We start from the raw sequence: 70,095 nt of genomic DNA, 5'->3' as shown, positions 1-70,095 counted from the left end.
ACAAGAAGCCAGTAGTTACCAGAGGTCAAGTCAGACTTGGCATGGAAGGCAAGTTAAAAATTACATTTGGCTCCCAAGCCAACTCACAGGTTAGGGCAGGTGATATTCCAGAAAACACAGTACAAGGCAAGTAGAGGTGAGACATCTGTCAGAACATTCTCGTCTAGTTCTAGATCAGAACTGGAGCAGATTCAACCCTTTGAATAACTATGGCAAGTAGCAATGCCAAAGTTTAAAGCCTTAAAAACATAGCCCTGAAACTATGCAGCTGGATCCACCCCTTTGTTGGGAGACCATGGGAGAAAAAGAGGCCTTAATCAAGTATACAAGACTCAGATGCCAGTAATCAATTTGCTACAGCCTGGATCTCTAGGAGTTGACTTGGAATACCCATGAAGTATGAGTTAACAGACTGGTTAAGGCATGCTGATTCTCATCAATGGGCAATATTTTTTCTTCTAGGCTAAGGACAGAGGTTAGGCATAAACAAGGAGTTTGGGCCATAATCATTTACCATTTTAGACAGCAAGAATTCTTAATAATTCATTTTTAAAAGCATATTCAACAGAAAACTTGGGTGTACTTACAGGAGGTATCATCCAACCATTCAATGTGTGCTGGAGGATATTCTTTAAAATAGGAAAAGATATCCTGGGTACTCATCTCATCTACTCCACAAATGTAGATTGTCTCTAGTCTCACTTTGGGAATTGCTATAAAAATAAGACACAGAAAAGATGACAGAATTTTCCCACCTGCAATCACACATTCCACTAGTACTATTTATAAAATTTTAGAAAAGAAATATGCTGAAAGAAAGATGTTCAAAAGAACACAAGATGGTAAACTAAAATGTTTTAATTTTTATCAATGAACACCAGCATTAAACAAATGATTTAATTCAGAAAAGGGATATTAGGCTCAGAATATGATGTTAGTAAAGCACATGATACCTATCCCCACATTAACCTGCAGGAAAGCAATACTAAATTCAAAAGGATTATTCTATACTTGACAATCTGATTCTAAAAGTTTTAAGTACATGTCAAAGAGAGATGTACAATAGTGGAGATAATCGTGAAGGATAAGAAATTGCTGCTGAATATATAAAAGCACAAAACTAAAATAATTATAGAGCGAAATCAGGTGCAGTTGCGCATGCCTGTAACAGGTGACTAGGGAGGCTGAGGCAGGAGGATTGCAAGTTCAAAGTCAGCCTCAGTAACTTAGCGAGGCCCTAAGCAACTCTGCAAGACCCTGTCTCAAAATAAAACATAAAAAGGCTGGAGACATGGCTCAGTGGCAAAGAGCTCCTGCGGTTAAATCCCCAATAACAAAAAAAAAAAGAAAGAAAGAAAAGAAAAAAAAAAATTTTATGGCATGAAACTAGAAAAAAGAAATCCTCAAGTCATTAAGAAAATGACACTCCAAAATAAAAATGGGCAAAGGACATAAACAGGCAATTTATACAAAAGAAACTACAAAAGGCCAATAAACATGTGAAGAAATGGGCTAACCTTTCTGTTAACCAGGAAAGTTCACATTAAAAAGAAGATACCAATTTTCACTGAACAGATTTTATGCATTTTGGTATGAAGTGTTGGCAGTGGGTGAGGAGTTACTCCCCTTGCCAGTGGGAGTGTGGAACTGGCACAGCCACTCTGAAGGACAAACAAGGATGTAATTTAGCACACACCCCTAGAAATTCTAGTCCTATCTACCTTAACACACAGACTCACAAAATAGCTCACACAAAGATGTTTAGGGCAGCACTATTTCTAACAATTAAGTAGCTGCAAGAGTAACAAATTGTGGTTTATCTATATTAAATAAAGCACAGTTTATCCATATTATAGAATATAATACAGTAAAAAAACAATGCGAGCTGGGTATGGTGGTAGACACCTGTAATCTCAGCTACTTGGGAGGTTGGGGCAGGATGATTATGAGTTTAAAGAGAGACTGGGCAACTCAAATTGTCTCAAATGAGGGGAAAAAAAAAAAGCTGGGAATATAGCTCAGTAGTAGAGCACTTGCCTACTTGTTTAGCTTGCATAAGGCCCTAGGTTCAATCTCCAGCAAAGAAAAAAGAAAAAAAAAAAAGTTGTAGAAAATTAAACAACCATCCACTCTCGAGATAAATATATTTGTATACACAAATACCTAGAATAAAGCCTGGTATGAGTCTCACTATACTGATAATAGTTGATACCTCTGAGGAGGGAGAAAGATTCATAGCTGTGGTCAAAAAGGAAAGTTAGCCTCATCAGAATTCTGTTATGTATACACAAAATACTTCTAAGAACATTATATCATTTAATCTATTTAATTTCAAAAAATATATAAACATATCATAAAAATTTAAATACCTATATGTCTACTTCATAATTTTAAGATTAATTTCTTAAAAGATCAGACAAGTAAAACATTTCGTGTAAAATGGGGGCCCCTGTAATCGTTCCACATCCCTCTCTCCCTTCCTCCACTGCACATATTAATGGTTGCTATGTGATGTTTAAAAAAAATTATATATTTACATTTAAATCAGGTTCAACATATCTCTCCTCAAATAAGTATGATTTCTTTACGGTGAAAACATTCAAAAATCTTTTCTTATAGATTTTTGAAAGATACAGTACATAACTGTTATATATATTCACTCTAGGGCTGAGGATGTAGCCCACTGAAGATAGAGCACATTCCTAGCATATAAGAGGCCCTGGGTTCAATCACCAGCACCACAAACAGATACATAAAGTCATAGCTTCTTACTCCTAACTGTAACTTAGTCTCCTCTGACCAGACTTTTCCCATCCCTCTCTATCCCTTACTCTCTTCCCAGTCTCTGATAACTGTGAGTTCAACTTTTTCAGACTCTCTGAGTTAAGATAATGCTGTCCTTGTCTTTCTGTGCCAGGCTTAACATAATGATCCATACATGTTGTCACAAATGATAGGATTTCATTCTTTTTTTTTTTTTTAATGTTTATTTTTCAGTTTTCAGCGGACACAACATCTTTGTTTGTATGTGGTGCTGAGGATCGAACCCGGGCCGCACACATGCCAGGCGAGCACGCTACTGCTTGAGCCACATCCCCAGCCCTCATTCTTTTTTTAATAGCTGAATAATATTTCAGTTTAGGGACTGGGGTGTCGTAGCCAGTGGCATAGCACTTGCCTAGCATGTGGGAGGTACTAGGTTGGATACTTAGAAACACATCAAAATAAACAAATAAAATAAAGGTATTCTGTTCATCTACAACTACAAAAAAAAAAAAAATTCCAGTGTATATATGTACCACACTTTCTTTATTGATTCATCAGATGAAGGACACTTAGTTTGATTCCATATCTTGGCAACTACACATAGTACTGCAAAAAACATGGGAGTGCAGATGTTTCTTTGACATACCAACTTCATTTCCTTTGACTGTATATATATATATATATATATATATACACACACACACACACACACACACACACAGTAGTGAGACTGCTGGATCATATGGTAATTCTATTTTTAATTTTTTGAGGAACCTTTGGTTGTTTTCCCTAATGGCTGTATTAGGGCTTGGTTTATAACTCACGGATAGAATACTTACCTATCGTGTGAGGCCTGAGTTCAATCCCCAGCACCAAAGGGGGAGTGGGGATGACTCTAACATAATGGCTGAACTAATTCACATTCCTACCAACACTATGCAGAGGTTCCTTCTTCTCCACATTCTCATCAGCACTTGTTATCAACTCAAAATAGATTGAAGATTTAAAATGAAAGACATGGGGCTGGGGATGTGGCTCAAGCGGTAGTGCACTCGCCTGGCATGCGTGCAGCCCGGGTTCGATCCCCAGCACCACATACCAACAAAGATGTTGTGTCCGTCGAGAACTAAAAAATAAATATTAAAAAAAATTCTCTCTCTCTCTCTCTCTCCCTCTCTATCTCTCTCTCTTAAAAAATTATTAAAAAAAATAAAAAATAAAATGAAAGACATGAAACTACTAAAAGAAAACACAGGGAAGCACTTCAGGATGCTAGAACAGGTAAAGATTTTCTGGACAAGACTCCCAAAACAGGGGATATAAAAGCTAAAATATATAAATGGGATTACATCAAACTAAAAAAACTTCTGCACAGCAAAGGAAACAATCTGCAGAGTAAAGAGACAATCTACAGAATGGGAAAAAATATTGGCAAACTATATAACTGACAAAAGGTTGTTATCCAGAATACACAAGGAGGGCCAGGCGAGGTACAATGGTGCACACCTGTAATCCCAGCAGCTTGGGGGGCTGAGGCGGGAGGATTGAGAGTTCAAAGCCAGCCTCAGCAAAAAGTGAGGTGCTAAGCAACTCGGTGAGACCCTGTCTCTAAATAAAATACAAAATAGGGCTGGGGATGTGGCTCAGTGATCAAGTGCCCCTGAGTTCAATCCCTGGTACCCGCCCCCCCACGCCCAACAAAAAAAAAAAGAGAGAAAAACAGAATATAAAAGGAACTACAAAAACTCAATGGCAAAAAAAAAATTACAAAGTGCACAACAGATCTAAATAGACATTTTTCAAAAGACATACAAATGGCCAACACGTATGAAAAAAATGTTCAAAATCACTAATTATCAGAAAAATGCAAATCAAAACCACAATGGGGTTGTGGCTCAGAAGTAGAGCGCTCGCCTACCATGCATGAGGCACTGGGTTCGATCCTCAGCACCACATAAAAAATAAAATAAAGATATTGTGTCCACCTCTAACTAAAAAATAAATATTAAAAAAAAAAAAAAAACACAATGAGATATCACCTCACTCTATAAGAATGGCTATTACAGGGCTAGGGATATGGCTCAAGCGGTAGTGCGCTCGCCTGGCATATTCGGGGTGCTGAGTTCGATCCTCAGCACCACATAAAAATAAAATAAAGATGTTGTGTTCACCGAAAACTAAAAAATAAATATTTAAAAAAGAATGGCTCTTACAGAAGGAAAAAAAAAAAAAAAGAAAAAAAATGGGATGGCTATTACCAAATACTTTTTATATGCAATATATTTCTTTTACTTAAAGTTAAAATACTTATGAATACTTATAAATACAAAAAAATTAATGTTTGTTTTGTCATTTTATTCTGAAGAATAAGAAATGTGTTTAGCCAGGCATGGTGGTGCACACCTGTAATCTCATCAGCTTGGGAGGCTGAAGTAGGAGGATCACAGGTTTAAAGCCAGGCTCAGCAAACTAGTGAGGCTCTAAGTAATCTAGTGAGACTCTGTCTCAAAATAAAAAATAAAAAGAGCTGGGGAATGTGGCTCAGTGGTTAAGCATCCTTGGGTTCAATCCCTGGTACTAAATGAAAGAGGGAGAAATACAGGTTTAATGAGTACCCATGTAGGTATGACTAAATCAGGTGAGGGGTTTTGGGATCTTTTTTTTTTTTTCTTTTTGGTACTGAGGATTGAGCCCAGGGCCCAGGCCTTTTTATTTTTTATTTTATTTTGAGATGGTCTTGCTGAGGTGCTGAGGTTGGCCTCAAACTCACAATTCTCTTGTTTTCAGCCTCCTAAATTGCTGGGATTACTGGTGTGCAACACCATGCCCAGCTCAAGAGAGTACTTTCTTGACAGTCCGGATACATGAAGACATAGACGCCCTAAAGATTTATGAACTCCAGCATGTCCTCATTGGATTCCAGCAGTGCAAGAATGAATAGAAGCCCAAATGCACATAGGAAACAAGGGTTGATTTTTCCCAGGTAGACTCCTCGGTTCCTTGAGCAGAAAACTATGATTCTGGAAGAAAAAGAGCCTTTGAGAAGTCAAGAGATGGTTCCACAGATGGTAAGGAAAAACAGGAGGGCACCCAGTAGATAGGAAAGGAAACAGACTGAAAATTAGGGGAAAAAAAATTTCAGGTAGGAGACTTGGTGAACTTATAAAAAGGACTTCACTTTAAATAATATATCCAGAGGAGGAAAAAAAAAAACAAAAAAATGACAAAATATTTAAGTACAAAAGAATGTAAAGAACAAAACCTCTGTCAGGTACAGAATAAATAAATGTTTTTAATATTTTAAAAAAAGAACAAAACCTCTGGACACATACGTTTACTTTTATTCAGACAGAATGGTATACATATCAAGAATTGACCCATGGACAATTATGTTCCAAAGAAGTGGGTAAGGAGTAAGGGGCGAGCAAAAGCATTATCAATGCAGAGACAGGTCTCAAAATTAGCTCGTGGGAAAAAAATATATTCTTAAAAGAGAACCAAATTGGCAGTGGCAAGATCCACTATAAATGGGAACTTTGTTAAAAATCAAGATTCTATGGAAGACTGCCAAAAAAGAAGGCCTTTACCCTGCTAACAGTGTCACCACGCAAAATAAATCAAAGCAACAAAACAGGCTGCTAGGCTTATTGCCCAACCAATCAGAAAGGGCTAAGTATTGAGGGGGCAATGAACAGATGCACCAAGGGATGAGATCTGAACATTTACTATGTGTCAAGTACAAACCAGGTGTTAAGGGTATTACCTTAAATGTTCTAACAGGGAAAGTTTCTTTATATACTAATATAAATATTTTTATATTCTATTACCCCAACAAATAATGGGGTAATAGTATATAAAACTCAAAGTCTTTGGAGAATAAGTTATCAATTCTAAGGCCTCAAATCAGAATTATCCAAGAAGTCAAAAGACATTAAATCCAACAATTCAACATGAAAGATGGCCCCAAGGAAAGAGAAAGCAGCAAAACTTAGGTGAAAAGAACACATATAGGAAATGGATAAAGGGTAAATTATGACGACAAAGAGAACAAGAACAAGAACAGTACAATCTGAGAGACTGATGTCACACTATACAGCAATACAGAAAACACTGATGATAAACCGTCAAGTGAAAATGAAAAAAGCAGTATGACAAAAAAGGAAAAAAAGTCCGTGCCCAAAATAAGATTTAAAAGTAAATACACAAAATGCTGGCAATGAATGAGAGTACAACTGTGACCACTTTCCTTCCTTTTCTTTCTAAATTTTCTTTGGTGAGTATGAATTGCTTATAAAATACCTAATGAAGAAAAGGTTGTAGTCCAAAGTGAACAGGTTCATCAAAAGTGCTGGTGACTGGGCTGGGGTTGTGGCTCAGTGGTAAAGCGCTTGCCTAGCATGTGTGAAACACTGGGTTTGATTCTCAGCACCACATATAAATAAATGAATAAAATAAAGGTCCATCAACATCTAAAAAATATTTTTAAAAAAGTGCTGATAACTTTCTTTTTTTTTTTAAGTGTTTAGAGAAATACTGCTATGGGAAGATGATGCAAGAAAAAAAGGCAGAACTGTTGACTTATTCTACTATTCTACTAATCAATAGTAGAACAGCTATCATTAAATAAACGTCAAAACCTAAGACAGAAAACAATAGCATAAGAATTAATTTTAATAGATTTAAACCACCCAATCCAGAATTTTATCCCAATGTACTGACTTAAACATGAAGTTGTGGGGCTAGGATTGTGGCTCAGCGGTAGAGCGCTCGTCTAGCACAGGTGGAACCTGGGTTCGATCCTCAGCACCACATAAAAATAAAGGCAATGTGTTGTGTCCATCTACACCTAGAAAAATATACATTAAAACAAACAAACAAAAAAAAAAAAACATGGAGTTGTGATTTAGGACAGAAGTACCTGAAAACCTTTAGAAGGACTAATCCTGTACCAATTCCCCTAAGAGGAAAGAAAAATTCCCAAAACTACAGATTGGAAAGCTTATCAGTCTCTGAAATTTAAAAGAAAGTCACTTTTTAGATAAATCTATGATTCTTTAAGAAACTAAGTCTTTCTCACAGGAAATGACATGAAAGAAGAAAGTCACACTAACCTCATTTCTTTTTTTTAAACAGGTTTACTAGGTCAAGAAATTCAAAGAATATAAAAGACTGTGTTCCATCTTGAGTTCATTAAGGCATATAATCCAGTTCTTCCTGACAATAAAATGAAATGTGGGCCTGACGATAACAAAGAAAGACTTATAATTAGCCCATTTATGATTCAAGGCATGATACAGGAATATACTATTCAACATTCTCTGATAACTAGATGAGAAGCAGAAGCCAAAGATATTACGGTGAAGAGGACACACAGGAGTAGCTAAAAAGGTGAAATTAGAGTTAAAATGAAAATTAATAGCCTAAAAATGGAAGCTTGAAATCAACAAGATGTAATTTAACAGGAATAAATTAAAAAATAATTTTTAAAGTGTCTCATGCACAATATGAGAAAGATTATTTGCTTGGAAAATTTCTAAGTGAAGACCTGAGTGCTTGGATCACAAGACAAGTACAATACTATGAATTAGCTGGACGGAGATGAAAGGTAGCAATAATTCTGCCACCTTCCATGTACCCAACCACACCTGCAATCTGTATCTCATCTATCCGACAAGATGTTAGGGAAGACATTTAGAAGCTGAAAAAAGTAGGAAAGGAAGACCAGAAAGCCATGCCACATAAAGGAAGTCCAGGGAAGAGGCAGTAAGCTTTCCATCACCTGAAGGGTTATTATGTGAAGGAAGAAAGGACTTAACAGTGTTGTTCTAAGAGTCACACAGCAACCCTCAAGACAAAATTTCCTAGAAAGTAATGCTCAACATGAGGAAGTGTTCAAAGAAAGAGCTGTCTGCCTCATTACTTGATATTCAGGCAGAGGCCAAAGGACCATTAGGAACTTTGCCAAAAAGCCTGCAGTGGCCAGCAAGAGGTTGGTCTAGATGACCTCTAAGGTCCTTCCAATCTTCCAACCATGAGAACTTTGATCTTGGAGATAGGGAGACCAAAGCTGTTCAACACCTAGCCATTCAAAAGTAGCAAGTCACTTTTTTTTTTGCAGGGGGTGGAAAGTGGGGGAGTACTGAGGATTGAACCCAGGGGCACTTAACCACTAAACCATATCCCCATATCCTCAGCCCCTTTTAGTTTCTATTTAGAGACAGGGTCTTGCTAAGTTGCTTAGGACCTCACTAAGTTACTAAGGCCAGCCTCAAACTTGCGATCCTCCTGCTTCAGCTTCCTAAGTCACTGGGATTATAGGCATGTGTCACCACATCCCGCTAACAAGTCATTTTTGAGGCAGAATAGTCCCAATTGCATCCCTGAAGCTGGCAGAGTGATTAGGACTACATGCTTCTATTAGATCAGCTTTCAGTCCCAGCCTTGCTACTTACCTAGCTGTGGGACTTTGGGCAAGCTTCTCAACCTCATAGCACCTTAGTTTTCTCATAAGTAAAATGGAAATGATAAATACCTTCCCCTCACAGGACTCCTAAAAGTAAGTTATCCACATATTAGAGTAAATGGAACACAGTAAGCATTTAACAAACAGTATCTTTTATTATTTTTGTTAACACTAATAAGAAATAATTTTGATGCCTAATATGGCTACAGAGGAGTCAGGATACTTAACCAACTTCCCCACTCTCCCAAGAGGCTGGGTTACTTAAATGACTGCTTAGAAGAGAGAGAATGCCAGATAATGATGATAACTAACATTTACTGAATACCTACTATTTGCCAGGTACTCTCTAAAAACTATAACATTTTATTAGAGCCTCCTAACAACTCTGTTTAAACTCCTAGTGTCTGCCTTTTCATTGAGGAAACTGAGGTTCCTAAAGGATAAATAACTTCTCCAAAGCCACAGAGCTAAAAAGTGACAGGTTAGGATCTGAATTCAGGCAGTTGGGCTGAAAGCCTCTACTCAAAACCACAAAACCAAAGATTATCAATCCTGGCTGCACATTGAAACTATTCAGGGAAATACCTATCTTCAAGACTTATCTAACTCCACTCACTCACAATTCTAACTTAAATCAATTTGGCACTGGCAGCAAGATTCCTCAGAATTCAGGAACACTGTCTTAGGTCATTCCGCCTAAGACACATTTTTAGCATTGTGTCCAAAATGAAGAACTTTCCCCAGATGATATCCCAGACAGGCCTGTTGCCTTTTTTATAAGTATCTTCAGAATCATGAGATCAGGACTGCTTTTCAAAAAAAAAAAAACTTTTAAGTTAAAATTATGCAAAAGAGATCCTATTAAGATAGGTATCCTACTCCCATTTTACAGACAAGGAAACTGAGACTAAAAAGGTTCAATAACTTGCCTATCACAAAGGAACCAAGACCAGATTCCAGGAGGGTTTGCCATCCTAAAGAGCTCCATCAGAAGCGGGGAAAAAAACTCCATGTGATCAGGGATGTTTTGTGGAAGAAGTAACATCTGAATCAGATGAGGCATGGGGAAAGGAAGGGCAAATGAACAGACTAAAAGGCATGGATAATATCAGAGACTGGAGCTAGACACCAACAGGTGTAGTGATGCTATCGGCTGCCTGATAAGAAAGGACTCAAAAGTCTTGCAGGGTTCCACAGTGCATGCCTGTAATAGTGCATGCCTGTAATCCCAGCGGTTGCGGAGGCTGAGGCAGGAGGATCGCAAGTTCAAAGCCAGCCTCAGCAAAAGCAAGATGCTAAGCAACTCAGTGAGACCCTGTCTCTAAATAAAATACAAAATAGGGCTGGGGATGTGGCTCAGTGGTTGAATACTCCTGAGTTCAATCCCCGGTTCAAAAAAAAAAAAAGTCTGCTCAACCAGGATTGTGCAGGTACAGGAATGCCAAACTGCATAGCTGTCCTGGAACTTCATAGGACTTTTCCTAAAACAGAAATCCACTCAAACAGATCCTGGAATAGCAGCCTGCAAGGAAAGCAAGGTCATATCCCTAATATGAACTCATGATGTGGGAAAAAGAGTAAAGCTGCTCCCAGAATTGAGCTTCTCTGACCACTAGGACTGACTAAGGAGGGACACAGTCTGGGACTATGGTATCATATCATATAATGTCAGCAACAGAGTAAAGGAATTAAGAGCAAGGCTTTAGAGTCAGATAAACCTGGTTTGGAATCCTGACTCTATTTTTTTTGTTTGTGTGATGCTGGGGATTGAACCCAGGGCTTTGTGCATGCGACGCAAGCACTCTACCAACTGAGCTATATTCCCAGTTCCTGACTCTACTTTTATTAACTGCATAATCCTGGGCAATTTATTAAACTTTATTAGAGCTTCTTTCCTCCATTATAAAACAGTGAAAAAGATATATATCTCCTTGCTAGTACGGTGGCACACGCCTGTAATCCTAGCAACTCAGGAGGCTGAGGCAGAAAGAATGCAAGTTCAAGGCCAATCTGCAACTTAGTGGCCCTAAGCAACTTAGCAAGACCCTATCTCAAAATAAAAAATCAAAAGGGTTGGGGATATATCTCAGTATGGTAAAGTGTTCCTGGGTTCAATCCCCAGCAACAAAATATAAAATAAGATATTCCTCATAGGGTTGCTATGAGAAACAAATAAAAAATAAATATGTAAATAATAAATATGGTAAGAAAGCTAAGCTCCCAAAAAAGAATAGTATTTATTCTTTCATTCATTCATTTACTGGGCTTTTGCTTTTATTAATAACATAAGGCTGAAGAAACTTACACAGCACAGCACAAACCTTCAATAGGCATCCAGAGGGCTGCCTTCTGAGCCTTTTGTAAACACAAATTTGCAACTCAACAGAGGGAGACCTTTTGCATTCACGATTTTATATTAGAGTAGAATAATAAATAAGGATGTAGACTCACTTAAAAGGAATAATTTTCCCTTTTATTTATAAATTACTTTGTAAGACTGGGCAGATTACCATACATGATAAGTCAAGGTGAGTTCTGGGGAGCAAAATACCCCAATAAAACACAAAAATAAAATGAAATAATGAGTTCAACTATAGGAACAGGTTTAAAATCCAGGGCAGGATTAGTTTTGCTCTGACAACAGGATATTAATGTGTGGTTTGTATTTTCTACATATTTATTATCAATGAAAGTATTAACAGCTTTCTCCCACCAGTCCCTACATTGCTCCAATTCCAGAAAAAGGTCCCACTGTGATACTTTTCCACTACATTTAAAAGGAACCTCTATGATAAAAGCAGAAAATGAGCAATGGTCCATAGAAACACAGGTTCTCATCTCATCTCTGCATTTAACTATTTTCTCTGGGCCGCTTTAAGGAAGATAATCTTTTTCCACCTCTAACATCTGAGACATGGTTGACAGCATCTCAATTTTTAACAGGTAACCTTAGAATGGGAGACTTCACAAGTTCCTTCTGTTGGGAGTACTGGGGTGAGAAAAGGACATACAAGACAAAGCCAAAAGCATGAGGCAATGTCAGGGAAAAGCCACTCTCTAGAAGAATGTGAAAAAATAGCCCCCAAAACACCCTGTACCTTTTTTCATCATGTCTCGGTCCAAGGCTACATTTCTTTGGGCAAGATTTACTTCTGATCGGAAATGAAAGCGCTTAGCTCGCTGTTCTTTCTTTTCAATGGCTTCCTAGAAAGTCCAGAAAAAAAAAATCAAAGAGGTAAAGCATAGAAACAGAAAGTTAAATCACAAATACATGATGCATCAATGACAACTCTAAAATAAATCAGAAGAAATAAGCAACACTGCACATTGAATGAGTTTTGCAAAAATCAGACATTCGCATTTAGAGGGTATAAAGTAATACTGTTATAATTTATAATCACCTCCATCCTAACACAGTTGATTACTATGCCTGGGACATAGCAGGAATTCAATGACTATATGTTTATGAAGTTTCATCTATTATTGGCAATCACTCCAACAAATTACAATTAAACAATCTGAACATTTCAATTTTCCAGCTGCAGAAACTGAGGCATAAATGAGTAAAAAAAAAAAAAAAAAATTGCTGGATGTACTTTTCCTAGCTAAGGGGGCAGATCTTCTAAATCCAATGCTATTTTTAAGAGCACTCCCTGCCACCACTTCACATTTTATGTGGGCACAGTAATCACACCTATCACCCTCTTTCACATTATGTTTGCCTGAAAAGTCCACTCCCTAAAGCTAGTTTCCTGTTTAAAAATAACACTGAAGCAAAGAAACTCCTCTATTCCATCCTTAAGTCCACAGAATTGCTTGTTTTCATTTTTAAGTGACAATAAGCACTGATGCTTTACTGAAAAAATAATCAGCTTTGTAAGTGTCTTAAAAGAGCTAAAATAATCCAGGTCCAACTGTGGCTGGCTCTTGGGAACCCTTCATTAATTGTATATTGACTTTGTCACACTAATTGAAGGTCTGACTATAGAAAGCTTATGAGGATTGGTAAAGCAGCAACACTTCTGTTATTTCCCAATAGTTATGCTAATTCTTTTCACTAAAGTCTTCCTATTACAAACAACAATCTACTTTCCTTTAGTAACAATTTAGATACTAACTCTGGGACTTCTACTCTTTCCCCATATACCTGTTTCATATAATGGCAAATGATGTAGAATTAAGAACAGTCTGCTTCTTTCTCAAGCATAGTAAGAAAACACTTTCACTTTATGTATTATTATTTGGGGTGGGGGGGTGCTAGAAATTGAACCCAGAGCCTTGTATTACGCACGCACTCTACCACTTAATTATTTTTGTTTTGGGGTTTTTTTGGTTTTTTTTTTAGTTCTGGGGATTGAACTCAGGGGCATTCAATCACTGAACCACATTACCAGTCTTTTTTTTTTTTTTTGTATTTTATTTAGAGATAGGGTCTCAGTGATTTACTTAGTGCTTCACTTTTGCAGAAGCCGGCTTTGAACTCAAGATCCTCCTGCCTCAGCCTCCCGAGCTGCTGGGATTACAGGTGTATACCACGGTGCCCGGCTCTACCACTTAGTTTTAATCCAAGCCCTTCACTTCGTTCTATTTTCTTGTCTGTCCAGAAAATGATTAGTTCTTTCTTTTGGTCTTTAAGTAATCTGAGACAGAAAGACGCTAGAATAGCCTGAGGTTATACAGGGAAGAAGATACAAAATCAGGACTCAGAACAAAACCTGACAAGGGGCACCCTCTGGAAGCCTAAGCATGCCCTCTTTCTCAATTAGGGTCTTATTACAAACATCTGTGGTATATCTTTGCTCTCAAGTATTGAGAATAATTTAGTTGATTTAATCTTCAAAGTTTAGACAGGTACACAATTAGGAAACTATTTTTCTAAGTTTGCAACCAGTGAGGAATAAAAACATTTACTAAGGGCCTATTATGTGCTAGGTGCTCACAGGTCTCTGATGGGTGGAGCCCTCAGGAAACAAAACACATTTTATCAGAATGGACATAGCATCAAAAATAGTGCGTGTCCACCCTCACAAAAAAATATAAATAAGTAAATAAATCCCAGTGCAGCACTCTTTCTTGGAAATGATTAAGCACAGAAATCTAGATATAGTGATTTCATCTTTTTGTGGATGCAAGAATACACAAATGCTGCCTGAATGTTTCAGGATTCATGAAGATACCATTGCATGACAAGAAATTTAAAAATTTAATCCAGCAACAAATGAAAAAAGGGGATAAGAATATTTACTGTTCTACAAAAGTCCTAGGGACCAAGTTCATTAAATTTACTCACTTGTCAAACTGAATAAATAAATCATGGTCTGTCTCACCTTGGAGGTAACATCAATTCCGGTGATGAAGCTGCCAGCCTTATTTTCATATCTTCTGCTTGTGTCCTAACACAAAGAGGAAGGGTGAGAAATTCTGATAGCAATGGAGGAAAAATCCATGATAAAAGGCAGCCTAACAACTGCTTCTTTTTGAAAAGTCATTCTTTTCAGCAACCTTTCCCTAAACCCTGACAACCCCGTATTAAGAAGACAATCCCCTGACTCCACAGTAGTAATCAACCACTCTTAATAAGAAGTATTTTCTAGATCAGAGCCTGTTCAAAATCTCAAGTACCTTTATCAATTGAAAGTACATATGTAAATGAAAATCTAAAGGCTTTTGTGAAAAGTGTTAAAGATGAGGCAGAGTCACTAATCTCCTCACCCCAGACAGGACAGATTTCCCACATTAGGCCACCAGGTGGAGCACAAACCTCCACCAAAATGTAGAAAGCCCAACCTTCACTTAAAACTCCTGGGAAAACACACAGTGCAATGAAAGGATGGGGTAAGTCTCAAGGGTGACTTTCACTAATTACATTATATCGTACAACTTTGACTTCTCTAGGCCTTTTCCGTGATATATGCCTATCTCCTAACCTCTTTTTCTGTTCTCCCCTTTGTGCTATAGAACTTAACATTTCCCCAAGAAAGCAATCTTGTTCCTATCTCAGACCCTTTGTGTTTGCTGTTGCTCCTGTTAGGAATGTTCACTTCCACTGTGCACATGATTGGCCCCTTTTTGTCATGTAGGGTTCAGCTTAACTGTCACTGTCTCAGTGGACTTCCCTGACCATCTTATCACATTCTGCTTTATGTTCTGCACACCCCCCTGGCCCCTGTACTATTTCATTAGCATATTTTTTTCCTCAAAGCATTAACACTAGTGGAAATCATTTATTTGCTTGTGTCCCTACTAGAACACAAACTCTAGGAGGAAATCTGATCTTGATCTAGCACATAGGACTATGCCTGGCACATGGTGGGGGCTGCATAAAATGAATGAAGGGATGATACTACCTATCCAACAACTGCAGTTATTTTTAAATGACATAAAGTAGTAACTGTCAAATATCATTATGTTGTTACCATGGTTGTTATTGTTGTCCATCACTAGTTATCCTACCTTAGCCTTTTTCCATAACTCACATAACTTCAGTTTAAAAGCAAGACTTGCTGACATGCAGGGTTTTTGTTTTGTTTTTTCAAATAGTTCATATTACGTGTGCAACTAAGTCATCTAGACTTGAGACCAGATCTAAGAACCAGACATATGACTACAAAACCACAAGCAAAACACCACTCACCATCCCCGCTGTGGTAAAAGAGACCAAGGACAAATGCTGGTCCCTGATCATTTGACTTCATTGCAAGTGAGATGCTGGGGCGACGGTGGAGGTGCTACAAGGCAGTGGAGGTGCTCGGGGGCAAGACGACCCTCAAGTCACAACAGCAACATACTGTTTGCTGCTGACAAGCACAGTCCTCGCAAGAGAAAGAGCGAGTGCCATGTTTAACAGACACCAATTCTACCAGAGCGGGACCCACAGGGAGATCTGGATGCCGGCGCCACCTCACAGTTCCCTCTGGGTCGCTCCGGTTGGGTTCCCGCCCGGGACTCCCCTTTAATGTGGACCCCAGTCTCTCCTCACTCACTCCCCCGCACAGTCTGGCTCCGAGGGGCAGCAAAGGGTGCGTCCTCAACTCTCTCTCGGCTCTCCCCCACCTCCTCCAGTCCTCTCAACACCCATTTCCGGGCGCCCCGGCGTCCTTTCTCTTGCTCGGGGTCTCTCCTCACGCCTGGCCCCCCGCCCGCCGGCGCTCGCGCCTCTCTCCTCCTCCCCTGACTTCCCCCGGCCGGCGCGCTGGCCGCCTCCCCTTCCGGCCCCCTCCGGCGCGGGGCACTAGCTCCGCGACCTCCTCCTCGCCCCCCACCCCCCCGCCCGTACCGGGATCAGTTCCTTCAGGGAGCGCCGCACCGGCACGATCTCCAGCTCGCCCTCCTCCACCTCCATGGGCTCCGGCTCGCCGCGTTCCAAACCGGACTCCGCCTCAGGCGACGGGAGCCCCAAGGCCGGCCCCGCCGGGGCCTCTGCCTTCACAGACACTCGCAGGCCGCGTACGGCCGCCATCGCTGCCTGCCGGCCGCACCACTGACAACCCGCCCCGCACACCCGCCGACTAGAGCGCCGCCGCCACTGGCCACAGAGGAGTGTGGTCGTCACCTAGAGCGTCGCCTGCTTCTGCCAGAAAGCGGCCCTTAGCGCTGCCGCCCCCCGGTGGCGGGAGGGAACCGGGCCGGCTTGGGGTGGGACCCAGCGAGGTGAAGGCGGGACAGAGTAAGGGCGGGGGCGGGGCTTGGAGGAGACGTCTGAAGTTACCGATGTTGCACACCGAGGACTAAACGTGCCCTAAAAGCTAACTGCAAATGGATCACAGTGTGCCAGACGCTTCCAAGTGCTCGAACCCTTACAACAATCCTAGGTATTAAGTCTTATTTTTACTTTCATTTTCCTTGTGAGGAAACTGAGGCAGAAATTTACCCAAGATGCAGGCTCTTTAAGAGACAAAGCCTGGATCCCACCCTAGTCTGGCACCAAGAGCCCAGAATGAGCCCTGTTCTATCACCTCTTAGTAGACTGTAGGTTTACAAAGTTAACTACCATGTAAACCCTTGTCTCTTTCTTCCATTTCATGTATTAAGAAATTGAACGATGGGTGTGGTGGCGCCGGACTGTAACCCTAGCGAGTCCAGAGGCTGAGGCAGGAGGATCAAGAGTTCAAAGCCAACCTCAGCAACTTAGCCAGGCCCTAGGTAACTTAGTGAGACTCTGTCTCAAAATAAAATATAAAAAGGGCTAGGGGTGTAGCTCAGTGGTCAGAAGCCCTTGGGTTCAATCCTCGGTGCAAAAAAAAAAGAGGCTCCAAGAGGGTAGTGACCCACCCAAAGGTCAGAGTGTGGACTCCAATTTCTGATTCCTGAGGGCTCCATCCATCAGAGACCTGTGAGCAAAGATTTACCACAGATGTTTGTAATAAGATCCTAATTGAGAAAGAGGGCATGCTTAGGCTTCCAGAGGGTGCCCCTTGTCAGGTTTTGCTCTGAGTCCTGATTTTGTATCTTCTTCCCTGTATAACCTCAGACTATTCTAGCCTCTTTCTGGGTCTGTCTTCCCATTTGAGAAAGAGGTGCCTGGGACCGTAGAGTCTCTGAAGCCCTACCAGCTCTATTCATGGAGGGACAAATAACTGTAAACCAAGGAAGCACATGATCAGAGTCAGACAAAACATGTATGACCTTGGGCAAGCCACTTAACCCTTAAAGCCTTAGATCCTTCATCAGTAAAGTGGAACCATGTTACCTCCAAAGAAGGTTGAGAGAGTTAAATGAGATAATTATGTAGATACAGGAGCCAACAGAAAGTGGCGCAGGGGATAACCCATAGGACAAACACAAGATGGAACTTTTTTTTTTTTTTTTGGTCCCAAGGATTGAGGCCAGGGGCGCTTAAATATTGAACCACATCCCTAGTTTTTTTTATTTTTTATTTTGAGACAGGGTCTTGCTGAGTTGCGTAGGGTCTTGCTGAGTTGCTGAGGCTGGCTTTGAACTTCTGATCCTCCTGCCTCAACTTTCCAAGCTGCTGGGATTACAAGCATGCGAGCCACCATGCCCAGCTCAAGATAGAACTTTTTAGAAAACTGATTTTGCTTGATGAAAAGGGCACAAAATAGTTACAACATTGGATTGAATACGTAGAATGCATTTGTGTGCATTTTAGGGAATATTTCAAAGAAATTTTGTGCTTGGGGTTGCCAACTTTGGGTTAAGGTCAGAGGCCCCACCATTACATTGGAAACCAGGAGGGTAGATCATAGGGACTGCTTGGGGAGAGAGGTTTAAGAAGAAATTGTCAAGTTGGGGTTGTGGTTCAGTGGTAAAGTGCTTGGCTGATACCTGTGAGGCACTGGTTGTGATCTTCAGCACCACATATACATAAATAAAGTAAAGGTATTGTGTCCATCTACAGCTAAAAATATTAAAAGAAGAAGAAGAAGAAGGAATCGTCAAATACAAGTTCACAGTGAAATCTGACTTGGGTCTAGAGAATTGTTAGCCGTTGGTGGCTTTGAGGAGACCAATGTCTGTGAAGGGAAGGCAGTACCACAAAAATAAATAAGAGGTAATATAAGCTTCAAAGGTGAAATCAGATGCTGCTTGAAGGCCGCTAAATGGTCCCCTGAGGTGAAGCCCAGCTAATTAAGCAGAGATGCTCCTTAACACAGTTTTAAATCAGGCACCTATAACTCCCTTACCCCAAACCCTCCAGTTCACTTTTATCCTTGTAACATATGCAGGTCAGCAATTAAGAAAGAGTTTCCATAGGAAACGAAAAGGTCATGAGGCCAATGGCCCCAGGGAGGGAGCTATGTCCGCATCCCCCACCACTATATGGCTAAATTCTTGGAAAGACTCTTCCCTCACTTTCTGTATGGCCTTCACCTCTCTTAATTGTACAGTATCATGGATGCCACTGGCCACTCGTTAATTTTTGAAACCATATGCATCCTTCTGTAATAATGCTGTCCCTGGTTCTTTGATCTCAATTGCTCCTGTCGCAGTGCCTTTGCAGGTTCCTCTCCTCCACCAGCAGGGACAGTCTATCATGGCTCAGCCCTGGGCTCTCTTTCTTCTCATCCCATGCTCACTTCCTAAGTTAGCTCATCAATACATGGCTTCCAGCTCTACTGCTATCTATACCCTGAGGAACCCCAGGTCTCCATTGCCCATTCTCATCTCTGAGCTCCAAACCACCTGCCAGCTGCCTATTGAATGTCTCAAGGCACCTCAGACTCCACTTGGAGGTCCATTCATGGGTTCCCTACCTCCCTGGTAGCACAACAGTCAGTCCAAGTAGGCAAGCCTGGAAGCTAGGAGCCACCCTTGACCCCTTCCACTCCAATCCCCATAGCCCGGCCAGACAGTCTTGTCAGTCTGGCCTTGTGCATATATCTTGTCCGTGTGCTTCTTTCCATCTCCTCAGCTACCACCCCTCAGCTTCCACCCACCATGGTCACCCTTATATCACCTCTTGTCTGAACACTGCCGTGGCCTGCTCACTGATCTCTGTTTTTCTATTTCTTCCACTCTGATCTTCTACATGGTAGCCAGTGATCTTTTCAACACACATTACCCAGCTCCCATCCAGCTTCATCTTGCACTGCTTTCTCCTCATTGCCCACATCACCACCTCAGTTCTTAGAAAGTGCCACACTCCCTCCTACCTCAGGGCCCTTGCATTAGCTGATCTTTCTGTTAGGGACTTTCTTCCCCTGCCTTCCCCACCCTTAGCCTAGTTAATTTTTCCTCAACTTATATCTCAACTGGATCTTTTCTTCCTCTGTGGAGCCTCTCCATCTGCTCTCAAAGAGCCATCTACCATGAGCATTTTCTATAAAGTGCTTATATCAGTTCAAAATCATCTGCACGCATGCATGGCAACTTGATTAGTGTCTGACTCCTGAGATGGACCAGGAGAGCCTTGAGAGCTGGTGGAACTGTGTTGGTTTAATTCAGTGTCCAGCTCAGTGCCAGGCTATAGAGGGCCCTGGACAATACTGGATAGATTGAGCAAAAGGAAATGAGGCCTCTGTCCACACTAGATTTAGACGCATAGAACACCAGATCTACCCCCACCACCCCCTACCAACTTCAAATGAGAGCTACTCTTGTCAACTGCTGTTCTTTAAAATTACCTGGATGCGCCACACCTGGGTGTGTATGATTCCAACTGTGTGACATTCTGGAAATGACACATCTATGGAGACAGTAAACTGATCCATGGTTTGGGGGTGGGGGAGCAGCATTATAATGTCAATATGACATTATAATGGTGGGTGCATGTCCTTATACATTTGTCAAAACCCTTAGAAGTTATAACACCATAGAAGTTATAACACCAACTGTGATCCTAATGTGAACTTTGAACTTTCACAGCAATAACATATCAAAATTGGTTAATCAACCAATACAAGATGGTAATAATAGGAGAAACTGGAAGGCAGGAAGTGGAGGTAGGGACTGTCTGTACTTTCTGCTCAATTTTTCTAGAAATCTGAAACTACTTGGAAAAAAACCTGAAATCTATTCATTAAAAAAAACACCTGACATCCAGGCATGGTGGTGCATGCCTGTAATCCCAGCAGCTTAGGAGGCCCAGGCAGGAGGATCACAAGTTCAAAGCCAGCTTTAGCAACTTAGCAAGAGCCTGTCTCAAAATAAAAAATAAAAAAAAAAAAAACACAAAAATGGCTAGGGATGTGGCTCAGTAGTTAACTGCCCCTGGATTCAATCCCTGGTACCAAAATCTAAAAATTAAAAAAAGCTGATACCCAGACTACAGCCAGACCTTTGGATCAGTCTCTGAGAGGGAGGCCCATGCCTCAGGACTTTTTAAACCCTTCCCAGGAGATTGTAACACATTGCTAGGCTAAAATCTTATGCTCAGACTGAATGGGAATGGAGGGGAGCAGGCAGACCACAGGGGGAGCACTTTTTCAGTGTTGGGGTGGGGTTCCCAGGGAAATGGGTAGATATGGCCTTAAAGGAAAAGGGAGCACCTGAGAGCAATGTCCTCTCCCTATGAAAGCTTCAGTGACTTAGGCATGGACCCTCCTGGACTCTGGAAGACCAAGTGAGGAATCATTTAGCAGATGCCCACAGTGTTGCAGTTCCTTATTGCTTTGAGCTCTGATTCCATTCCTTCAGTGTAGACTTGCGCAAAAGCCGTGAGTGTTTGCGGGGGTGGGGGGAACCAAAGGGCTGGGGGTCACAGTGCAGAGGGCATCTACCAACCACATGGACCATGGCTAGTACAAATAGTTACCAGTCCTGCCGGGGATGGGACAGAGAGCCCATGCAGAGGGCATCTGAGAGAGGACAGTATGCTGGAGTACAGGGAAGCTGCCTTCAGAAAGCAAAAGGGACAGAAATGTAGTTCTTACTAAGATCTGAGCATTGTAGGTTGAGGAGCAGAATACAGAGGACCAGAAAAAACCAGAGGTAAACAGGCAGAGAAAGGGCTTAGTGGGGATCAAGTACAAAGAACAGGATTTCCCAAAAGAAGGCCCTGTTCCGGCAGTTCGGCTGAGATGCCCTTCCAGTGATCTTCAGCAGGGGGAAATAGTAAGTGGGCAGGGAGAAGCTGGGAAGAGGGCTCAGCCAATGAGTGAGGCTGTGGGCAGAAGCCCTGGTCCCAGTCTTGTGAGAGACAATGACACCAGATTACATGTCACAGATATGGCCCAGGGAAGGCTTCCTGGAGGAGGTGATTTGGAGATGGTAGAGCCTAGGCAGTGGGGAGACCAGGAAAGCTGACCACAAAGCTAGGATGGGCTGATGACAAATTGGTCAGCACAGCGTGGGTGGGGACAGGCAGCGCCTGAAGGTCAAAAGGACCCAGGCTTCATCATCCTAGCTGGAAAAACAGATGTGTCTAAGGTCTCAGAGGTAGAATTGAGTGAGTGTGTATGGGGGAGGGAATGTCACTGAAACTGGAACCCAGGAACACAGTTGACCTCAGAGGCCTTGTCCAGCAGGGGCCAAAGTGGCACAGGGAATCAGTCCTTGCAGGCCAGGGGCTCTGTCAGTGGTGAGAGGGAGGACTGACTCCTCCCCAGATATTCCTGGTCTCCTCCTGGGCCTCAGTGGACCCCAGAACCCAGCGCCACCCACTGCATGGCTTCCCAGAGAGACAGCCCAGTAGACAGGTCAACTTGTTTGCCCAAAGGGAGGCTGTGTGAGTATGTCTGCCTGGGCATGGTGGGAGTGACCCTGAAACCTGAGGGGTGTTTATGTGTGTCCCTTGGAAAAGCTGGAACTCTTGGTGGCTCTGAACACCCTTCCCTCTCCTCCCCTGGCTAAGACTGCCATGTAGGCTGAGAGGGTTTGGGGTGGGGGTCAACCAGACATAGGATCTGTGGGCAATCAGGAGCCCAAGATACCTAGAGTACCTCCCAAACCTTCAGCTGGGCCCCCTATTGCCCAGCTCAGCTCCCCTGTATAGTGAGTTCTAGAAGAGTATCTCTGGCCAGGCACAGTGGCATATGTCTGTAATCTCAGCGGCTCAGGAGGCTGAGACAGGAGGATCATGAGTTCAAAACCAGCCTCAGGAAAAGTGAGGGGCTAAGCAACTCAGTGAGATCTTGTCTCTATATAAAATATAAAACAGGGCTGGGGATGTGGCTCAGTAGTCAAATGCCCCTGAGTTCAATCCCCAGTGCCCCCCCAAAAACAACAACAACAACAAAAAAGAACACAAGTGTCTCTGTCTCTGATCCTCTCAGATGTGTGGGGCTCCCAGTTTTTCTGACAGCTGGTGTAGGAAGGCCTGGGTGGAGGTGGGTGTGCAGGAGACAGGCTCTTCTCTGACATGCTATGTGTCACTGGGCTAGTCACTGCTCCCTGGGCTTATTTCCCTACGAGGTGCCTCTTAGAAGGGTTGTACTCAGAGGTAATGACATTAAGCATCTGTGTTCCTTTGTAAAGCTCCCACTGTTACTGGGCATGGTGGTGCACAACTGTAATCTCAGCAAATTGGGAGGCTGAGGAAAGAGGATCACAAGTTTAAGGACACCCTCAGCAACTCAGCAAGGCCCTAAGCAACTTAGTGAGATCCTCTCTCAAAATTAAAAATAAAACAGGCTGGGATGTGGCTCAGTGGTTAAGTGCCCCTGGGTTCAAGCCCCAGAACAAAAAAAAAAGCAATTTGGAAGTTCCTACTACCTAATAGGCCTTAGAGGGTGGGGCCACCTTTGACAATCAAAGGCAGGGATTGGGGAAGGCCAGTGCCCTGGAGGAAGGGGTAGGCCTGAAAAGCAGTGGGTAGGGCAATTGCGTGGATGGAGCCTGAGTCTGGAGAGCAGACCCAGAAGAAAGCCTACTGATCAGCCCCTGAGAGGGGCTAGGGCCTGGCCAGGTAGGTGCTTAGCAGCCTGTGAGGGCCAGGATTGGAAGGCTGATAGCCACAACCAGGAGAACAATAAGGAGGTGGGAGATGTGAGGGCTAACATGGAGAGGCAGCAGAGATGGGCTGCCAACACCCCTTCTGGAGGGAGCTGGGGCAGCCCCTCACTAGATGGCCAGGAAGCGGACAAGAGCAGCCTGTGAAAAACCAGCCTCTACCTCAGAGCAAAGCCTGTCCACGGAAGGGACATGACCTTTGTCCTTGGAAAGACCCACAGAGCACTCCTAGGCACATTCCCACCCTGCTAAGTTGTTTATCTACAAATAACGAGAGATCTGCTGCGCCAGGTGTCCCTGACTCAGTCAGGCTAGGTGGGATCCATAGCAACCCCCTAACAGCCACCAATCAGCATGAGACAGGGAAATACCTGGGATGCCAGATGACCCTCCCAGTAGTTTATGGTGGTTGATAACGTGTTGGGAAAACATGTAGTTCAGCACGAACACCCCTCTTGGCTTAAACCAATCAGTTCAAATGAATCCCCCTCTTGTAGTAACCAATCACCCCTACCCAACTTGTTCCCGCCGGTGAATGTGCTAATCATGTTTAGAGTTGTTATTTGATTTTCCCGCGGTGTGTGATGATTTGTTAAGAGATGCTATGATGAATGTGGGGGTCCCTGCCTTCTCCAAAGAGTGTATAAAACTGCTGCAAACCCTGGGCTCGGGGCCTCTCAGCGTCACCAGTTGCTCTGTGTGCGCAGAGGACAGAGCTACTCGCAATAAACACCTCTTTGCTGTTTACATCGATCTTGGTCGGTCTCTGGTGGTCTTTTGAGGGTCCCAAATTCGAGCATAACACCTGGTCTTTGTTTTTCAGATGGAAAAGCTGATGGCCGTGCTGGGCAGCCTCTGGCTTGTTCTCCTTCTGGGCATTCAGTGCCAGGTCCTGTGGTCTGTCTCCAGCGTCACCCAGCTAGAAGCCCCACGGCTGGGCAAACACCAGTCATGCAGAGCACAGTGTGTCCAGGGCCTCCATGTTTTCCTTTTAAGGGTCTCATTTGCTGAGTACTTACCTTGTGACAAGCACTGTGACAGGTGTTTAGCACAAGGACTTCATTTACTGTCACAAGAACCAATTATAACAGAAACTGAGGCTCCTCCCGTGACTTGCCAAAGGTGACACAAAGCTTGGGTTGAGGCTCAAGCCCATCTAACTTTAGCAGTGACTCATCATCATTGCCTGGAGGGCCTTCCTATGGACAGGGTACTGGTAACCAAGGCTAAGGAGGTACTGGGAGGATGCTGGGTCTGTGACCCATGAGAAATTATGGCAGCTCCCACCTGAACCAGACCTTGGCCTCTTTGGCCTCTGTGTCCCTGTGAAACAGGCAGGAAACACCACGGGGAGCTCACCAGCTCCCAAACACCCAATTCTTCCCAAAGGAGGGGCCACAGCATCTACTTTGGAACCTGAATTGCATCTTGAATGGTCTCCCCTCAGCCTCCCTCACAGCTCTTGCTCCCTTTTACCTCCTGCAACTCTTCCGTTCAGGGATTTAGGATGCCTCAGAGCATTCTAGAAAAGCAAGCCAAGCCAGCTGGTCCAGGTGGTGAGAAAGAACACATCCAGATGCAGAAAATGCACAAACAAAGCCCTTTTTTTTTTTAACTCAAGAAAGGGCTTTTATTATTTTTAACTCACTTCCTGGGAAGTTAATTTTAAAACACTCTTACGGAGTCTGTTCATCATTTGTGCTACATTTGAAAACAATGATGTCAACCCAAACCCTCAGTAACAGGTGAGCACTCCCTCCACACTCTGCTGGGGCAATGAAGGGCCCCCTCTGAGCTTTTTCACAGGTGGGTCCAACCCATGAAGCTTCCTGAAGCCCTGGCCCTCCAGGTGCCAGCACAGACCCCCCCAATTTTTTTGAAAACCTGTTGATCAGTGATTGACTTTCAACTTGCCTCCATTAACTCTATAAAAGTGTTCTTAAAGATAGTACAGGATTATTTTTTTAAGCCCCAGGTCACACTGACTGCCTTAATGCAGAGGAGCTAGGGAGAAATGTGGGCCCATTGACAACGGGCTGCATTCAGCTCCTAGCCTTAAATAGACATAGAAACTATATTACAGATGCATGTATTGGTGCAAGACGTGTATGTGCTGTGTGCAGCAGATGGGCACGCACATGCATGTGCGTGGAGGCGCAACGTACACCACAGGCACAGAGATGCAGCAGGGTGCAGGCCCTCCTTCTGCCCAGCCTCCCTCTCCTTCTCCAAATGAGCCCTTTTGCAATAGGAAACCCATACAGGTGGCTGAAACTCCTTGCGTGGCCCACGTTTTCAGGGGCAGAATCTGAGTCCTGCATTATTTCCCTTCAGGAGCCTATCTCTCTGAGCATTTGGTCAGTAAACATCAAGCTGGCCAGCCAGTATCAGATCCCAGAGAGAAGATGAAGCCTACTCCAGCACAGCATGTCCACAGCACACCCCAGTGACTGTCCTGGGAGTGAGGCAGTTGGCACAGGGGCTGCCTGCCACGGTGCACACCCCTCTGGGGTCCCTCACCTAGCAAGGCCTCCAATTCAGGTGGTTTATCCTTCATGATAGGAATGTTCTGGATGAGCCAGTGTAGGATCAGATTGAATTCCAGTTATTTCTGCATGTGCTAGTCCACGGCCCTTGGCCAATGACATTCCTGTTGTCTCTTCTGCAGCCTTGGCTCTGGGGAATCATGGTGGGGGAGGGGATGAGGTGGGCAGACAAGCTGTGCTGCTCCTGGTTCAGGCCTTTGCTCTGAGCTTGACTCAATTCAGTCCATTTTCCAGATGTGCTGAGTACAAAACAATCCAGGAAGGTCAGTCCAGGCTGCTTGGCTGCCAAATAATGGTGGGTATGCTGGGACATACCCACAGATGTGGGAAAGCTCATTAGATGCTCCCCAGTAACTTCGCCACTCCCCTGGCCCCCAAGTTAAAATAAAAAATAAAAGGTAACAAAAAAAGAGAATCTTGAATTCTCCAATACCTGCCTCTCCCCAGTGGGGCCTGGGCATACATGAAGCGGTCAGAGCCTCCATACCTGCATTTGGAGTAGACAAAAGCTCTAGCACCCCCACCCAAGGTGGTGGGGGCGCATCCCTCCGTGTGATGTGACAGCTGAGACAGGCCTGCCCAGCCCCTAGTGGGAGGTCCCTGAGCTGCAGTAAGCCAGGCCTCCACCTGCCATCTTGGTCTTCTGCCCCGTGCCCTGGGCCTTGCCAACCAGCCAGGTAGGGTTTCTGAGGTTCCATGGACCCCTGGCTTCCTCACAGGATGGGTTAGGCCAGGAAGAGCCAGGGCGAGAAGGAAGGCACCATGGGACCCCTACTCCCCCAAATCCCAGATGATACACATTCCAATCCTGTCCCTGGACGTGCACGCGCGGAGGTCATGCAGCACGACAGGGGAGGGGGACCGGGAGAGGGGCCACGGTCCCCAGCCCCCTGCCCGCAGGGGCGGCTGTCGCATAAGGGCAGTGGGTCTCTGGAGGCGCGGGATGAGCGTGCTGCCTGGTGGCCCTGGGCACATGCAGGAACTCAGGATGCAGCCTCATCTTCTTGAACACCAGGGAGCTCCGGGCTTTTGCCCCCTTCACCACACCCTTCTTTCCTGTTTAGGGGACACCAGGGCCAGAGGGACCTCAGGAGTCATAACATGTACACAGGAACACTCTCACACACACACACGAGCATTTGTATCCCACAATCTCTCAATCCCCCTCACCCACTTCCCCAAACTCAAGCTCGGCTAGGACCTCCTTGTCCTGGCAGTCACTCTCCTGGTCTCCTTACCCTCAGCACACAACCCTCTGTGGCTCCCATTGTCTTAGATACAATCTAAACTTCTCAGTCTGGCCTCTGCAGTCTCTTATATCTGACTAGTTGATTTCCCTGCATCCTTGGAATATCACCCAGGTCAAGGGCCTTCCACATTGACCTTCATCAGCCCCCAGCAGACCTGGGTAGAAGGGCTTTCATTTGTGTATGTATGTATGTGTGTGTGTGTGTGTGTGTGTGTGTGTGTGTGTGTATATATATATATATATTTTTTTTTTTTTTTTGCCTTCTTCACAGGGCAGAGTACTTATCAGATCTTGGGATTCTGTTACATATTCAGTGAATTCCTATATCTGATTTCCCCCACTCCAGTACCTCTTCTTAAAAAATAACCAGTGAAAGGACCAATCTCATTTAACTCCACTCTAAAGTTTCAACAATTATCCCAAAGTGTAAAAACCATATACTATCAAGAACAAATGCTAGGACTTGATAACATGAAATCTGCTTTCAGAATTAAACTTGAGGGCTAGGGTTGTAACTCAGAAGTAGAGCACTTGCCTAGCATGTAAGAGGCCCTGGGTTTGATCCTTAGCACCACATAAAAATAAATAAAATAAAAGTATTGTGTCCAACTACAATTAAAAAATAAATATTAAAAAATAAATTAAACTTGAGCCAGCCAGGCACAATGATGCACGCCTGTAATCCCAGCAGCTCAGAAGGCTGAGGCAGGAGGATCACAAGTTCGAAGCCAGCCTCAGCAAAATCAAGGCACAAGCAACTCAGTGAGACCATGTCTCTAAATAAAACACAAAATAGGGCTGAGGATGTGGCTCAGTGGTCGAGTGCCCCTGAGTTCAATCCCAGGTACTAAAAAAAACTGAACTTGGGCCAGGCATGGTGGTACATGCCTGTAATCCCAGCAACTTGAGAGGCTGAAGCAGGAGAATCAAAAGTTCAAGGCTAGCCTCAGAACTCAGCAAGACCCTATCTCAAAAATAAAAGAGGGATGAGGATATAGTTCAGTGGTAGAACATCCTTGGGTTCTACAGAAAACATTAAACTGGGGTCACAGAATTGTAGAATTTTATGGTTGGAAAGTACTGAGCCCAGTCTTTGCAAATCAGTTTGCAGGGCACAAATGTGTCCTGGGTGCCAGGTGGGCTCTGAACCTGTGGTGGGCTTGTCCCACCACTAGGGGGCACTAGGCCACAAGCACTGAGCTGGAGTGACCAAATGTGTGCAGGTTGTAGTGCTGAGTCCGCCTGTTGTCCTGGCATAACTACGCCTCTTCTTCCACTCTCAGAAGTGGTTCTGTGTAGAATGTTAAGTTCCATACAATTCCGTCTACACTAAGCTCAGTGCCAGCATCTGGGCCCTGAGACCTAATGAGCAAGAAACCCCTCCCATAAACCAACAGCCTCATTGAAAAGATGAGAAAACCACAGCTTGGATTTCAGGCGTCTCTCAGACTCCACCCCTCATTTTGTGGGCACATCTTTGGAAGGACACAAGTCAAAGTGCTCCTTCTTGAAAGCCAGGGCACCTGGACAACACCCCACACTCACTCTCTGGAGAGCGCGCCTTCAGCCCAAAGCAGGTCAGAAGGCACCTGTCAGCCCTGCAGCCCCTATCACAGACCAGAGGAAGTAGCCAACACCCAGAACCGCATTCTAGCCCAGGATCCTTCCTGGTGTTCTCTGCAGATCTGGGCACAAACTCCAGCAGGCCCTAGTGGCATCCCAAGCTGACTTTGATTACAGTGGAAAAACTGAGGACAAAGTTACAGAGGTTTGGGAAACTTTTTCTGGCCTCTCCTAGGAGGTGGTGAACCCATAAATATAGTTCATACTAGGGAGCCCTCAGCAATGGTGGTTCCTCTCTCCTGGCCCTGTCAGCTGGCCTGCCCACAGTGATCAACTAGGTGAGCACTCACAAAGCTCCAGCTGCAGGTGGCACAGGCCACTAAGGAAAGCAGCTAACACCCACTCTGGGCCAGGGAAAGTGGGCAGAAGTGCCCGTCCCTCTATGGATAGCCCAGTCTCTACAAAGGGAAAATGGACAAAGGATTGTCTGCAAACCTCTAGAATGCCAAGGGCTGAGGGAGCTGCAGATTTGAAGCCAGAGGGCTGAGGTGCACCCAGTGGCAAAGCATGATAACATCAAGCTTCCATCACAGAGAAGGGTCTTCATGCCCCATGGAGGGATCAAGGGAGATATCATTCCTGGCAGTGTAAGCGAGGATACTGGGCCCAGACTGCAGTAAGACTGGCCCAATAGTTTGGAGAACTGAGGTGCATATGGGGGCCTATTCTGAAACCTGGCTGTCCCTAGGTTCTGTGACACCTGCGCAGTGCCACTACAGCGCAAGTGGGGAGATGTGCTTCATTCCCCCCCATGTCACCTCAAGGAGCACCCCCAAAGACCTCAGCCCACCAGTACTTACATCAGTAAGTTTCCCGGAGCAGACATGGAGCGCTCTTCTCTGCGTGCTTGGGGCTCAAAGGGGTTCCCAAAGGATCGTTTCCTCAGCATAGACTTAACCAGAATCTGGGGAGCACAGGTCAGTGTGAGGAACATAGCCCCCGGGTGCCCAGACATGCCGGGGCAACTTGAGGAACGTTTGGAACAAAGGAAAGGCCTCCTCCAGTCACAGTGAATGAATCTATCAGCAAGGCCTGCGTATTTCTTTGTCATTCACTCTCCTCACCAAGCCTCCTTATCTCCCTGCCTGAATAAAAGGACCTCTTTCTGCATGGGCCCCCAGCAGAAAAGTAACCTCTGTGGCTCCACATTGTTGCTGGCTGACCAGGCAGCCCTCTGTTCTCCCCGAAAAGCCAAGCACAGAATAAGTCTCAGGCAACAGACACGCCCTCTTCAGGCTCTAAGGGACAAGGGAGCCTTCACCCCTCACCCTCTTACCACTGTGGTCCAGCTAGGGATGAGCTTCACTGAGTTTTTCACCTCCTCCTCAGTCACCTCCACCATACTGCAGTGCTCCTCCTCTGAGGGAAGGGGTTCCTTCCCATTCTTGGTCACCCAGGGGTGCAACTGGGGAGGCCAGAAGGGAGGGAAAGGTTAGGACCACAGGCAGACACCGGACCAGCAAATGATTCTAGGCATCCCATAGCAATGTCCTACAAGGGGTCCAAAGCCCACAAATCCTGAAACTCAAACCCAATATACCTATATTCTGGCATGGGTCTCTCCAGAAGGGAAAATCGAGGCCTGTTTTCTATAACCCAGCCCAGCCCAAAGACCTCTTGTTCCCCCACCTTGATGTCTGGAACCCCAATTCTTGTTTCGGGATTCTTATCTAGCATCTTCAGAATTAGGTCCTTGAGCTCCTCGCTGACCTCTGGCCTAAAGCAGTGGAAGGAAGGAGATGAGGGTGAGAGACTGTTGATGAAGACCACTTCCTGCTCTCCTCTGCCTCCCTGCCCTGGGATCAAAAACACACCTAACCCACAGATGGGAAGAGCAGGAGGGCCCCCCAAGGCCAGAAGGGAGAGTTTCAGAACAAGTATGTGGATCTCCTTTCCTGAACTGAAAGTGAAGCCGTCTTCCTCTGGAGCAGAGACCACAAACAGAGCTCCCGGGGGACTACATACACCCTCTGGCTGGCAAAGACAATGAGGATAGTCCGAAAAGAGCTACTTTAGGGACACCAGGGTCTTCACTCCTACTCGCCATCTTATCCTTCCTCTACCTGCTGGGTGGCCAGGGAAGATCCTCTCTCATTTGACAGAGGGGGGGAAACTGAGGCCCAGGGAGGTCAGGAGGTGGGTATGTCACCACTGAGAAGTGAGGACATGGATGGGAGACTGGGGGAGAGGCATGGCATTCTCAGCCTCAAGACAGCCTGAACCGTCTCGGCCTGAATTCCAGGCTTCTTTGCTAGTGATGTTCTTGGTGCGCCCATCCTTCCAATACTGGGGAGGAAGAACCCACTCTTGGGATTAGGATGGGTTCCTTCTGCTGTCTTAGATGCTTAATCTCTTTAAAAATTCCTAGACTACAGAATATTCCTGGTAGGGGATATAGCAGGGAGAGGTGAAGAGCCAAGAAATTAAAAGAATAAAGAGGGAATACTGAATCCAGTTGGCTAGTGCTCAGAGGGAAAGAGTGATATGGCAGCCAATGAGCACCTAGAAACTAGAGGCCCTTGAACGCCATGGCCAGGTCATGGCCTCTGTCCTGTAGGCTTTGGGAAGACTTGGGCAAACTTTAAGCAGGAGATATGGTCAGATCTGTTGTGTTTTTATCAGAGTAGATCTGGCCTGATCATATAGGCTGGACTGGGGAGAGTACAGAGAGCAGAGAGCTGGACAAGTCTAGGGAAAGGGGCAGAGGCCTGAACTAAGCAGGGGGTGCAGGTGCAATGGGGACCCAAAGATAGGTAAGAGGTGGACACAACAGAGGTTGGGGACCATACAGGAAATGGGTGCCAGAGAGTTGGAAGTTATGGGTATTTCCTATTTCAGTTTCTGTCCCACGCCAGTCAATTGAGCAGATGATAGAAGGACCCTGAAAATTGAGGCACCAAGAACTCAGGCCACTGCCACAGCAGATAAGCCTTAACTAGAAGCCCCAGGGATGAGCAGGGAGGCCTCTCAGACAGTTCTCCTGGGATCAAGGACCTCCTGTGGCTCAGTGGTTGAGTGCCCCTGGGGTCTTTGATCCCAGGAGAACTGTCTGAGAGGAGTAGAGAGGAAAGAATAGCTTCAAGCCCCACCCCTACTAGTAACTCTCCTCAGGTGCCTCCACTTTTCCATCTGGGAACTGGGAAGCATCTTGAACACCACCACTGCCCATCCCATGTGGGATTTCCCCATGGGTCCAGGGACCCATGTGTGGGGTTGGTACCGCTGATCTACAGTGAAGGAGTGGTGTGAATGTATGACTGGGGGTCATCCATGCCCAACTCTGGGCCTGGGTGGTCCCTCTACACAATGCCATCTGACCCTGATGTCTCAGACACTGTCAGTTCCATGGTCCCACCCCTCCATCTGCTCAGGGCCCCTCCCAGGGAATAGCACCCCCCACCTCCAGATCTACAGGCTGGGTTGGGGCCCTCAAACGGCAAAAAGCTCTGCTAAAGTTCAGACACCCCTTCTCAGGAGTGAGTGGGACCCCCATGGTCCCCTGGGTAGACAACTCACTCCTCGGGAAACACCACGGCCTCATTCTTGATCTTCCTGTGCAGGGCCAGGATGTAATCGTCGATGAACGGGCACTGTGTGGGGGAGAGGCAGACACAGGATGCAGGCACAGGGCCTTGAGCCATGCCAAGGATCAGCCCCTAGCATGGGAAGGATGCCATCTAACTTGCTTAGGGCCTGGCACACAGCAAAGGCTCAACAAATGAGACTGAACAACCAAGTCACTGAGGGAGCTATAAGGCTGGGTATACCTGCTGGGTCACCACCACCTGCAGCAATGTCTCCACTCCCAGGGCCTGGCGTTTGGAAACGTGTTCACTGAGATTCCCTTCTGCCCCTCAGTGCTCCCCTGAGTAGAAGCACTTGTGGGCAGAGATCTAAGTCATGTGAGTGGTGGGTGTCCTCAAGGCCCAGTATGATCCAGAACAGAAGTGAAGGGCAATTTACTGAATGAATAAACGATTGAGTGAATGCATGGATGAATAATGATTGGCGTCAAGGGACAGAGGGACAGGGAGCACTCTGGCTAGAAAGGAGGAAACAGCACCACTGACATCTCCCTCAGACATCTGCTGTCCAGGGTCCTTCACGTTGATCCCTCCCAAGGGGAAGAGAGGAAAACAGAAAAAAATCTCTTCTCCTTCAGCCTTCTCTGAGCCAGGTGGGCTCTTTCAAAATCAAAACTTAAGGGGCTGGGGTGGTGGCTCAGGGGTAGACTGCTCGCCTAGCATGCATGAGGCACTGGGTTTGATCCTCAGCACCACATAAAAACAAACTAATGTATCCACCTAAAACTAAAAGATACATAAATAAATAAATATTTTTAAAAAATCAAAACTTAAGGACACAAAAGAAGGACAGTATCTGTTCCTAAGTTTGGCTCCCTAGACCCAGCCCACAGTGCCAACCTCCCCAGCACTCACCTTCCCATACACAAAGCAGTACAGTGTGACCCCAGTGGCCCACACGTCCAAGGCCTAGAAAGAAACATGCTCACATCAGCACCCCAATAGGTACCACTGCCCACCGCACACCCAACTCCACTGGGCTATAGAAAGGGCCTGTGGGGACTCTCCTCCCGCCACCATGTAATCACTGAACAGACACTGCAAATGCTTATTCCATGCTGGGCCCTGTACTGAGCACAGGGGACCCAGGGGAGACCAGAACAGAGCTGCTGCCACTCAGATGTTCCAAGTTTCCTTGGGACAGGCCCAAACCAGATGTATTTCTAATTCAGCAGGTGCACAGCTTCTTTCATCCATAGGATCAGATCACATTTGCAGCCCCTATGACATAGATGCATCCAGAAATAACAGTCTGTGTTAATTTATACTCATTAAACCAGCTCTGGTGCCAGGCACAGTGGCGCACGCCTGTAATCCCAGTGGCTCAGGAGGGTCACAAGTTCAAACTCAGCCTCAGCAATGGTGAAGCACTAAGCAACTCAGTGAGACGCTGTCTCTAAGTAAAATACCAGAAAGGGCTGCAGATGTGGCTCAGTGGTTGAGTGCCCCCGGGTTCAATCTCTAGTACCAAAAAAAAAAAAAAAAAAAACCCTACCTTTGGCTTCAAGGGGTCATTCTATATCCTGCTAATCCAGTGGAAAAGCCATCATCCACCTCCCTTCCTGACACCAGATGCACCCCCTGCCACAGCAAAGCCCTGTCCACCCTGTGCACTGCTACCACTCCTCCCAAGCACTCACTGGGCTTCCCCTGCCCTGGATCCTCTTGTGTGCTCTCTCTTCATTTCCCTCTTCAGACTCCACCTTCCCTCTTATAGGAGTGGCTCTCAAATCTCTACCTCCATATCCCTGCCACAGATGACTCACTGGAATCCATTCAGGGAACATGAGACAAATGCAAACCAAAACATTTTACAATTTTACAAAACAACAGATTTGTTCTCTTCAAAAATGCCAAGGTCAGAAAGCTGGGGATGTAGCTCAGTGACAGAGCAGTTGCCTAGCATGTGCAAAGCCCTGGGTTCAATCCCCAGCCTCATATACACACATACAAAAGTCAAGGTCAGGAATGACAAGGAAAAGCCAGGGAGCCAGCAAAGACTTCCAGACCAGAGGATGTGAAACAGACAAGACAAGTGAGTGAGGCAAATGACCCTGGATTGTATCTGGAACCAGAAAGAGTTCCAAAGGTCAACATGGAGAAAACTGACAAAACATAAACTATAATAATTGAAATTTATATTACAAATTATGTAAGTCTTATCAGTGGTAAATTTCCTGATTTTGATAATTGCATTAAGGATCTATAAGAAAATATTCTTGCTCTTAGGAAATATCCTCTAAAAATATCCCCCACCAGTGTCCAAATTTTCTATAAATTTAAAATTATATCAGAATAAAAGGCTTTGGCTCGGTTGTTTTTCTTTTCTTTTTTTGGTTTGGTTTTTTGTTTTGTTTGATTTTGTACTGGTGCTCAACCACTGAGCCACATCCCCAGCCCTTTTTTATTTTGAGACAGGGTCTCACTAAGTTGCTCAGGGCCTCACTAAATTGCTGAGGCTAGCTCTGAACTCAAGATCCTTCTGCCTCAGCCTTCCAAGCTGCTGGGGATTACAGGCATGCACTACCATGCCCAGCTGTTTTGGGTTCTTTTGATCAGACTTAGGATATCACACATGCTACCACTGAGCTATATCTTGTTCCTCCCCAAGTAAAAAGAAAAAAAAAAAAAAAAAAGGAATGCTACATTCCTGACCTCTGAGGCCCAGGAGGCCTCCACCCATGTCCAAACTTTCTCAGCCCTCTCCTCTTTGGCAGCTGCAGTATGGCAGTGCCCAGGGGGACACAATGGCTGCAGCAACCCCTCAAAAAGCTTTCTTACCACCTCTCTCAGATGGCCCAAATGACAAGGTACTCTAAAACCTGCCCCTACCCCTATGCCTCTCAGACCTCTGGAACATTCTCTGGGCTCCACCTCTTGCTCAAATCCCCCTGTTCTTTGAGGGCCAGTTCAGTCCCTGCAATGCCAAGATTTGGACATGGCCTCCACCTTCCCCCCATTTTTGAGTTCTTCTGACCTTTTCAACATGCAGAAGTTGGGAAGCAGGGCTATTTTGACTCTGCCTGTTCCACAGCCCATCCCAGAACCCAGCACAGAGCAAGTGGCAGTAAATATCTGCAAGGGAGGTATGGAACCATTCTACTGGAAAATGAGAGGAAGTCAAGGTTGGGGGACATGTCAGGATCTAAGGAAGAGACAAGGATGTCACTCTATAGATGCAAGAACCCTGGCACCCTCAAGCTCTGCTGCAAGCTGTTCTGCTCCTCTACCTGAATCGCCACCTGGCCCAGACCCTGGGAATCACCTTCCCACTGAAACTCTGGCCAGAATCAGAAATGGCTTCAGGGGCCATGAATGCTGGGGTCCCCGCCGTGCTGGACAGTTGAGCGTCATTCCCCTCAAACTGGTTGCTGACACCAAAGTCGGCAATCTTCACATGCCCGTCATCTCCCAGGAGCAGGTTGGATGGCTTGATATCCCTGTGGACGATCTTCTGGTAGTGCACTGCAAAGAGAAGCAGCTGGAGTGCTGGTCTGGGAGGCCCCTGCCCAGGAAGCCTCACTGGCCCTGCCCAGCCAGGGAGGCCAACTGGCATATCCCAGTGTGGAACCCCACACTCTTATCATGTGAGGACCATCTACTTTACTATGCAGGTGAAGATGCTCAGGCTCAGCCCAGGATATTAGCAGCAGAGCCAGGACAGGATCCCTAGGAATCTTTGGACTCCAAGTCCAGTGCTCTTTCCATGACCAATAAGGAATCTATTGCTGAGGAGAGGAGGTCAGAGGAAACTGGGTAAGGGAACTTCTCCATAGGCTGTCTGTACCCCTCCCACTGAGTACTGTCTACAAACCCAAAGCCCATGCAAACCCTTCCCCAGTTCCATCACCAACCCAGCCCTGTCAAAGATGTCCCTACTCCTAGGATTAAGGGTTGGATTTGGGGGACTGTAATGTCCTATAGATACACAGTTTCAGCTCATGGGATCTGGAATGATGAAGTTTCACAGAGGAAAGGCACCTCAGGCCTTGGGATTATCAGGATGAATATGGCTCAGATGAGGGTGAAGCCAGAATGAAGCCAGATGAAGGATGAAGTCAGAATCAGAAATGGCCTAGAAGATGGGCAGCCTGCCCTGCCTCCTGTCCATCCCTGCTAGGAAAGGATGGGTGGCTCAATTTGAGATGACCAGAGGGAAAGAAGAGGTTCTGACCCCATCCCACCACATCAACTTGTGGCCTCCCTCCTCAGTAAGACCTTCAATTGGACCAAGAGTGCCTGGGATGTTGGAGAAGGGAGAAGATAAGGAGGGAAGAAAGAGGAAGGGACAGGAAGAGGAGAAGGTTGGGGGCAGAAGGAGGGAGTGCCGTACTCCAATAACCACCAAATCAATAACCTACTGTGTGCTGGCACCAAATCAATAACCTACTGTGTGCTGGCACACAAAAATCCGGCCCACATCCATGAGAGCACAGAAGCTCAGGGATCTGGATATTTGACCATGGAAAGTGGTCTCAAAGTCTTATCTCAAACACTAGCCTTGCCTTCAACTCCAAGCTCTTTATCCAACAGACATGACAGCTCATTATGTATGTCAACATATTGCACTAATTCAGAACTTGATTTCTCACTGCAAACCACACTACCACCAACACCAAACAAAACATAAAACCTCAATCCCTTTCCTGTGTTTCCCATTCCATTAAAGCCATATTACTGTTGCCAAAAATCTTGGGACGGGCTGGGGATGTGGCTCGAGCGGTAGCGCGCTCGCCCGGCATGCGTGCGGCCCGGGTTCGATCCTCAGCACCACATACCAACAAAGATGTTGTGTCCGCCGAGAATTGAAAAATAAATATTAAAAAAATTCTTTCAAAAATCTTGGGACCATCTTTAACTCCCTTCTCTCAGACCTCACATCAGCTATCCCTGTGAGCTCAAGTTCAAAATGTATTCCCCATGTGACAGCATCTCATTACCTATATTGCTATACTTGCCCCATTTACTGAGGATCAAGCCTAAGCCTCTCTGACCCCAGAGTGCTCTCAGGGCAGCCTCGACTCTCTTTTCTTTTCTTTCTTTCTTTCTTTTTTTTTTTTTTTTTTTTTTTGGTTTTTTGGTTTAGGGATTTAACCATTGAGCCAGATACCCAATCCTTTTTTTGTATTTTATTTAGACACAGGGTCTCACTGAGTTGCTTAGTGCCTCACTAAATTGCTGAGGCTGACTTTGAACTCTCAATACTTCTGCCTCAGCCTCCTAAACTGCTGGGATTACAGGCATGCACCACTGTGCCTGGCTGGACTCTCTTTTCTTGAGGCCAGAATCACATGGCAGGTCTTCAGCCCTCCCAGTGCCTCTGTTCATCTACCTGCCAGCCCTAGCACTAACCACCCTACTCCACTCCAATCAGAGGGTCCTGACCAGGCTTTCACCAAGAAATAGATGAGATCAGTTTGCTTTTAGGAGAAAAGGGATGGCAGACAACAGCCCCTCAGTTGGTGAGAAAGGCTGAAAACTGGAAAGGGGGCAGAGCCAAGGCCAGGCAGAGTTGTGTCCTCCACTGACCATACTAGCTGTAAAATGTCCCCTTCCTGTCTTATGCCTGTAGGTCCTTGCTAGGACTATGTGCAAAGACTGCCCCTCTGTGTGCCTCAGTTTTCCCACAAGTACACAGACTGAGGGCAGTGGGGGTTCAAGCAGGGTAAAGGCAGTCCTGTTCCTGTTACTGCAAGTCACACCTCAGCTACGTTCACACCCTGTTCCCCCAGGGAGAATATGCTCCAAACAAACCAAGCCAAGATTTTAAGAGATAGGCAGCACCCTTGGCCCCCAACTCGGGCAAGAACCCTAGGTCTGGGGGCCCTCCCCTCATTAGACCAGTCAGCCACCCCTTACCAGCCATACCCTACCCCCTTCACATCCCTCCCCACTGCTACTGACCTAATCTAAGTCTCACCATCTGTCACTTGAGCTGTAGAAACAGCCTCCTCCCTGCCCAGCTGGCCGTGTCTCACCCTCAAATCCAGCCACCACACAGCTGCCAGACAGAGCTTTCACAAATCTCATCACACCCCTCCCCTGCTAAGAGCCCTGGGGGCCTCAGCATGCTGTCTGAATGAAGTCAGGAAAGTCCTCCTGGAGGCACTCCCAGCCCTCTTGGTGTGGCCTGGACATTGCTTCCAGAATTACTGTTCACTAACCAACCTCCTCTGTCCACTGGATGTTTCAACCAGATTGAACTTGCCCCATCCTTCAATAGCACAGACCCACTCCCTCCTGCCTCTGCCTGGCGTTGCCAGGCATCACCTATATTGTCTGCCTGCTTAGGTCCCTGCCCTTCCGGGGTTGTGAGGCCCTTGGAGTCAGATCTGGGTCTTTGTCCTCTCTGTGCCCTCAGCTGGCACTTAATAGGTAGTCATAAATGAAAGAAGTGAGTGAAATGTATGAGCAAATGAGTAAATGAATCCCAGGCAAACAGCCTAAATTAACATCTTCCCTCCTGAGTTCTCACCACCTCAGGGCCCCTCACAAGTTGAATCTACCCTGCCACCACCCACCAGCCCCATACTAGGACACACTCTTCCCCAAGCTGCTAGACATGGATCCCTTCCACCTTGTATCTATTGAGGCCCCCGTGGAGAGGCTAAGCAGAGGAAAGATAGAGACAGAACACCCCACAGCGCATACATAAGGGGTGAAGACCAGCCGCTAAAGACCTGCACATGCTCAGTGAAAAAGGCCTCGGCCCCGCCCATACAGCGATGCCCCGCCTCCACTAAAGCTGATTGGCAGATCAGTGCTGATGGACAGGAATGGCTCAGGTCCCGCTTAGCCTACCCTCTGTACCCTTCTGCATCCCCTAGCCCCAGTTTCAGCGACAGGCAGCCCCTCGCTCACAGTACTCGAGGCCCAGGATGATGTCCCGCAGATAGAGGCGAGCTTGCTCCTCCGGAAAGGGTTTGTCGCAGGGCACTTCCATGACTGGCCTGTGGGGAAGGAGAAGGGAGGGGTGTTCAGCCGGTATCAGGGTGAGTAAAAACTGCGGCAGGGGAAGGGAAACATAGGTTGGCCATTCAGGCCCCTAACGACCTCCAGGGGGCCCTCTGGGAGCACAGTCCCTAGGAACCAAGCTATGACCTTCTCCTCCCGTATAATGAAAATTTAAAAACACACAGACACAAATATCCCTTTTCAATTGCAATTCAAATCAGTTTTATCTTAATTTCCATTGGCTGTATTTCTTCTTAGAAGCCCTTATCTACAATCAAAGAACTATAAAGATGCCATTTAAAGCAGTGTCTTTCTGGATCCAGATCCAATAAAGGGTGATGAAATCACTTTAGCAGTGACAGTTTTTTTTCCCCCCTAACAAAGTAGAATGTACCCCATGTAATGAAGATATTTACTGTTCTGTAAAACTTTGGTTTCAGTTACAGATATGGATAACAATATAAACATATATTTTTTGTTTGAATCGATGTACAAATGTTTGAAAGCCCCTGAATCTTAAAGGAACACCACTCCATGACCCCCTCCCCAAATTGGACCCCAGACAGAGTCACAAGCCACAGCTTGGCAGTGAAGGGTCCCTGTACACTCAGCCTCATGCCCACCACTCCATGTCAGCTATTCTACAAATACCCCAGAAGTCAAACAGGGCAGACATGTGTTAGAACCCTATGCTCCACCAGTGACTTGCTGTGTGACCCTAGGCAAGCCATTTACCCTCTGACCCTCAGCTTTCCCTCTCATCAATGGAAGGGAATAGAGTCCCACCGGCTCAGTTCCCAAGCTTGTCATACAGCTAAAAGAACCCTTTGTGATCTGAATGCAGGTTGCAGTGAGTCCTAACAGTAAGCTTTTGCCTGAAAATCACTCCTTTCTTCTCCCTCTCTTCCATCCAAATCTTTTTTCAGTTTTTTGAGGCCTGATTCAAAACCCAGTTACTATTCCAGCCTCAGTGACCCCCACCAGCCTTCTGAGAATGGTCCTCCTGATCTCTTATTTACTTCTGAACAGAGCTCCTGAAGACAGGGCCTAGGTCTCTGATTTCTCCTCTAGTGGCTAACCCTTGGTCTGAGGGATGCAAGGAGGGAAAGGGAAAGGGATTAGAATTGACCTGCCTGCTCAGGATGGGGAACTCACCCCTTTCTCAGGAGGTCAAACACTGAAAGAAAAGAAAAGAAGGTGAGATGTACCGTGCTGGCAAAGCAGGCAATGCCAAAGTCCCTCCCTGTTCAGAGGGTAGGAGGTGGGGCAGGCATGCAGGTGTACTCAAGGGACATGGTCTCAGGATGTCAGAGGAAGTAAATGGATGAGAGTAGAGTCTGCTGTGGAACTGCCTTATCTGATCCTTAATGCCAGGTGAGGACCACAGAATGAAGCCTTTTATGTATTTATTTATTTTTATGTGGTGCTGAGGATCGAACCCAGTGCCTTGCACGTGCTAGGCGAGTGCTCTACCCCTGAGCCACAACCCCAGCCCCAAATGAACCCCTTTTAGAAGGAGAAACTGAGGCTCAGAGATGTGGCAGAAATATTCCTAATGGTCCGAGCAGACAGGCAGGATGTAGACGGCAGACTCAAGCCTTGACCTCTAATTCCTGAACTGGTCCTCTGCCTCATTTTTTTTTTAATATTTTTTTTTGTTGTAGATGGACAAAATATCTTTATTTTTATTTATTTATTTTTATGTGAGGCTGAGGATCGAACCCAGGGCCTCATGTGCAAGGCACAACCACTCTACCACTGAGCCACAACCCCAGCCCATGCCCCATTTTTTGAGAACTCCTCTAAGACCAGTCCTAAAGCAGGCATGAGGAACTTAAATAATAACATTGGTATTAATACATTAACATTAATAATAATAATATTAAGGATATTAGTATGTTCTGCATATAGTAGCTCATTGCCTTTTGACCTCAACTCTATGAAGTAAACGCCACCATTATCTCATCTTTGAAAAATTATTATTATTTTTTTGTGGGTGTGGTGCTGGGGACTGAACACAAGTCTCACACATGCTAGGCAAGTGGTCTACCACTAAGCTAAACACCTGCCCCTATTATCCCATTTTATAGGTGAGAAAACTAAGGCAGAGCTACTAGACAGGGCCTGGGAACCCACATAACTAGTTCCTGCCTTAACCTGAGTACAGAACCCAAATCTGATCCACTGTCTTGCCCATCAGTGGGGAGCAGGGAGTGGGGGCTTAGAGATATTTTTGGGGAACCCAGGGCTTACAAATGTGTGTTTTCCTTCTACCTTCAAGAGGTCAGTATATTCACATGGGTCATGTGCATCCCCAGGGGCCTTAGGACTAGCCCAAGGTGAACTGTTTTGGTAGTGAGCTGGGTCACTCACCCAAGTAGAGATTGTCCTCAGCTGGGTCATCCAGGACCTGGTTAGAGGGAACAGACATGGGGATAGGGCTTGAGGAGGCATGGGGTGGAAAGCTCAGGCCTCTTTGACCTTGCCAGCCCCAGGACCCCTAGTATGCTCTGAAGTCACTTCAGACATACAGCAGGAACTATACAGGTGCCAGATAAGAGGGGTCTCACCCATCACTGACCATCCACCATCCTGGCCCACCACATGGCAACCAGCCCTTCTTCCTTGAGATGATGAGGGGCTCACTTTTTGCCTCTGGGGCAATCCCTCACCCTCAATGAGAACATCCCTGACTAGCCAGAGCTGGGCCCTGATGCCTCCCTGGAGTCCCCACCCCAAGTCTGGCCTGCCCTCGGAGACTTCAGTCATACCTGTTCCCTTAGTGGGACCTGGGTCTGTGCCAAGCACCTCCCCCCACCCACCAGAAGCTACTCACAGGAGATAGAGCATGCTGGTCTCCCCATTGGCTACCACCTCCTACCTCGATCAGCTTGACCACATTCACATGGTCCAGCTTTTTCAGGATAGCAATCTCCTGGTACACCCGCTCCAGGGGCAGAAGCTGCTTAGCTGGCCCTCCCTGGGCAGCCTGGGACCCTCGTGGGGGAGGGCGACCTATGACCAGAAAAAGGAATCAAATCCTACTTCTAGGAGCTGGGCCTCTCCCTGGCCCTGTAACCAGCCTCAAGCAAGACTTTCACAAGACCATGATCTTGTCCCAACCCACCAAGCATATTCCATCCCCAGGCCTTCAACCACACTGTCCCCACTCCTAACTGAAACTAGCTGGGGACCATGGTCTCCTCTGCCCCCAGGCTAGCAGCTCCCAAGGACCAGACCAGATAGATACATACGTGGAAAGCCATATTGTTTCAGTAACTTCTTTTTAGAAAGAACTTTCATTGCCTGAGGAGAGAGGGACAGAAATGTGTCACTCAGCAATTAGGAGCTAGAAGAGGCTGGTTACATGTGGACTGAGGAGGAGAAGGGCACACTGGGCACCTGCCACTGGCACTGAGCATGTGGCTCAGGTATGTGTCAGACTGGGTAAAAAGGGTGGCTATATCTGATTCTAGGCCTTCCCCCCTGCTCCCTCAACAAGTCTTTCTGGAAGTCTCCCCTCAGAGGAAACCAGCCTCTGTTTGCACAGCCCCGAGGGTCAGGGAGTTAATTCCAATTGCACACCCCTAGGGATAAGGAGCTCACTCCCTTACCAGGCAGCCTGATCCTCTATCTCCCCAGCTTCTGCCCTACCCTCCAGGCTTTTAGGCCAACTTGCCAACACCTCCCTCCTATCCCCAGACTCACATAGTGTCTGTCTTCACTTTCATTGTAGGCCAGCCTCACCACGCCATAGGCACCCTGCAGACAGGAACAAGTCAGCTCCACTTGGACAGGGCAACCTCCCCCAGGACCAGCACAGGAAATGGCCAGCCTGATAGCTCTGGTCCCCTCCCCTGTATCCCAGCTCCATCCCCAGCACCAGCTGGCTCTTGAGCACACATTTCTGAAAGACAGGGAAGGTACTTCTGTGCCATGGGAGCTGCTCCTCCGGGCCCAGCACAGTTCCATGCCTCCCTCAATCTCTCTTAGTCATCCATGATGCACCCTGGGGGAGCCAGGAATCAGAAGTCATCTCCCACCTCCCCTTGGGAATTTCCCACAGATGATAAAAAACTTTCTTCACATTCAAGCTAGAGCATTCAGGCTCTGTTTCCCATTCTCACCCACAGAGGAAAAAGAAGAGTGACAAGATGAGGACCCTGAAGTATCTGCTGCTCTTCTCCTACCCTCAGACCTACCTTGCCAATCTCACTCTGTAGCTTGTACTGGTTCAGTTGCACACAGTCCTGGGGGAAAAGATGCAAGCATCAGATACAGCTTGATCCAGACCCAAGACCACTCCTACTTCAGGAGTCTGTTCAGGACCAGCCCTGCCTCAAGGTCCTAATTCCCAAATGCCCAGGTCTCACCAACATTTCAAGTTCCAACAGGGGAAGCTTGGTGGTTTCATAGCCACCCTAAGGGAGAAGCCTCAGATAACGTTTAAAAACATGGATGTGAAGCCCTGGCTATGCTCTGCTTCCTACGGAGTGAGGGGATAATGCATCAATTCCTGCTCGACTCTGGGTCTGGGAGATTCCAAACTGTGAAAACAAAAAAAACAAAAACAAAACAAAAAAAAAAAACCCAGGAGCAACTACTTCCAGAAGCAGCTAAATGAAAAGGTCTAAATTGCAGAGGCAAGAAATATGGGAGAAGCGCTTGGGGACAGAAGACAGCCTTGGTTCAGGCACAAAAAGCTCAGCCTCTGCTATCTGCAGTCAGCTCAGTACCCAAGTTCACTTTCAGATAAAAGTGGCAAGGACAGGGCCAGCAGGAGCCCAGAGGCTGGGAGCATGCTGGCAGCTTCTGAGTCAGAGCAGACTCTAAGAGGCAGGATTAGGGACAGAGGGAGGCAGTGAGCTGGAGAAGACTTAGGGGGTGGAGGTACACATCATCTATTTTTAAATCTCTAAGAGGACTTCTTAGGGGACAAGGGAGGGACCTATTTCCTAGGGGTGGGATGGTAAGATTCATAGGAGGCCTTTAGCTCAGATGGAGATTCCCTGGGTAAGAAGAGGCCATACTGTTAGGAAATGAGCTCTCCGACTCTAAGGGTATGCCAACTAAGACCATTTAACTATGCGGTACAAGATGGGGCAGAAAGGGGCCTTCACGGAGGCCTACGGGGTGGGGGTAGGGGCTCATGAACAGTCCCTAGCTCTGCCCCACCAACCTCTGTGTCTGAGATGGCCACATGGTGGGACTCGATGGTGGGCCTCCGCCAGGCTCGAGGGGAGATGTGGCTGGCAGGCCCTGTGGCATAAGGCCCAGGATGGGCCTCCAGGCTGCTTCCTGCTGGCCGCTCCTGGAGGGAGAACTTCCTAGCTGAGAGGCTGGGTCGCACTTGAGGGGGTCTAGAAGCACTGCCAGGGATCACAGAGGCAGCTCTGGCCCGAAGCGGAGGGTCCACACCATTCCTGGCAGGCTCTGGGCCTCCATCTGTCTCTTCCAAGTGGGTCATGTCGATGGCTGCTACTCGTTCCACCAGCTCTGCTCGTGGGTCCTGGCAACACACGGCTGGGCCGCCCTCCATTGCCTCAGTCCAGGGGATCCTCTGTGTCACCTTGTTGGGAACCTGAGAGAGAGGGTAGAGAAGGCTTCACTTCTGGATATCAAGCCAGCCATGGACAAGGAGGCCAGACCGAGACTCTCTCCCACTGCAGCCACAGCCCTGCAAGGTCCCACCTCTATTCCTTTGCCCTGGCTGCTCTCTTTGCCTGGGTTGTTAGTGCCCACTCTCAGGTCTGTTCCTACTAGCTGAATCCCAGGACCTCATCTGGCTGTGCTGCATGCCAGCCCCCTAGACCTCAGTGTCCCCACCTGCAAATAGACAGTTATTTCTGCCACGATTCACAGGGAAGCACAGTGAACCTGGTATTCTGGAGTCAGAATAGACAGACACGGGTAGAACAGTGGCCCAGCAGCACTGAGAAAGAGTCCAAAGCAGCTGGGCCCCACCCAGCATGCAGTCCAGTGACTCATCAGTCCCACCCCTTGATGGCAGAGCATTCCTGCCCCTGGAAGCTGGGCTGGGCTCTAGTGATGCAGAGGCTTCCCTGGTGCTGCAGGCCCAGCTACCTCCTCCAAGAGGCCCCCTTGATGTTCCAGCCTCCATTAGTCCCTCTCCCTGCTTCCTGGAAAACTTCCCTAGAACTCCTGCCTCTCACTTCCGCTCCCATCTCTAGGACCATACAGTGAGACTGGTTATTCCCTTCCCTGCCCCAGCAGAGCCTCCAGTCCAGGACAAGGTCTGTCAGGGGAGGAGGCTGCCACTTGGGTAACTGTCAAGTGAGACTTTATTGCACTAAAAGGTCATTCCATATTTCTTCTGATTTTTCCTTCCAGCTGGTTCATGTGGCAAAAATGTGTGCCACATCCGCTCAAGCCAAGATGTTCCCTGGGCCCAGTCTCATACCCACCCTGGACCTACTGCAGAATCCCTGGATCCTCAAGCTAGGTGAAACAGAAGCCCCAGCTCAAGCCCCAGTCAACCTCCAGCCTCAGCCCTATCCCTTACTTCCTGCCATGATCTAAGCTACATACCCTACCCCCAGGTTGAACCCCGACTCTCACACTCAGACTTCATCTTTGCCCCAAGATGCATACGGACCCCACCCCAGCCCAATGCCCCTCTCCTTCCTGTGCTGGACTCAATATCTTCTCAGGAAAAGGAAGTGAGCAGAATCCTGACCCTCTGTATTTCCTGTTTGTTGGTAACTTCCTCTGTCCCCCACACTGACTTTGAGAACTTAAGTCTTTGGGTCTTATGAGTGTCATGCTTCTCTTTCACTCTTCACGTTCCCATCTCCTTGCTTTGATAAGGGTGTCAAGGAGGTGGGGCTGACCGGGTGTACTGGACATGGAGGAGCCTGGACTGGGTTCCAGTTCTGCCTGTCACCCTATTACAGGGCCATAGATACAAGTTCTTTGCAAATTTTAAGCCTCGGTCTCCCCGTCTGTACTGATACCACACCTTCCTCAGCAAGGCTTGGAGGGAGACTGTGGGTAAGGACACAGTCCAGCTCTTCTGCCTGACATTAGTGTGTTGAATGAGTAGAAGCCTGGAGGTGGTAGAGCCGATGTCGGCATGCAGAAGGGAAGAGGGAAGGAGATCCTGACTGACAATAGGAAAAGATGTGGAGGCTGGACCTCGAGAAATGATGGAGGGTGTGAGGCCTCCCTGGAGGAGGTAAGAGAGGCAGGAGTGATGGGACTGGAGCTCCAGAGGCTTTGGAAACCAGATCGCTTGCAGGAAGGAGGAGACCAAGGATGAGAGGAGATTCCATCCTGGCCAGGTGACCCCTACCCATCCCCCAGCCTCTCCCACCAAAATGCAGGCTCTACAAGATAAAGGCTTTGTTGAATGGATGGTTGCCATAGTGATCATTACAGCCCAGGCCCCATTACACAGAGGGGAAAGCCTCAGCAAGGGAACTCCAGCAGGCCCCAGGCCACACAAGGTGGATGGACTGTGGCTAGGAGCTCTGCTTCCCTGCCCCAGAGATGAGACAGGCTGCTCTGGTCCACAAAATTTGCATATGATTTCCCTAAGGTTGCTATCCTGCCAGAGGCCACCCTCCTTTAGCTCCCTTTCTCCTTTTTCTCAGATGGGAAAAGTGAAGCACAGCAAGTTCCCGCTCCCCAAGTGGTTATGAGGTGTAAAGGAGCTGACACCCACTAGGGACTCAGAACAAGCTTGCCTAGAAGGAAACTCTGTAGAAGTGAGCCATTTTGATTGCCTGGGACAAGCTGGGTCCCAGATGGATGCGCTGGCGGCAGCAGGAGGTGGCTGTAAGGGCTGACGTCAGACCCTCCATCCATCCCTCCCTCCAGCCTGGATCAAATTCAGGTGACTAAGCACGTCGCAAGGGAGACAGCCAGGGAGACCCGAGGTTCCTGCCGCGTGTCCAGGCGACAGGGCTTGTCGTCCAAAGCTGTGTGTGTGAGCGAGTGTGTCTGAGCATGAGAACGTATTCAAGCAGGACTGTGACACTCGCACACTGTGTCTGAGTGTCCACCCTTAGAAGTGCATATGCATGGAGACCAAAAGCTCTCAGTGTGGTCTGTGCGTACACAAGTGTGTTCATATGTACCAGTGTGCCTTTAGGTCTACATGTACACAGGCCCCAGGAGTGGGGGTAGGGTCAGCACCCCCTGTGGCCATAGGATGCCCAGCTTAGAAGGTAAGTCTGGACTTGCCAATCGGTTCTGTCCCACTCGCCTGGAGCAACCCACTTGGCTTGTCCATGTCTCCCAGGCAAAGCCCCATCCTCCCTCAGGGGTCACCCAGGAGGTCTCTCAAGGGCCTTCCCAAGTTGGGGCCTTAGTAGACACTTTTGTAGTAACTGACTCAGCAGCTAACTAACTCAGCCATGTGGGCAAACAGAAAACTGGACAGGTTTTGACCAAGGCCCAGCAAGGGCTTCTATGGTCAAGAGGGACCTCCCAGCCATTGGCCAAGTGCTATGGCCAAGAATTCCTGTGTTGCCTGGGACAAGACATTGGGCTTCCTGGAGACTCAGTTTCCTCATATGTGAATCAGTCAGATGGCCACCGTCCTGCCTACTACCGGGGCCATGGAAGGAAGTCAGTGAGGTTTATAAACAGGAACGGTCTGGGACTGAGCAATGTGGGGCTTATGTGTCTGCGTCTAGAGGCCATTGAAAGAGAGCCCTCATGTGTAAAGTACAACCCACATCAGCCTCCTGACATAGGAATGGCCTGGCTTATACACACTCTTAGGCTTCTCCTCCCAGGCTGTGTCCCAGACCTCTAATCATCTGCCACTTCCAAGCATACAAGCTCCTGGTTTCAGATTCCTGCTTGACCTGGCCACCTCCTCAGAATGTGCCCCATTCAACTGGGTCCCTCACCAGAGGCACAGAGAACAGAGTAGACAGATCCTGCTGTCATCCATGTGGGTTCAAGTAGCCTGGCCTCAGGTGAGCACAAGTACCCAATCAAGCATCATTCTGAGTTTTGAAAGGATACTCTGAACCCCTGTGCCAGGCTGAGGTATGGGACTAGCCTCTGCCCAGGCAAAGGATGAGCAGCTCTGCCCAGCATAGGGCTGGCCAGAAGGGAAAGTTGCAAGTGGGTAGTAACCACCCTGGCCAGACACGAAAGGTACCTATGAACTGCCTCATTGGAGCCCTGTTTATGTTCCTGACAAGTGTCTGATGGCCTTGTCAATGGTGCCCTCCGCAGTTCCCACCCCCGCCTGGGATGACTCAGTCCCCTCAAGGAAGGCCCAGAAGTCTGGTGCCAAGTCATGCTTGAGGATGCCTGCTGTGAGGATGTGCCCTCCCACTACCCCTGGGGAGCTCCCAATTACCAATATGGGCTCTGTGTCTCATCACAACTAACCTAGGGTATCCCCTTGGCTCGCCCCAGGAGACTGACAGTCTCCAGGCCTCACTTCTCCCTCTGCCCTTCCTCACGCTCCACTCCTGGTCTGTGACTCTAGCCTCTCTTTCCATATTGCTGCCTCCTCCCCCTCCTCATTCTTGGGCAGCTCAGCTCCAACAGGGCCCTGAATCAACTCAGCATCTTCCCCCAAACCTGCTCTTCCTCCTGTCTCCATTGAAGAGGTGAGAACCACATCCTTCCAGTTGTTACTGGACCCAGGCCAGAAGTCAAAAAACCACAGGGATCTGCTCCCCATTCCCATCCTTGTTCCACTACCTCACACCTACTCTCCACTCCGGCTGCGCCACACAACTTGAAGCTTCCCAAACTGCAGATTGTTCTGCTGCCAGCCCTTTGTACAAGCTGTGCCTTCTGCCGGGAACACACCTCCCTCTCCTTTGCAGCCTGGAGGACAGCTCAGACATTGCCTCCTCTGAGAGCACTTTTTGATCTCCCTACTGCTGGCTGGGTGAGATCACCAAGTTAAACCCCTTAAAAAGTCCAGATTAAAAAAAAAAAAAAAGTCTAGATTCTGACCTCCTTTCTAACTGTCCTTTCACTGCTTCTGCCACATGGGTCTCCGTGCTTCCAGGCTCACATCCCCATTCTATCCCATTTCCATCCTTCACACCAGTTGCTAAAGGAAGGATTTCTAACATGCAAATACAGCCATAGTTCTTTCAGACCTGGCCTTCCAGGAACTTGGAATCTGGGGCACAGAGGAACAGGAGACCTAACTTTAGACTAGGGCTTCAGGCTGGGGCACAGCTGGGAACACAGGTTCCTGGATTGCAAATCCAGTCATTCATTTATGCAATAACTGTTCATTGAACATGTGCTATATGCCAGGCACGATGCTAGGTGCAGGGAGATAAAGCAGTGAACCAAAAAGACAAAAGTCCCTGCTTGCACATAGTTTAATTTCTAGGAGGGACAGGATATAATAAATAAGAAACTGGGTAACTAATATGCGCTATGTCAAGTGGCATGTGCTGTAAAGAAAGCTACAGCAGTAAGGGCGATCAAGCCTAAGGGACTGGGGAACACTACTGATTCAGTGCAGTTGGGGAAGACCTTGCCAATGCAGGACTTGAGTAGATACCTGGAGGAAGTAATGGAGCAAGCAATGTGGTCACCCAAGAAGAGCACTTCATGCAGAGGGACCAATGAGTGCTAACTCCATGAGATGGGACAATGCTTGCTTTTTTGAGGAATAGCAAGGAAGCTGATGTGGCTGGAGTGAATAGGTACCTGATGTCATGAGGATCTAGATCTGGAGAGAAGGCACAGTTCACTGTGTTCGCCTCAGCGATGAATTCCTGAGGAGATGATGCTGAAACTCTTTTTTGATCAATGAGGATTTTTTTTTTTTTTTTTTTTTTTTTTTTTTTATGGATGCTGGGGATGATCAAACCTAGGATCTCACTTGTGCTAGGCAAACTACCACTGAGCTATACCTCTGGTCCCTCAAAGAGACAGGTTTGAGAGTCCTCAGAAAGGACCCGAAATTGTTAATAGAGCCATGGGAAAAATATCACAAGCACAAATAAATCAAGCACGAAGGACAAATCACTTGCTTTTAAGGGGGAAAGAATTCTGTACTAGGTAGAATCAGAATTCTGACCTAAGTAACAAATCCAAACACATAAGCCTCAGAGAAGACAGGCCCGGGCTGATAAGGCAGCTCACTTCCACAAAGCCATCCCAGGTGTGGCTTTCTCCACTCACTGCTCCGCAATCTCTAAGAGTGGCTTTTGTCCTCATGGCTCAGAATAGGGCTCCAGCTATCACATACATATTCCAGGTAGTGAGATGGAAGAAAGGACGAAGAACGGAAAGGTTCTGCACCAATTCTCTTTGAAGGAAATTTCCCAGAAGTTGTCATATGACACTTCCCCATCTACCTCATTACTTTGAACTTAATCACATGACCAGACCCAGTTGCAAAGAGACAGAACTGGAAATGCAACTTACATGAATGCCACCTACTAATGGTGGCCACATGCCCAACCAAAAATCCAGATTTGTATCACCGTAAGGAAAATATATATCCAGGGACAACTTACTGGCTCCAGTATCCAATGGGTGGATAAATCGAGGGAAAGAGCACTACTGTATGCCAGGCTCTGTGCTACAGAGCCAGGAACCTGCTCTGTGCCTAGCACAGAGTCTCTCTTACCCCTACCCTAGCAGAGGCTATTATTATCCCTGAATCACAGAAGAGACTTGGAGAGTTAAGCAACTGGCCCAAGGACACCTAGTGAGCTCTGGCAGAGCTGCATTTGAAGCCCTGAACATCAGGCTGCTTGGGAAATCAGGACAGGGTGGATCCAAGGAGCTGTGGAGGGAATCTTTAGACAAAGAGGACTTGGGCCATAGCATCAGATGCCGACAGGCCAAGTGTCTGCTTGGATTTGGCAACAAGGATGCTGCTAGTAACCTTAGCAAGGGCATCGAGAAGTGGTGGGGGTGGAGGCCAATTGCAGAGGGAAGTGCCATCTAGTCTTTCTGAGAAGGTGGTGGTAAAGGGAGAGTGGGCAGATCTGCAGGGAGTGAGGGCCTGGAGGAGGGAGAAGAGGGGAACAAATCCAGAGATGGTATAGGGAGGAGGCGGCTTTTGCCAGGAGATCTCTGGGCTGGTAGAAGGCTGGATGCAGAGGAGGAGCCCTTTTCTGCTCATTCAGGAGGGAAGGGAGCAGGAGGTGCAAAAGCAGATAGGGAGGAGAAGAAAGGGAGGGTGGAAGAAGGAGTTCCAGTCCTGTAAGATCTGCATCATGGTTCTTGACTGGGGAAGAGGGCAGAAGGCCAAGGGTCCAAGGGAGAGGGGAGGGGCTGTCCAAATTGGTAGCCACTAGCCATGTGTGGCTATTTAGCTGAATTAAAAATAGCCAGATGAGGTGGCATTGGCCTATAATCTTAGCAACTCAGGAGACTGAGAAGGAGGATGAAAATTTGAGGCCAGCCTCAACAACTCAGTGAGACCCTATCTCAAAAATTTTAAAAATATCTTAAAAGGGCTGGGGATGGAGCTCAGTGGTAGAGCACTCCTGGATTTAATCCCCAGTATCACAAGAAAAAATAATAACAAAGTAAAGACTGCCCCCAGGGTTGCACTGGCCACATTTTAGGTGTTCAGTGACCATCTGGGGCCAGTGGCTACCATAGTGGACTCACTATGGTAGAATGTGTCCATCATTGCAGGAAGTCCCATATTGGATAGCAGGAGATCTCTGGGCTGTAGAAGGCTAGACCCAGCAAGATGGTGTGGATGCTTTGAGACTCTACCTGGCTGTGAGTCAGGACCTGGAGGGTCCACAGCAGGGCCCCTGGGGATCCTTCCACTTTGTTTACAGTCAAGGCCTTCCCTCCCTCTTTGGGGCTCCCTAGGTAGCCATCCCCTTCTTCATCCCCCATTTCATGAGGCCACTCCTGGGGTTTTCTACTTGTCCCAGTGCTAGGCCTTTCACAGAAGCCGTGGGAGGAGCTTGTGGTGGGTTAGGAAGAGTTGCAGGGTTTGGGGCTGTGTCAGGATAGTGGCCCATGGACAGATGTGAGCTGACCCTGTTAGGCTCAGGACATGGGAGTCAGCTCACCACTACCCACTGGCAGACCCACAGGGGCTTCTGTGATTGCTCAGCACAGCCTTGCATCCCACAGATGGGCACACTGAATTTCAGAGAGGTCTGGAAAGAAGGCAAAGACGGCAGAAATTCGTCCTCATTCCTTTTATTGTACTCCACCCCTCACTTTTCCCAGACCTTGTGTTCTGACAGAGCCAGGGAGGCCGTGGGAGCTAGAGTTGGCCGTGGGCAAGGAGCCCAGGATTCGGCTTAGGCTCCCATTCCAGCCCGAGGTAGCTGAGTAAGGATTTGTGGCTAGAAGGGATGTCCTAGCCTGACACACTAGGGAAGAAGCATTTCCCCATGGAGGTGACACAGCATGGATCATGTGTCTCTGCTTGAGGGTGTAGGTGTGTCAGATGGTTGTGTTTGCAGGGCCCCAAGCTGTTCAAACACAGGGCTGTGTGCATGTGGGTGGTGTGTACATGAGGGCCGTGTACATGTAGGTAGGTGTGCATGCACACGGGGGTGTGTGCGTGAATCACTGTGTGGCACGTGAACACACTACACACTTGCTGAGGGTGTCTGAAACCCTGCTCAGTGTCCATACCTGCCAGTTGGTGCAGACCCCGTCCCAATCAAGAGCTCGGAGTCAAAAAATGCTAAGACAGCATTTCTTAAATGTAGGTCCCAAAATGTCCTTGATTCTTGCTATCAACACAGATCATTGTGGCCAGCATGGGGGTTTCTGGTTCAGGAAGTCTGGGGTGGACCCAGGCACCTGCATTGTCAATATTCTCCCTAGGGAAATCTGAGGCCAGGCAGAAATAGGGCTGGAGCACACCTGTCTGACAGAACTTTCATCAGTGACAAGCACTGTCCAACATGGCAGTCACTGGCCACGTGTGTCTACCAAGCAGTCGAAATGTGACTCGTTCCATTGAGGAATTGAATTTTTTTATTTTATTGAATTTTAATTCATTTAAAGTTAAATAGTCACCTGTGGCTAGTGACTGCCATATTGGAGGACACAGATCTAGAGAAATTGAGGCAGAAAGATGGACAATGAGGGCCCCAAGAGATAAGCACAAAGCTGGGGTACCAATGTGTGAGGATCCCCAGGCTTTTTCGACCAGGAATGACTGAGACTGCAGTGGGGCTTTCTTGGGGTGGGGGGTACAGAGTTGGAGCCAGAGTCCTAAACTGCACAGGTCTATCCTAAGCTGCTGGTAAATGGTATCTGTTTGGCTAAGAGGGTAGGACACTGCATGGGAGACCCTTCTGCCCTTGGCTGGGACCCACCAGGGCCCCAGCCCAAGGCCAAGTGCTGCATCCAGTCAGGAGTCAAGGGCTCAGGGTCAGGAGGTCCTCATGTTCTCCTGCAGGCCCAAGGTGGAGCTGGTGGCTGCTGGGTCATGCTCGCCCTATATATGCATTGAGGGGATACAGGTCAGCCCCAGAAGTTGCTGCCCCCTAACCCCCACCCAGCACAGACACACAGGCCTGAGGTCTTTGAAGGGCCCAATTGAAGGAGTTCTCTTACCGCCTTTGGCCCCATGTCCTCAGCATACTTGAACTTCTTCTGCTTGTAGTAGTGCCTCTTGGGCAGGATGTGAAGTAGCAACAGATCACAGAGAACGGTGGCCTAAGGGCAGGGAGTGGCAAAAGGAACAAAGGAAACAGATACAGAACCTGGAGGAAGGTACAGGACTTCCCACATCTCACTGCTGTCCTTGTCACTAAGGGCCCTGGCTGAATCCTGCATTCTAGACATCAGTTTCCTGGTAGGGCACCTCGGGACCTTCAGGGAACCAAGAAAGCCCCATCCTACCTCTATCCTACCCCAGCTAGGCCTTGATGTCCTCAAATATACTGTGGGTGATATGGTGGACAGCTTGCTCAATAAGGATGGACAATTACAGTCAAGTTTGAGGATGAGGGACTTGCTACTGCTACTGAGATACAGAAGGGGATGGGGGCAGACCCCAGCACAGTGACCCAGTGATCCCAACACTTACCACCCCGAAGATGCCAATCCCAGAGCCAATGGTGGTCATTGTAGGGATGATGTCAAACTTCCTGGCCTGGTGGTAGGGCCCAGGGAAAAGAAGGGTTAACTGTCAGAAGGCACTCAGCTGGAAAAGGCCAGGCTTGGGACAAGGGGCTTCCCGGCCCTCTCTTCTCAATCATGACCTGTCCACTCTGCCTGGTGCCCAGGGATCTGATTCATCATGGGGAACCAGCTGCTGGTCAGTAGACCCAAGATTTTTTTGGTTTTGTTTCATTGTTTCTGGTGCTGTGAATGGAACCCAGGGCCTCACACATGCAGGGCAAGCACTCTACTTCTGAGCTACATTGCCAGCCCTCAGACCTGTGTTTGCCCTAGATTCTGCCCCCCTGAACCCAGGGACATTATGAGGGAGGCATGGTCACTGTCTGCCTGGACACCACCCATGCCCCACCTGTCATTAGAAATAGACCTGCTGAACAGATCTTGTCCTGTCCAACTTCTTATCATCCATAACTACAGATACCCAAAGGGCAAGATGTATCTCAGTGGCCATCCCCTCATACAGGACACTCACCTTGCCATCCACTAGGATGTCAAAGCGAATCCCAAACACCTTGAAGAGGTGACGGCGGTTGGTCCCATTCTCTACGTAGTGCCTGGCAAACCTTGGGGAGGGGGCGAGGTAGCAAGAGAAGGTGATGGAAAATCGTCTTGGGTGTCAGAGCTTCAGGGACACCATAGTCCACAGAGGTCCATCTCCACAACATTTCACAAAGGGAGACTCACAAGCCACATTCTAGCAATGCCGCACTCAGCCTCTGCCCTAACTCCTGCTGCCAGTGATTTCCCCAGGCCTCAAAGGGACTCAGACCAAAGGGCAGGGGACTCAGGCCTTCAAGATCTTGCTCCCTGGGCTGGGGTTGTGGCTCAGTGGTAGAGCACTTGCCTAGCGTGTGTGAGGCACTGGGTTCAATTCTCAGCACCATATATAAATAAATAAATAAAGGTCCATTGACAACTAAAAAAATATTTTAAAAAAGATCTTTCTCCCTGCTGGCTTCCTGGTTGGCCACCCCCACAGGATGGGAGCCATCCTCTGCTGCCCTCTGGGAACCCTTGTTCAGCCCCATGGGATTCTGGGAATAGAAAAGCCAGGAGGACCCTAAGGAAAGATGTGGTCCTGGCGGGCACCTGAAGTTGAAGCCTTCAGACAGTTTTTTCTCCCCATATAGCCCGTGGAACTCATAGATGGGTTTGCAGTGTCGTATGTGCCAGTCCAGGTCACAGTCCCAGTCGATGGTGATGCCGACCACCCCACCCTGTGAAGGAACGAACATAAGTGTTTAAGATCTGGAATTTCAGGACCAAGAAATTGTCTGTCTTAGAGCTGGTGCCTACATTTACTCCATGAAGAAACATTTTTTTTAATATTTTTCTTTTAGTTGTAGATGGACACAGTAACTTTATTTATTTATTTTTATGTGGTGCTGAGGATGGAACCCAGCGTCTCGCACATGCTAGGCGAGTGTTCTACCACTGAGCCACAACCCCGGCCCCTGAAGAAACATTTTTGACTGGAGAAAAGACAGTGGGGTGCTGCTTTGGGGTGAAGGTCCTGTCACCCTCTCTAGCGTCACCTCCTACTCATCACATTTCACACTCTAGCTTTCTGATCATTTCTAGAATATATCAAGTTCTTCCTACCTTAGGGCCTTTGCATATGCTATGCTTCCAGTTTTCCTTAAGGCTGGATTCTGCTCATCCTTTGGTCATTTGCCTGACAGCATCCCTGACCACCACACCAATATGTCCATTGTCATTCCTTCCTGCTGTACTCTTTGGGTTGGCTTTTGGAAACTTTGACACATTGTAATCATTTGTTTATTTCCTTTGATCATTATTAACCCCTCTCCTCCAAGACTATAAGGTCCAAGAGGATGGAGCTGCCTGGGCATTTGTCACTGACTTCTGAGTTTCCAGCACTCGTCATGAAATGGGAGGCAAGCAAATAGTTACGAATTAAAGTGAATTAAAGAGTGAATCTGTGGAAAGAGAAAACTTGAGAAAGTGAAGCTCTTCTGGGCCAGGCAAGGAATAAGCTGGGCAACAGGACAAGAGTCAGGAGGGACAGAGAAGAGGGGGCCGGGAGCTGAGCAATATGGCAGGAGGCTGCAACTGACAAATTTCCAATGGGGAGATTTTTAGGAATAAGGAAGAGTTTCATTCTATTTTGCTTTTGGTACAGGGGATTGAACCCAGGGGCTGTCCCCTACTGAGCTACACCCCAGCCCTTTTTATTTTTTTAACCTTGAGACAGGATCTTGCTAAGTTGCTGAAAGCTAGACTTGAACTTATGATTCTCCTGCCTGAGGGTCCATGGACATTGACTACAGGCAGCGCTTCAGCGCTGGCTCAAGTTCAGTTTTTAGGTCATTTGTGTTGCTTAAATATAAACTCCAGCCAGGCACGGCAGCGCATGCCTGTAACCCCAGCAGCTCAGCAGGCTGAGACAGAAGGCTCAAGAATTGAAAGCCAGCCTCAGCAACAGCCAGGCGCTAAGGAACTCAGGGAGATCCTGTCTCTAAATAAAATACAAAAGAGGGCTGGGGATGTGGCTCAGTGGTTGAGTGCCCCTGAGTTCAATCCCCAATACCAAAAAAAAAAAATTGTAAACTCCAGTGGCCTGTGGGTGGAATCTGACCACGCCCATTGTTAGTGTAGTATCCGCTGTGCTTCTGCCCTACAGTAGCTGACCTGGTTAGCTGACCCAGAGGCCATGCAGCCTGCAAAACTGACAATATTTACTAAAGGGCTCTTGAAAGAAAAAGTTTGCCCGACCTCTGCTGAAGTCAAGCATGTCATGAGTGGGGTTCTATGGTTACATCACAGAAAATGGACAGATTTCCATTCCTAAATAGGCAACTGCAGGAATACTAAGGAGCACCTGAGAACAGGACGTAGGCTCGCCAGGTGCCAGGCAGTGCTGAAGGGCTGGCCCAGGTTTGCACTCGAGACAACCCCAGGAGACTGGCACTATTAGAGTCCTCACGTGACAGGTGCTAAAGCCCAGGCTCACTGAAGTTAAGAGACTCATTGGAGATCACACCGCCTACTAAGGAGCAAAGCTGGGATTTGAACCCAGTCTCCCAGGTCCATGTCTATTATAAGAGACTGCTTCTCTCAGAATACCAGGGGACTGTGAGTATCACGGGACACAGATTTCTTAAAGTCATGGGCTATGGAATTCATTCTACTTTTTACCTAAAATTTTAAAAATAGCAGGACCCTGCAGGTATGGCTCTTTTAGAGTGCTTGCCTAGCATGCACAAGGCACTGGGATCCATTCCCTGAACCCTGCAGAATAAAATAATAGCAGGACATCAGCAAACATCCAGGTGATGTCTGCCCACATCTCTTTATTCTGGGCACCTCTTCTGAGCCGTGTCTAGGCCAAGCCCTGCTGAGGACACAGGCCTGATCATCAGGGGCCCAGTATTAGGGGACAGACTCATACATATACTGGGCCTATACCAGGGAGGATTAGGAAGATGAACTGACCCTGAAAAACCTTTACTCTGCCCTGAGCCAGTGCTCCCCTCTGCCTGGCACCCCCTGCCATACCTTGACAGCCAGCCTACTGAAATCCTGGCCGGACTCCTGCACTATGTAGCTGAGGTTGAATAAAGGGCACAGAGGGTGCAGCTTCTTGTCGTAGAGGCAGGTCTTCATGTAGCTGGCATTGACCTCCTCCACTAGGTTGTTCCTACGGGGGCAAAGGGCATTGGTAGCAGCCATGTGCCAGCTGGGAGGGTGGCCACCCTGCCCTGTAGCTCTGGAAACCCTCCAGGGCTTCAGAATGCCCCTTCTGCTAACCATCCCAGGAACCCCAACCCAGGCTTCCCCCTCTAGAACCAAAGCAGCCTCAATGGAGGCGGACAGCTGAAAGCATCCCAAGAGCCCGAGGAGCCGCCTGAGCGCTGCCCACGTTTCCCACGCACCTCTTGACCTGGAAGCGTGGAAAGCTGATGCTGTTCTTGATGAAGAGGGTGAAGTTCTCAGCCTCTCGGAGAAGGGCAGGGCTGGGGGAGACTGCACTCACACACCGCCCCTCCCCAGGAGTGCCCCGCACGACCCCAGGGCTGGGGACGGAGGACACCCAGCTGCTCCCACAGCCTGGCATAGGTGGGGCGGGGCTGGGAGGGGGGGCTTTGGCCCGAGTCACATGGATGTGGTCAGGACAGGGTCAAAAGAATGCTGACCAAATCCATTCCAGATGCAGTTGCCCCTGCATCTGGGCTGGGACCCTGCCCCCAAGTCCCTGGAAAGACAGGGAATTGGTTACCTTGGGATGTTGTCATCCACCTCCACGGGGCACCAGCCAAAGATCTCACACGTCTGCACAGTGCTGTTGAAGGCCACACACTTGCCCGTGCGGATGCCTAGGGTGAGGGAGGAGCCCCTGGGTGCCCACTCCAAGCTACGGGTGTAGAGGAGGCCTCTCAGGTCCCTCCCACGGGAGCTCCCTGTGATGGGACACTGACAAAGAGGACTATGAGGACAGAAATAGGGCTGGGTCTGGGGCAGGCAGCCAGGCCAGGATGACAGGAGAGAGAGAGCAAGACACGGGCAGGGTGTGGAGAGAAGCGGGCTGGAGGGCACAGGCCCTGGAGAGGGGCCCACAGAGGTACTAAGAAGAGGCTGAGCTTACCTTGGGCCTTCCTCTTTGCCTTCCCTGGGGTACAGCCACTATTGTTCTTACACGTGCCCCCTTCGGGGTTCTGGGAGAAGAGAAAGCTGCTGGGCCTAGGCCTCTGGGGTATGGTCCTGAGAAGAACCCCTCCCATCCCTGGGGCCTTTGGCAGGCATGGGTGGACTTTCAGAATCTTGGGGGTGACCCGCGCTCACAGCCTCTTTCTCCCAGTCCCCACCACTCCGGGTCCATGCCCAGCTGCCTATCACTGATGTGAGCTGGTAAGGGGTGGAGAGGGTGTGGGGGAAAGGAGGTGGTACTCAGACATGGCATCCTGCTGGGCACAAAGCCAGGTGGAAGGCTTGGCACTGCCAATGGTGGATGGCTACTTTGTGTGACTCTATCTATGCCTGACATTCTACCATTGGGTGACTGCAGGAAGTCTGTCCCATGTCATCTCCAGTGCCCAAGGGGACTCCTCTTCCATGTTATTTTCCTTTGTGGGGGATCCAAGAAGGGGGCAAGCAGAAATCCTCACCTCTGCACAGTAGTTTTGAGCCTGCTGGGGGGTCATGATGAAATTGGTCATGACCACAAAGGAGTTGTCCCCCTGGAAATGAAGAACAGGGCTGGGATCTGGCACAATAGCTCCTAGAACCCAAACACGGCCCCTGTATGCCCCTGGAGCCCAGCAGCCTCCACGCCCCATTATGTCACATGGGGTGATAGTACCAGGCTCATAGTTCAGGAAACTGAGGCCTAGGGAGAGGAAGGAGCTGGGCTGGTTCCATGAGAGGGACAGAGCCCACCAAGTCAGGCCCTGAGGGTGGAAGGTGTGGCCCCGAGGTGGCTCACCTGTGCTGGGAAGACGTAGTCGGCCTGGTCCCAGACCTGGAGTTTGCTCTGGAGCTCAGTCACGGCCAGGCCTTTGAGCTTCACAGACACACTGCTGATGAGGCCCCCTGAGGTCTGGTAGCCCTTCTCGTACACAAATACCCACCTGCAGGGACACAGGGGACTTATGGTCCTGGGCCACAGCTGGGTGGGCCAAGGATGGCAGCAGCTCTGTGGGCTTCTCTCCTTTCTGGCACCTGCTGGATGTGTCATGGCTTTCTGTTTGCCCTCCCCAGATGCCTCTCTGATCCACTCTCTGCTTCAGAAGCTCTTGGACCGGAGGCAGAACAGCCCACCTGCCATCCCCTGCTGGCCTGAGCCTGAAGTTCCACCATCTTTTCAGAGCATCCCAGGGAGGAGACCTTCCAGATTCCAGGAGCAGGGTGTACCTGTGGGCCAGCCCTTGGGACCTCCAATCCTCTGTCCCAGAATGCCCCTCCTTTCCTGTGCTGTGCCTGACACAGCATGATGGCTCTGAGTCTGGCCACTGGTGTCCAGTGGCCTGGATTTGAACCCCAGCTCCACTCCTCATTGGCTGTGTGATTTGGGGTAAGCTATCCAGTCCTCCTGTGCCTCCCCTTCCTCCTCTGCAAAACGGGAATAATAATAGTGCTTGTAATTTGTGTTAGATGAGTCAATGCATAAAAAACACTGGGGACTGCTACAGAATAAAAGCTATATAGACATTATTATTATTATTATTATTATTATTATTATTATTATTTGTCATTGTCGTCGTCATCATCATCATCATCATCATCATCTCAGCCAGGCTGGGATCCCCTGGGAGGGGGAACAGTGGGCATGGGGACATGACCCTTTGAAGGACTTAAAGAATCCAGCCCCCTAGCCTCGCCCTTATGGCTCAGTCTGGAGGTCTCCTGGTTTTTTGGGGGGAGGTTCTGGCCTTCCATTCCCAAAATTGAGAACCACTGTCCCTTTGTGCTGACACTGTTAGTCTGAGAGGTTGGGTGAGGCTGACCTCCCTCCGAGCCCCAGGGGTGGGCACATGGCCAACACTCACCAATCAATATTTCATCTCCCTGGCAGCAGTGATGGATGGCATGCGACCAGAGGAGTATCAGCAATGAAGCCAGGATTCAGGGGGAGAATTATTGGGAAAGAAATACCCTCTCTGCCCGGGGACTAAGCAGGGTGGAAGCAAGATCAAAACCTAAAAGTCATCTTGGCTGCTTCAAAGAAAGAGCAACCTTGAAAATGAAGCCACCTTTGAGGAAGGCTAAGACAGGAATTGAAAAGGGGCAGATTCCTGACAATGTTGTTTTAGACCTGGATCCAGCAGGCCTGAAGCACACTTGGAAAAATCTACTTAAGGTCTGTTCAGTTGCATAAGCTGATCAGTTCCCTGCCTTTATGTAAACCAGGTTGAGTTTGGTTTCTGGATAATGCTTCTCTCCAGGAGTGAGGGTACTGTGTGGATGTGTGCATGCGTCTGAGAGAGACCCGTTAGAGTACGTAGCTGTGTACTTCCAAGAAAACCTGCATCCACCTGGAGGTAGATGTGTTATGTCTCCTCTGTCCCTCACCTGTCAAGCTCACCTCTGTCAAGCAAGCTCAGGCCCCCTACTCCCCCATCCTGTTCCCCAGAGTTCAAGCCTGATGACAGAACCTCCAGGGCTCTCAGTTCCAGTGAGGCAGCTCACCAAGGTCCCTCCTGTCCCCACACAATGCACCCTTCCTTCTCCAAATCCCTCTCCCAGCCTGCATCAGCACCAAGCTTCTCCCCGACATCCCCCACTCCACTCCTGGCCAAGCCTAAGCGTGGTCACTGCTGCCCCCTGCAGGTCTCAGACTGCATCAGGTGAGGCATGACAAAGGCCCTCCAATAGCGTCCTGAGCCGGAACACTGCCTCCAGCAGCATCAGGAAGAAGGGACGTCACCCACCCACCCTCCTTCAGCCTTCCCCTAGGAAGGCCTCTGGCTCTGCACCCAAACTTGAAGGAGCTGTTGTGGAGGATGGGGGAGCTGCTCCCTATTTTAAGCCCTCCTGCAGGAAAGTCACTGGCTTCCCTCTGGGAGCTCCATCCCAACATCCCAACGGTATTTCTCTTTTTGCCCAATACCAGCTCCCCACATGGTAGATGGGGAAACTGAGGCCTGGGGAAGTGCCCCTCCCCAAATTCAGAGGCCAGGCAGGAGGCAGCTCCCGGGCTCTGCTTCCCTCCACTGAGCCACACTGGCACCAATGCGACTCCCAGGAGCCGGGCCAGGTTGCAAGCTGCAACGAAAGCAGAGTTTCCTCTGTCTGCCCCTAGGGCTGCTGGTCTTGAGGGTCAAAAGAAAAAGTCAACTCTGGCATTAATGACCTCAGTTCTGGTAATAATAGAATGACCATGGCGCCAGCCCTGCCCCTCCACAACCATGCCTTGACCTGGCCTATGGTCACCACCCTGAGAAGGCCACCAAGGAGGTCTGAAACCAAAGACACTGGCACCTTCAGAAGTTCCTTCCCTTCCAGAAATAATCTTTTCCAATTTTTCCACCTCTCTGGGGGCTCTCTTCTCCAGCTTTTCTTTTGGTAGAAGAGGAAATGGCGATTGACTCGGATTCCCATAGAAACCCTGCCTTTTATCAGCTGTGTTGCTTCAGCCTACAGACTAAACTTCTCTGAGTCCTGATTTTCTCCGTAAAACAGAGGTGATGGCACTACCTCAAAGATGCTGTTCATTCAACAAATATTTAGCGAAGCCATGTACTCAGTCCTGGGGTGGGCCCCTGAAGCAAAGGCATGTAGGTAATTGGGGGAAGTTTCTATGAGTTCTCATTAAGGAAATGAGCTTAGGGTCTGGCACAGCAGAGACTCATTAAAACTAAAATCTCGGACTGGGAGTATAGCTCAGTGGTAGGGTGCTTACCTAGCATGTGTGAGGCACTGGGTTCGATCCTCAGCACCACATATAAATAAATAAAGATCTATTAACAACTAATAAAATATTTTTAAAAAACGAAAATCTCTTATTCCCACTGTCTCTGGTCCTCCTTCACTCGTTTCCTTTCCCTGTGCAGCCATACTCTTTCCCTGGCTTCCATTCTCAGTTGTGGGAGAGCCCTGTGTGAGCTGTCAAAGACACGTGACACCTGGAATTTTGTTGTCCCCAGATTCCTGTCTCCAGATCTCTGCTCACACCAAGATTCAGTTCTGCACATCCATTTAGTCGTTCAACAAACATTTATGTTTCGAGTCCATATCGTGCGCCAAGTACTGTCTAGGCAAAAATAGGCAAGTGAACAAAATAAAAATCGTATACTCAAGAAGCCTATGTACAAGTCAAGGCTCCAGTCAATTGGTGACTCCCCTCCCCAGACATCTCACAGGTACCTCACCTGCAACTGGACCCTTTGCAAAACAGTCCTTCAGTGACTCTAAAAGTTACACACCGATTCCATTTGACACAATCCCACTAGTAGGTACCTACCCAGGAGAAATAAAAACATATATCCAGCCTGTCACAAGGGCTCACACCTGTAATCCCATAGACTGGAGAGGCTGAGATAGGAGGATCGTAAGTTTGAGGCTAGCCTCAGCAACTTAGTGAGACCTGTCTCAAAATAAAAGATAAAAGGGCTGGGGGTTTGGTTCAGTGGTAAAGTGTCCCTGGATTCAATCCCCAGTACCCCCCCCCCAAAAAAAATCCATGTTAACACTAATACCCAAATATTTAGGACAGCATTTTTCTTTTTTCTTTTTTAAAGAGAGAGGGAGAGAGATAGAGAATTTTAATATTTATTTATTTTTTTTTAGTTTTCGGCGGACACAACATCTTTGTTTGTATGTGGTGCTGAGGATCGAACCCGGGCTGCACGCATGCCAGGCGAGCGCACTACCGCTTGAGCCACATCCCCAGCCCATAGGACAGCATTTTTCATAAGAGCCAAGAAATTGAAAGAATCCAAATATCTGTCCCCAGATGAGTGGTTAAACAAAACGTGATATCTCCAATGGAATATTATTTAGCCATAAAAAGGAATGCAGCAGAGGCACAAATTACAACCGACATGGATGAACCTTGAAAATATTATGGTAAGAGAAAGAAACCAGACGTAAAAGGGCATGTGTCATGATTCTATTTATGCGAAATGCCCAGAATAGGCAAAGCTGGCTGTGAGAAAGGGAAAAGGGGGGTGATTACTAAAGGAGTATAGAATTTCTTTTTGGAGGAATGAAATGTTAGAGAAATTATAGTGGTGCTGGTGGCACAACTTCGTGAATATTTAAAACCACAGAATTGTATTTCTTAAAGGGATGAAGCGAGGATGTAGCTCAGTGGTGGATTGCGTGCTTAGTACATGCAAGGACCTGGGTTCGATTCCCAGCACCTAAAATTAATTAATTAATTTAAAGGGGAATATTATGGTATATGAAATCAATCCAAATGCAAAGTACTAGCTACAAAGTACTAACCACAAAAATTCAATTGGCCCAGCCAGGCACAGTGGCCCATGCCTGAAATCCTAGCAACTTGAGAGGCTGAGGCAGGAGGATAGAGAATTGGAAGCCAGCCTCAGTGATTTAGCAAGACCCTGTCTACTGGGGAGTCTTAGCTCAGTGGTTAAGTATCCCTGGGTTCAATCCCTGAGACCAAAAATAAATAAATAAATAAATAAAAATTCAACTGGCCCAACCTGAACTCTTTATCCCACAGAAGAGCCTGAACCAAGTGTGGGCACACAACCAGGCCCCTCCAATCAGGACATTCCATTTTCTTGACCACAATGATCAGTTCTTGGAGGGGCACATGTCCCAACCCCCTCCCCCCTAAGAGTTGGACCTGGGACTTTTGCCCGAACCCTGAAGGAAGGAGATGCTCTTGCACCTTGGGAGTAGCTAACCTGTGGGGATGTCAGCATGGATCTGCCGTTTTGCCACCATGAGGATAGAGAGCCTGCCTGATGCCTCCATGGTGCCTGAGCACGGTGCCTCCTCAGAGGAAAGCAGCGCCAGATCCTGGATAGCATCATTTGAGAACCAAAATTGGACCAAACTGGATTCCTCACTTCCCCCATAGAATTTACCCCTCTGTGTTCTTGTCATGGAGGGTCCATCCAGGCCTGAAGTCCCAAATGATCTTTCAATTATATTATATAAATAATATATCAATTATATATTATTTATATAATTTATATAATACCCCACCCTTGCCAGACACGATCCCAGTGGCTCGGGAGGCTGAGACAGGAGGATCACAGATTCAAAGCCAGCCTCAGCAAAAATCGAGGTGCTTAGTGAGACCCTGTCTCTAAATAAAATACAAAATAGGACTGGGGATGTGGCTCAGCGGTCGAGTGTCCCTGAGTTCAATCCCCTGTACCCCCCCCAAAAAAAAAAAAACCCAAATCATCGTGCCTTCTATACCAGTTTGAGTTTATTTTGTGAGAACTAAAGTAGTTCTGGCTAACCTATCCTCAGCTCTTCTCTTTCCCTCTGCCCCTACTGTGTCCTGCCTCAGGCCCCTGGCAAAGCACTCAGAATGGAGAAGATGCTGCAGGAATAGCCCCTGTGTGACTCCTTGTGACCATAATTTGTATCTGTCCTTCTCTCAGTTTTGTACACTCTGTGATCCACTTTGTGATCTCTAAACACCTGTTTTTTGTTTTGTTTTGTCTTGCTTTGTTTTTATGGTGCTAGGGATGGAACCCAGGTGTGCTTAACCAGTGAGCCACATCCCCACCCTTTTTAAATTTTTATTTGAGACAGAGTCTCACTAAGTTGCTTAGGGCCTCGCTAAGTTGCTGAGGCTGGCTTTGAACTCATGATCCTCCTGCTCAAGCTCCCAAGCCATTGGGATTACAGGTGTGCCCCACCATGCTCGGCTGACCACTTGATTTTAAGAGCTCTGCATAGAGGTACAAGGGACAAGTGAGGATTCTAGTGAGAAGAGGCCCAGAGGGGCCAGAAAGAGAGCCAAGACCAACTCTGCCCAGCCTACAGCCGCAGGCCTTTTGTCCATGGCTGGGGGAGGCCTCTTAGGAACCCCTCCCCAAGAGGGGGAGATCCTCTTGGGGACCCTCCTGTGTACCTCAGCCAGCATCCTTCTCCTCCTCCAGCCAGACCTCCCTAGACAGGAATGTCCCAGCATGCCCCTAGGACATACCTGCATAGTAACGATACCATATACCTCCAGTGACAGAAATTTCATCTCTCAGAAAACAGCAGTATCTGTGAGACCACCTTACTGTAAGCCAAAAGAGGCCCAGCCTTCCAGACCCTGAAGCCCACTGGTCCCCTCCACCTGCTTGGACCTCCTAGAAGAGCATGCCCAGTGGAGACCTGTGGACCTGTTCCAGTTCTCAGCTGCTCAGCTTCTCTGCCTCTGCCTCAGTAACTCTATCCCTAAGGTTCAGGGTCTCCTGCATCTGAGTTGTGCTCCAATGTTTGTCCCCTGTTCAGCTCCGTCTGTGCCTACCCACCCCCCTCCCATGCTTTGCCACCCCTGGGACCTGGGGATCTGAGTCTCCTCCCGTGTTCCCTCCGTCTGTCCTGCAGTGCTCATGGGACCACGCACTCAGACAGAAAGGGAGGGTGCTCAAGCCAAAGCTCATCATCCTCAGTTAAGAGAGAGTCGTCCCCTCCAGCTCCTGCCCATGGGACAGTTGGGAAACTGAGGCCTGAGATGCCAAGACTAAGTCTAGGCTGCATCAGGGCTTCAGTCTGCGGCTGGGACCTCCTGGATGCGAGGGTCAGTGCAGCACTGGGAGGTGGCCAGATGAGGGCGACAGAGACAGCAGGAGCCGCAGCCCAAGCGAAGCAGAGCTGAGGCGTGGTCTTGGGGGCAAGGCAGGAATGGAGGGCAATCTCGGGTGTTTCAGTGCCCCTCTCTTGGGTGCTTCCTTTCCAGGATATTTGACTGTCTTTAGAGCCATGCACCTGGTTCAGATCCTGGTTAGCCTCTTTCTAGCTGAGGGCCAGCTAGATCCCTGTGCTGGTGAGCCCCACGGACACTGAGAAGGACCATGTTTATTTGAAAACTGAATAGACTGTCCTGAGAGGGAAGATAGCAAAGGTAGGAAGTAGTGAGATCCTCATCACTGAAAAGTATCTGTTCAAGCTTGGATGGCAGCTGGGGCACACCCTGCAGCGGGTACATATACTGTCCCTCAAACTTTGACAATCTGTGCCTAACCCACAAGAGGAACCTGGTGCTGCTTACAGGGCCTGATCTGAAAACAGAATGGGGAGCCCTCGGGCCAGAGTGAGGGTGACCTTCCCCCAGCCTTTTCTGGTGAATGTCAGGCTGGACTTTGGGGAGTGATTTCTCTTCCCTGGAGGGTCAGGAGTGAAGCTGACAGTGGGCTTGTAGATCTGTCCGTGCCTGGTGCTCTGCCATCAGTACCCATTAGAAAGTTCTGCAGCGGCCTTGTGATGCTGGGAAAGAAGGGCAAGCAGAAGCCTGGGTTGGGGCGGGAGGTCTAAGTCCTAAGCTTGGCCTTGCTACTGACTTGCAGTGTGACCTGGAAACCCCTCGGCTCTTCTCTGGTCCTCACTTTCCCTTGCACGCTCAACCAATATCGAAGATGTCAAATTGGTTTGTGAACAAGAGGGAGGCAGAGGCCAAAAGACACCAGGGGGTCCTGGCCTCAGCCCCATCTGATCAGGTCTGAGACTATTGGGATGCCTGAAGTTTTGGGGGGACCAGAACTATGTGACCACTGTTTGGGCCTCCGGTCAACCCACCCTGGGCCCCACTTGGCAGTATAGAGCCACAACAAAATTGAAGGATGGGTAGATCCCTCAGAATCACACAGCACAGTCAGGCTAGGGCTTCTGGGTCCCCAGGTCCCCAGCAGGAGGTACCTCCTTCAGGGTTCCAGGGGCTCTAGGAACCCCCTGCAGTCATGTGAGTGGATATGATATACCATACACAGGGGACAAGCATCAGTCAGACTCAGACACAGCCAGGGCACATACCCATGGGCACCCACCCAGATACTTGGAACATGGACACGGACACAGAGCTCTGGGTAGGACACGTGCATCTACATGACACAGGCATATGTGCCCCTGTGGCACACATGTGCAAGCTCCTGCCAGACCTGTCTTAACTTCTAGGACAGCCAGACTGACTTTAGGAAAATGGCCTCTGCATGGTCCCCAGCCCAGTCAGATGACAGAAGGAATCCCACCTGGCCCCACCCTGTACCCTTGGCTCAGTAAGACAAGTCCAGAGATGCCCAGAAAGGAGCTGAGCTGTCATCCCATCCCCGGGAGCAGAGCTGACCTCCACCATTCAGATACCAGGTGTTCAGAATTTGAGGGTTTCTCTGCTCCCAGGGCCTCAGATATCTTAGGATAACCCTAATTTAGACAGGGAAGGTGGGAGCAGAGCCTGTCCATCTCTGGCCTGTGAAAGAGGATATGGCCTCCGTCTCAGTAGTAGTGTCTGGTTTGGTGGGAGGTCAGAGGTAGAAGAAGCCCTGGCCGTGAAAGCCACTCACCACTTGAAGGAACTCAAATCCGAGTCAGTTCCTCAGAACCTCCATGTGCCCCAGGCAGGGTGACCCCTCTTGCCCCAGCATCCCCATCCTGACAGTGAGTTAGCAACGTTTTCCCTCTAACTAAACGGCAAAGCGGCTGACCAGGAGGGCTTCCAGATGGATGGAGAGAAAGAGGGCTCCTTGGCATCAAGGAGAGCATCCCAGATCTGGGAGGACAGAGCCAGGCTGGGGGCTTCTGCGTGAAGGTGGTGGTGAGGGGTCCCAGACTCACCCAACGACGTAGATAAAAACCACAAGCTGGATCAGCCGGAAGACAATGCCCACCTTCTTGTTGCGCACCAGCACCATTCGGGGGGTGTCATACTCGAAGAAAAAGGCAGCCAGCTTATCCTGCAGCCTCCGTGCCATGGTGGGCCAGGTTGGGGTTCAGGACTGAGCCCCCTGAACACCTTTGCTGTTAGGACACCCACGTCTACAGCGGCAGAGCTCCTGAGGGCTTCTCACCCCCTTAGAGAGAGCAGAGCAGGGTAGGTGAGGCCAGAGGTCAGGAGTCAGAGGTCAGCTGGAGAGATGCATGGGTTGAGAGGGAGAATCCTTGGGTGCTCAGAACAACTCTGGGCCCCTGGCAGGCAATGGACTGCAGGCCAGCAGTGCCCGTGACAAATAAATTCCCAAAGATAGACAGAGGCGGGGCTGATGGGGCCACCCAGGCCCAGCCCCACAGCCCCTCATGGCTCCGCCTGGGCCCTGCTGGGCCTCCGGAAACAGAAGCTGTTGGCCGGAAACCACCAGCCACCAGTCACACAGGAGCAGAGATAAATCTATCACTTCCCCCAACCTACCCCCAGAACCTGTCAGGACAGAGCTGGAGGATCTGGCCAGACCCTGGGGGGAAGCTGGGGTGGGGTCAGACTAGAACACCCTCAAAGTCAGAGACCATCCGCAGCCCCACACAATGTCACCTGCACACTACCCCTAGGAGGGCAACTCTGTCACTGGGGCCTATGGGGAGAAGCAGAGAGCACTTCAGTTCCCGCTGCCTGACACTTGCTGAGCCTGCCTGCCCTGTCGTAATGCACCACCTGCTACCACCTGTCCCTGTGCTGAGCCTGCACTGTGCCCAACCAGCTTCAGCTTTAGGCTGGTACCTCCCCTCACCACCTTCCCCTTTCTTTCTGTCCTGCCCTGGCCATACCTCCTGACCTCTCCACACCCCAATTCGTGACCAGCAGATGGAGAGAGAGGGAGGCAGATGCCCAGACAAAGCAAGGACCACCCTTGGTCACACATTGCCATGGGGCCTGAAGTCCCAGCAGACATCCTCAGACATCCCTGGGTCTGCCACTTATTGGCAGTGGGGATCAGGAGCGTGGCCTCGCCTCTCTGAGCCTGCTTCCTCATCTGTAGAGGGAGTGATGATAATGGTACTTGTCTCAGAGGTTGAGACCCATCCCTGGGGGATGGGTCCTGACAACACTGAGGACAGAGGTCTTGAGGACACTGTTGAGTTTGGAGTCTGGCCCTTCTGCAGCCTCTC

General features: G+C 48.1%; 3 protein-coding genes across 7 annotated transcripts in view; all 3 read right to left on the bottom strand.

Annotated features, from left to right (window-relative positions):
• Ncbp3 (nuclear cap binding subunit 3) overlaps positions 1–16,771 on the bottom strand; it is a 35,327-nt gene extending 18,556 nt beyond the window's left edge. Inside the window, exons 1-4 of the mRNA XM_015505924.2 lie at positions 16,506–16,771; positions 14,557–14,622; positions 12,328–12,433; positions 588–713 (exon numbers count right to left, since the gene is read on the bottom strand). Coding sequence (XP_015361410.1) covers positions 588–713; positions 12,328–12,433; positions 14,557–14,622; positions 16,506–16,688 — 481 coding nt within the window. The 5' untranslated portion in view covers positions 16,689–16,771. The remainder of the gene's footprint in view (positions 1–587; positions 714–12,327; positions 12,434–14,556; positions 14,623–16,505) is intronic.
• An 8,393-nt stretch (positions 16,772–25,164) lies between these two features.
• On the bottom strand, positions 25,165–45,146 carry Camkk1 (calcium/calmodulin dependent protein kinase kinase 1). The gene is made up of 15 exons (XM_015505926.2): positions 44,714–45,146; positions 43,737–43,784; positions 43,243–43,296; positions 42,789–42,840; positions 42,416–42,549; positions 41,908–41,944; positions 40,690–40,711; positions 39,442–39,530; positions 35,846–36,045; positions 33,436–33,489; positions 32,513–32,586; positions 30,626–30,713; positions 30,273–30,401; positions 29,797–29,900; positions 25,165–27,180 (listed from the first exon to the last, which is right to left on the bottom strand). Exons 1-15 carry the CDS (start codon positions 45,071–45,073, stop codon positions 27,108–27,110), a joined length of 1,518 nt encoding a protein of 505 aa, XP_015361412.1. The 5' UTR covers positions 45,074–45,146; the 3' UTR covers positions 25,165–27,107.
• Positions 45,147–52,658: 7,512 nt separating this feature from the next.
• On the bottom strand, positions 52,659–69,292 carry P2rx1 (purinergic receptor P2X 1). Of its 5 annotated transcripts, XM_048798409.1 has the most exons (13): positions 68,830–69,289; positions 60,493–60,690; positions 60,065–60,209; positions 59,748–59,819; positions 59,228–59,297; positions 58,862–58,958; positions 58,518–58,598; positions 58,141–58,282; positions 55,711–55,838; positions 55,094–55,184; positions 54,527–54,592; positions 54,052–54,153; positions 52,659–53,932 (listed from the first exon to the last, which is right to left on the bottom strand). In XM_048798409.1, exons 1-13 carry the CDS (start codon positions 68,964–68,966, stop codon positions 53,867–53,869), a joined length of 1,395 nt encoding a protein of 464 aa, XP_048654366.1. In that variant the 5' UTR covers positions 68,967–69,289; the 3' UTR covers positions 52,659–53,866. The 5 variants fall into 5 exon arrangements, with proteins under 5 accessions (XP_048654366.1, XP_048654367.1, XP_048654369.1 ...); XM_048798410.1 differs by lacking the exon at positions 58,518–58,598 and having other exon boundaries at positions 68,830–69,292; XM_048798412.1 differs by lacking the exon at positions 60,493–60,690 and having other exon boundaries at positions 68,883–69,283.
• Between the last annotated feature and the right edge of the window lie 803 nt (positions 69,293–70,095).

The sequence above is a fragment of the Marmota marmota genome, unplaced genomic scaffold (assembly GCF_001458135.2).
Source record: "Marmota marmota marmota unplaced genomic scaffold, marMar, whole genome shotgun sequence".
Classification (NCBI taxonomy): Eukaryota; Metazoa; Chordata; class Mammalia; order Rodentia; family Sciuridae; genus Marmota; species Marmota marmota.
The sequence above is the reverse complement of the archived record's forward strand: the minus strand, read 5'-3'. Positions and strand labels throughout refer to the sequence as shown.

Coding starts and splice junctions, on each gene's coding strand:
- Camkk1 (XM_015505926.2), bottom strand. CDS start 45,073: ATGGAGGGCGGCCCAGCCGTGTGTTGCCAGGACCCACGAGCAGAGCTG. Junction 40,712..41,907: donor TGAGGACAATCTCTACTTGG/GTGAGTGACCCA, acceptor CTTTTCTTTCAG/TGTTTGACCTCCTGAGAAAG. Junction 39,531..40,689: donor TTTGACCTCCTGAGAAAGGG/GTGAGTTCCCCA, acceptor CCTTCCCCACAG/GCCAGTCATGGAAGTGCCCT.
- P2rx1 (XM_048798409.1), bottom strand. CDS start 68,966: ATGGCACGGAGGCTGCAGGATAAGCTGGCTGCCTTTTTCTTCGAGTAT. Junction 59,820..60,064: donor ACTACGTCTTCCCAGCACAG/GTGAGCCACCTC, acceptor CTTCATTTCCAG/GGGGACAACTCCTTTGTGGT. Junction 55,185..55,710: donor TCTGAAGGCTTCAACTTCAG/GTGCCCGCCAGG, acceptor CCCCTCCCCAAG/GTTTGCCAGGCACTACGTAG.